The sequence below is a fragment of the Heterodontus francisci genome, chromosome 1 (assembly GCF_036365525.1).
Source record: "Heterodontus francisci isolate sHetFra1 chromosome 1, sHetFra1.hap1, whole genome shotgun sequence".
Taxonomy (NCBI): domain Eukaryota; kingdom Metazoa; phylum Chordata; class Chondrichthyes; order Heterodontiformes; family Heterodontidae; genus Heterodontus; species Heterodontus francisci.
Genome location: NC_090371.1, coordinates 110,911,892 through 110,983,980, shown reverse-complemented (window position 1 = coordinate 110,983,980; position 72,089 = coordinate 110,911,892). Strand labels below are relative to the sequence as shown.

The 72,089-nt window shown below is 45.1% G+C and overlaps 1 protein-coding gene across 5 annotated transcripts; it reads left to right on the top strand.

The window, feature by feature from the left end:
* Positions 1-22,122: 22,122 nt before the first annotated feature.
* Positions 22,123-53,773, top strand: LOC137383218 (uncharacterized). 5 transcript variants are annotated; one of them, XR_010977372.1, is made up of 4 exons: positions 38,722-39,662; positions 42,284-42,503; positions 49,893-50,018; positions 52,835-52,923. XR_010977372.1 is itself a non-coding variant. In XM_068055751.1 (3 exons), exons 1-3 carry the CDS (start codon positions 39,014-39,016, stop codon positions 52,932-52,934), a joined length of 969 nt encoding a protein of 322 aa, XP_067911852.1. In that variant the 5' UTR covers positions 38,722-39,013; the 3' UTR covers positions 52,935-53,773. The 5 variants fall into 5 exon arrangements, 1 of the variants encoding a protein (XP_067911852.1); XR_010977375.1 differs by lacking the exons at positions 38,722-39,662; positions 42,284-42,503 and adding an exon at positions 22,128-22,169; XM_068055751.1 differs by lacking the exon at positions 49,893-50,018 and having other exon boundaries at positions 52,835-53,773.
* Positions 53,774-72,089: the final 18,316 nt, after the last annotated feature.

Below are 72,089 nucleotides of genomic sequence, written 5' to 3'. Positions count from 1 at the left end.
GCTCCATCATAACCTCCCTGCTCTTATATTCTATGCCTCGGCTAATAGAGGCAAGTATCCCATATGACTTCCTAACCACCTTATCTACCTGTGCTGCTACCTTTAGTGATCTATGGACAAGTACACCAAAGTCCTTCTGACCCTCTGTACTTCCTAGGGTCCTACTATCCATTGTATATTCCCTTGCTTTGTTAGTCCTCCCAAAATGCATCACCTCACACTTCTCAGGATTAAATTCCATTTGCCACTGCTCTGCCCATCTTACCAGCCCATCTATATCGTTTTGTAATCTAAGGCTTTCCTCCTCACTATTTACGACACCACCAATTTTTGTCATCTGTAAACTTACTTATCATAACTCCTCTATTCATGTCTACATCATTAATGTACACTACAAACAGCAAGTGTCCCAGCACTGATCCCTGTGGTACACCACCAGTCACAGGCTTCCACTTGCAAAAACAACTCTTGACCATTACCCTCTGCCTCCTGCCATTGACAATTTTGGATCCAAATTGCCCTGGATCCCATGGGTTCTTACCTTCTTAACCAATCTCCCATGTGGGACCTTATCAATAGCCTTACTGAAGTTCATGTAGACTACATCAACTGCTTTACCCTCATCACATCTCATGACCACCTCAAAAAATTCAATCAAGTTAGTTAGACACTATCTCCCCCTGACAAAGCCATGCTGACTATCCCTGATTAATTCCTGCCTCTCTGAGTGGGGATTAATCTGGTCCCTCAGAATTTTTTCCAATACTTTCCCAACCACTGATGTTAGACTCACTGGCCTGTAATTACCTGGTTTATCCCTGCTACCCTTCTTGAATAATGGTCCCACATTTGCTGTCCTTAGTCCTCTGGTTCCTCTCCTGTGGCCAGAGAGGATTTTAAAATTTGTGTCAGCCCCTGCAATCTCCTCCCTTGCCTCACATAGCCTGGGATACATCTCATCTGGGCCTGGGGATTTATCCACTTTTAAGTCCACTAAAACAGCTAATATTTCCTACCTTTCAATGCTAATATGTTCCAGTATATTACAAATCCCCTCCCTGATCTCTACACCTCCATCATCCTTCTCCATAGTGAACACAAATGAAAAGTAATCATTTAAAACCTCACTTATGTTCTCTGGCTCCACACACAGATTGCCACTTTGGTCCCTAATGGGCCCTACTCTTTCCCTGGTTATCCTCTTGCCCTTAATATACTTATAAAACGCCTTAGGATTTTAATAAATATGATGAATTCAGGAATTTTTAGGGATGTTGATTGAGGGCTAAATGTTGGCTAGGTCTGCTATTCTACCATGGGACTACTTTTATATTCACCTAACAGATGTGTCTGTTAATATGTAATCCAAGGGACAGGTCATCCAATTATACCGTCGGTACAATTCTGGGCTTATATTCTGTAGCTGGGGCCTGTACACAACCTGTGCCTTAAAGGCAAGAGTACTACCACTGAGCTAATGTCAGCACCTATAATAGGAAATCTTACCTTGGCGCTCTTGGTAATTTAATGTGTTCCTATGTTGTCTGCAACATAAATGAGATGAATGGAGTCCAATTTGCTAAAGATCTCTAACAGGTTTATTAATAGCTAAGCAAGTATATACAGTACAGAGCAAACTATTTACAGAACCTTCATCTGGGTGTTACAGTTGCAGAGTGACTTTGGCTTCAAGTCACATGATTACATCCTGGTACTTATCTCATCAGCATACTGAGATCTTAAAGGGACATCACTCTTGAGGCATCACACAACTGGCAAGATCACATTTCTTTCTGCAGTGTAGTCAGGTCAAGATGTAAATATTGTTTTCACTCACACACAGTGCCACGTCTTACCTTGCCCATTCAGCAACTCACCTTGGCATCTGTTGAGCACAAGAGGTATTGCCTCCTCTCTCAATCTTGCCCCCCTGACCTGCCACTACCACCCAGCATCTCCACAGCTGAATCTGAAAATCTGGGGCATCTTGCCCCAGACATCATCTAGCAGCTCCACACTATTTCCTTTCTTATTTGGTCAGAAAGAATACACCTCCCCTTTAAGCTGCTGCCAGCTCTTAAGCTGCAGCAGAGATTGATTTCCCACCCCCACCCTATTAAGCAGAAAATAAGTTCATTTTCTGCTGGCAGCTCACTTGAAACATGCTGATGAGATGACCTGAAATATTGGATGGATTCCTCAAAAGCTCCTTCACCAATTCCTTTCACCCGAGCTACCTCACTCATTTAACACTTGGAGCTCAAAATCTGTTAGATATTGTAGGTCCCAAAAACTACACTGACTCATTGTTATTTATAACTAAAGAATCTCAATGGATGATTTAAAATGGATTAAAATTGGTGAGAAAGTTTGTCCTAGCTATCTAAGATAATTTGAAGTTGGGGCAATTTTGAACTACTGGCCATCCAATTCCCCACCTGAAAAATGGTTGACCAGCAGGTCAAAAGTGGGAATTGGGGGAGGGAACACACTTATACAGTGCCTGCTGCGACTTCAGGACATCCTAAAGCTCTTTACTGCGAATGAAGTACTTTTGAAGCAAAGTCACCTTTGTAATGTAGGAAATAAAATGATGTCAGGATCTCTGTGCCAAGGGTGACTAACACATCATTATGTAATGCTTCTGTGACCTTTAGTCTGGGACCAAGCCTTCCTGCTTTTTTCTTGTCTGATTCAAAATACTGCATTGAAAAATTAAAATGGAAGCATATCAATGATATTTGTATTTTACTGTTCAGGAGGACAATTATCATTAAAGTGGTAAGTCTGTTTGCTGATTTTCAGTCAGTCCTATAGTCCTGCTGCAGTCACCATAATGCTGTGAACTTTTTAGTGAACACATTTTAAATGTGGAGTGAAGTTGAGAATGTTTGGAGTGAGGAATGGCTTGCATCTAAAGAAGCTTTGAACAAATCCTAAGTAGACTTCTCCCCGCAACACCAGTGTGCCGAATTTTATTTTTGGGATGTCATTCCCATCGTGACCGGAACATGGTGCAAGGCACATCAGGGGCAAGAGTGGCGAGCCACAGCGATTCAGCGACAGATGACCAATGAGACCTAATAAGCCGTGACACCCGACCAGTTGCATGGTCGGGTTTGAGCCCAGAGGCGAGTCGAATGGTATCAGCTGACCATTTTTAAAGGAATGGCAGCCCTGCATTCTGAAGACCTGGGAAAGGAGGAGGTGATGAAAGAAACTGAAAAGATAGCTAAAAAGAGACCTCGGGCAGCCTCACGCTTCCCTGATGCCTCCCTCCAGGTGCTTTTGCAGGCCGTTTTGTTCCCGAGGGATGGGAGGATGAGACCTGGGAGCCAAACCAAGCAGATATGGCTGCAGATCACAGAGGAGGTCAGCAACCGTGAGGTCATGTCACAGACGTGCCAAATCAGACAGTCTCTGAATCCACGGGGGAGCCTGGTGCCTCAGAGGGTCCATCGCCTCACACTCCTGCACCCTCTGACAGTTGGAGGTCTGTGGAAGGTCAAGCCCATGCTAAGCCCCAGGCTCATGACATGCCTCTGGTGTCAGCAGCATTATGGGGAAATGCTGGATCCACAGTGAGAGGTGCAGCAACATCCAGCAGAGATGCCAGAGGCAATGTGTGCACAAGCGTGGGCAATGGAGGAGTCCATCCAGGCCTTGAGCTCGACATTGTCTCTGGTGCATGAGTCGTGTCCTCCATTGAGACATTGGCGGCTCTGATGGTAGTGGCAGGTCAGGGGGGCAAGATTGAGAGGAGGCAATACCTCTTGCGCTCAACAGATGCCAAGGCTCAGCAGAATTTAGTAAGGCCACTTGGGGTAGAAATAGAGGCGAGAGACCAGGGAATAGCTTCCGATAGGTCCGCCCAGAAATCCAACCTCGTAATGTTGTGCCGCGATAGGAAGACCACCATGACCAACACTGAATAGGGGAAGAGAGGGGAGCAGAAGCCATTGTTGGCCTGCAGTGCTATGAACTCTGCATGGGTGGGCAGGTTGCCGGGTGGCATTACCAGGTGAACTCCATGGGTGACCATACAATCGGGAAATCTGTACGGGTGAGAGGGTTAACTCTCAGGAAGGGTGGGCACTAAGGGCCATTAGCAAGAAAGCAGAGAGGAATAGCAAAGGAAAGTTTGCCAAGACAATATCATCTCTGCAAGGACAGCGCTCTGGAGGCCTACTGATCACCTAGCATAGGTCTCATACACCCTGTCTTTGTGGACCCCAGTGGTGTGATGCAGCATCTCCAACTGAGGGAGGGCCAGGAGGCAGCTGAGCCTGCCCATGAAACTCTATGATGAAATCAGCAGCAGTTGGCCATGCGAAGAAGGGTCCATCAATGGCAGAGTGTACTGGCTCCAATCAGCTATCTCCAAGCGGCATTGTCAACGAAGAATGCGGCTCTCCAGGCAGGCAGTCACTGACTTAGATGCCCTGCTGCAGGATGAGTTGTGGCCTATGGGATTTGGTGTTCATCCTATGCCAGTGACCCTGAGGATTACGGTGGCACTAAACTTTTATGCATCTGGATCATTCCAAGGATCCACTGCAGACATGCGTGGCTATCACAGGCAGCAACCCACCACTGCATCAATGAGGTGATCAATGCCCTATTCAAGAGGGTCAGTAACTATGTACATTACCAGACCAACCCTGACACTCGGCCCCAAAAACGATGGCCTTCTTGGCCTATCGTTTGGATTCCCCCAGGTGCAAGCTGCAATAGCACTCATGTGGCGATCAAGGCTCCAACAAGCCAGCCAGGCCCCTTCAACAGGAAGGCCTGTCTCCCGCAGCTGGGGGCTCTTCTCAGGGTGTGGACAACTGCTCCTCTACCAGTGCCACCAGTTTCTCCTTCATCCTTGCTGAAAGAGGGTGGTGTTGCTTCTGTGCAGGAGACCCTCAGCGTGCCGGGGCTCTCCAGGCCTAAGACATCTAGAGGGTGACTGTCAAGGTCATCCCGAGTCCAGGGAGCAAGGTGATCAGCCACCCTCTACCTCAGCTGACTGCACAGGATGACCACCTAGTCAGAGTCACAAAACAGTATTAAGAAGTGCATGTAGAATCACAGGTAAGTGCATGTTTCAGATGCAAATTGTAAATAAATCATTTCTGCTAAACATAGATTCCCTTTTATTCTCTTCTGTCAGGGACTGGGCCCTTCACAGTATCCCAGCCTCTATGAAGAGGCTGGATGTCATTGAAGATGCTGCAAGGGGTCAACTCTGGAACCACAGCAGATTTTCTCTGCGCCAATGCTCAATAAGCAAATGCCTTAAGGAAGAAAGGTGACAATATGGCTGCATAAAGGTGGGTCTTTACTGGTCAAGGTAGAAGGCGCAGTAAGGATCAAAGGAAACCAGAATGTATAAGGGCACCGTGAGCCTCCCTGGTGCATATCTCATATTTGCTCTTTCGCCCCGGGATCATCTAGCCTGGTTTTCCCATTCTCCCATTCCACATCCTCATTGTCCGAGGAGGCAGTCCATTCCTCACTTTCTTCATTGCTCATCAGCTCCCCCCCTCTGCAGGGCCAGGTTGTGCAGTGCACAGCAAAACCATGATGTGTGAGACCCTTGCTGGGGCATACTGAAGGGCTCCACCAGACTGATCTAGGCACCTGAACCTCATCTTCAGCAGACCAATGGCCTGCTCAATGGTAGCTCGCATTGTCCCTTGCCAGGTATTATATCTCTCCTGCATCTGCGTGTGGGCCCATGATTGGTGGCCTCCCCCTGAAAGGCAGTCCTTCCCTGCCAGTAGCCACCTCTTATTGTCACTACCCATGAGCCTTGCCCAGATGTCATTGCCTGTTGCCCCTGCATCTGAACCAACCTTCCCCTCAGTCCTTAAAAAATGCGCACAGCCCTCCCTTCATGACCCTGCCAGGCCCTCGATGGTTGCCCTCCTGATGGCCTTCCCTTTCAGCCAGCCATGCTCTGTCATCTCCATGTTGCCTCCTTTAAGGAGGTGAGCCTCTTGAAACCTGTGCACTCTTAATAAAATTCAATCTGTTCCATAAAATCGCTTTCAATTGGCCTGTTAAGTATCTTAATTACCTGCCTGCTGCGTCAGCATCAGAACTCCACCCTCCAACTTTGCCACCATGGACAAAATCAGGATGGGACGTCACAACAAAGTCTGACGTGTCCCATCCCAATTTCTATGTCCCCCCCACGCCTCCATTCCCATCCACTTCGTTCCCTTTAAATTCAGCCCAGCGTTGCAAAATGGATGCCAGTCCACTTTTTTACAGAACAAAATGAACTGCACATAGGCCCTGTGAACAAATCCTATTGGTATGAATAATTTCTAATGTACAGTAATTTTTGTTTAAAATGAAAACCTTGAAAGGCACATAATCTAAGGGTGATTAATTATCTTGGATAGTGCGAAGCCATATAATCACCTTCTCCATGAAGTGTTATTCTTGTTAAGTGTTTGAATTATCCCTTGTGTAAGATAATGCCGCATACAGTAAGGTGTCTAGTCATGGACAGAAATAACATTTTTTTGTGAAATGAGTCATGTCAATTTGGTGCAAGGTACAGAGCTGTCGCACTCAGAGGGCAAACACAGATCGATACAACAGATTTACTTATCTTGGCTTTGTCATAACATGTTGAGCACTTTAAAGTAAAAAGCAGTGTGCAGTTTTGCAAAGGATTATACAGAGACCTCTTTTTCTGAAGTTGATGAATGTCTTTGTTATATTGCTGCTTTGCTAGTTCTGAAACGTAGCTTAAGGAAGCTGGCAAAAGAGAGAAAAGCCTTGTTCACAGATTTAAATGCAGAACAGCCACTGACTACAGAGCTTCATTGTCTAGAAAGTTGTGATAGTTTGGGGTTTATCGTTAGCATGTAGTTTATGTTGCACCTTGTCTTTTGTGTTCCTAAATGAAAGAGTGCCTGTATTTTCTAAGTCAGTTGTGTCCCAATTATTCCTCCTGGAATAGGAGGAATAGCTGGATTGGGATGAATGGCGGTCATGTGTGATTGTGCATTATAAAATGTGGTTTTGAAAAAATGTCATCTGTAAAATCATTAAGCATATTTTCGAAATATGTTCACTTTCTACATATTTGATTTTTAGTGTATTACCTACAATTTGTGGCTCCTTTAAGTTCTGTCTACAAATTCACAAATTGAACCAATTTATTATACATCAAATCCATTTTGAAATAAGCTATTCTAATTTCATTTGTCTTGTCTGTTTTTTTCCATATACAAAAACTCCAAATCAATTTAAGATCATAAGAAACTGTCATATTTCTAATTTATGTAATTTATATGTTGCAAATGGTGGTGTCATTTGAAAATTGAACTCTTTAAAAGTCAGTTCCATGAATATTACCACCAGTATCTGTACGAAAATGTTAAAGGATGCTTGCTGAAATTAAATTTTTTATTTAAAATCATTAAAAACTTTTTTGATCCCTCTGATATTGAAAGATAAATCCATACATACATACATATATATATATATATCCCTTTTTTCCCTTTTTTAACCCGTGAGATTTACTTGTTTGCAAGAATTTCCTGCTGCAAGTACTTTGTGTGGGCAGGAATGTTTTTGACTACATTCTGCTGTTTACCCATTTCTCTGCCCCCCACCATTGCTGACTGTTCTCAATATAGGAACTACTTCAAGCAAAATGTCTCGAAGCACCACATCTGAAATATAAACTAACACAAACTAACAACAGTCATCAAAATGTTTATTTTTCATTTCTGAAAAGACACTGCATTGAACTGACCATAACAATATATGGCTTCTATTTTAGCTCATGCATGATTTGCAGTCGAGCTGAACTGGTCAATGAAACCCTTCGAGACAACAAATAAAAGTAACTGTTCACATGAGCTTTATTTCTTTAATATTTTTTGTAGAGCCATGTTATGTCAGTATGGCAAATATTTTCTGCCACAGCTTCTACAGTCTGATTCATATCTGGCAAGAACACGAAACACAGCGATAAGATTATTTAATACGAAAAGTACTGGCCAATTTACCTTCCACGTGAGTCAATGTATACCAGGATATTACAACAATTATTAACTGGTGTGATTGCAGTTTCTTTATTCTTTTTCGCAGATGCTTAACTGTTTTGAAAGTAATTTACAGCAGTTCCCAAGCGAATGGTTCTGTGAAAGCCATTATTACTAGAACAGCTGCATAGTGTTGTTTACCAGTACAAATTCTTGATGCATAGCAACTCATCTACCTATTTATCCCAGTCTTCTCTCCTCCTCTGCAGAAGGGTGTGATTCATCCTGCAGTATAATTCCAAGATTCCTATTGCCCTCTCTTATCTCACATAAATGGCCATTCTTCACTTTCAAATTTAGAGAGTGGAGCACTGATTTCAACATCAGCCATGGTTCTGTGTCATGTGTCAGAAGGGTGTAGGTTCAAGTCCCACTCTAGAGACTTGAGCACAAATTCTGAGGCAGGTAAAGAACCAATGGCACTATCTTGAAGAGAATGGGAGTTATTCCTAGTGTCCTGGCCATTGTTTATCCCTCAACCAACATCTCAAAAGCAGATTATCTGGACATTATTGCAATGTGGGACTTTGCTATGTGTAAATTGGCTGCAGTGCTTCCTTTATTATAACAGTGGCTGTACATCAAAAGTACTTCATTTAAATAATACAGTGAGCGGAGCATTGGGGATAAAAAGAGCAGGAGTACAGTGAGAGTGGGACCAGTGACAGAGTGGTGAAGATAAAAGGATTGGGAGTGGAGGCTCAAAAGCACAGCGAGAGCAGGACCAATGACAGAGCAGCGAGGATACAAGGAGTGGGAGCGGAGGCTGCAGAGCACAGCAAGAGTGGGACAGTGACCGAGAGCAGCGAGGATACAAGGAGTGGGAGTTGAAAGAGAACAAAAAATAACCAGGGAGCAAAGTCACAGGACAGCAGGTAGTTGGTTGGTTGGTAAGTATTACCTTTATTTTGCTTTTTAAGCTAGGGCAGTGGTTTGAAGTAAGAGCTGGGGAGCTTTTTTAAAAAATTCTTATATGGGATTTGGGCATCGCTGACAAGGTCAGCATTTGTTGCCTATCCCTAATTGCCCTTGACAACTGATGTGGCTTGCTAGGTCATTTCAGTGGGCAGTTGAGTCAATCACATTGCTGTGGGTCTGGGGGCACATGTAGGCCAGACCAGGTAACGACGGCAGATTTCCTTCCCTGAAGGGCATTAGTAGACCAGATGGGTTTTTACGGCAATTGTTGATAGTTTCATGGCACCATAATTGAGATTAACTTTCAATTTCAGATCTTCAAAAATTAATTAATTGAATTTAAATTCCACTAGCTGCCATGATGGGATTTGAACCCGTGTACCCAGGACATAAGTCTCGGTCTCTGAATTGCTAGTTCAGTGACAATACCACTACGTCACCATCTCCCCTGTAGCTATAACTATTACTTTATTAAATCAATAACAAACTAGATAAACTAATTAGTTAATAAATTAACTATCCAGTGAATAAAAACTTTAACTAATTAAATATATAAAACAAGATTAGATAGGGATAGCAGGGTAGATGGTGTGTTGTAACTGCAGCATGTGGGAGTTGATGGAGAAAGTGAGGTCTGGAGCAATCACATTTGCAGTAAGTGGCTGCAACTCGAGGGACTTCACTCAGGGTTGTTGAACTGGAGTCTGAGCTGCAGACACTGCGATGCATCAGAGAGGGGGTAGAGTTACCTGAACACTTTGATCCAGGAGGCAGTCACACTCCATAGTAGTTTAGATTTGGTCAGGGACAGCAGGATGTAACTGCAATTCAGGCAACGGGGATCCAGGTGCAATGCTAGAGGAGCCTTAGCCTTTGACCTTGCCCAACAGATTTAAGGTACCTGCTACCTGTATGAATTGTTACGAAAGTGCTTCCATTATTTTTAATTTTATTTTTTGAGGACTCAATTTAAAACTGAAAAGATTCCATGGATTTTCTTTTGACCAAGTTCACTGACAGCACAAGATGTTGTTTGAAAGCCACCTATGCTGGAGGCCACCTGAGATTTGGTCTCAAAACAGCAGAACCCTTGGTGACTTGGGGAAAAATTGTTAGAGAAGCCACATGTCAAGGTTTATTTAGGTCAGGAGGTCGACTCTCTGTGGTTTGGATTTGTTTTCAGTTAGTTGTGGTATGAGCTGTTTGAAGGCAGTTGGTGTTTTCCTGCCAAGGAGAAAAGAAATCATCTGGCTCACCACCTTCTCTACCTTTTTGAAGAAATCCTGCCAAGATTCAGTGTGGAAGAGCAAACGATCCCTGGTGCCGTATAGCCCTGAAGATCCTGCGATTCAAATCTTGATGCCACATTTCTCCTAGAAAGCCTACTAGAATAATTCTCAACATCTCCAGAATGGACTGCTTCTGAAATGAACCCAGTGACATGTCTCCGTATACCCAGATGCTAGACCAAAATAGGACAACTGACTTCCTTCCATATCTTTTTTCATCAAGAATTAGCACGTATTTGGCCAAAGTATTTTTTTGTCTTTTTTTTTTTGTAACAGACCTCTGCAGTGAATTTCTGTATTTTTTCCAGCGTATGAGTGTACTTGGGGAATTTTTAAAAAGTGAACTTTCATATTTTAATCGGTGTTAATGCTTTGCTTCATTACTGGCTAAGCCCTATTTCATAATAAACTGATAATTTTGTTTATTAAAGAAACCTGGTTAGTGTATTTTATTCTCAGATAAAAAATAGAGTGTATGATTGTCTGTATCGGTAACCAGGTAAACGTTTAAGTATATGTTGTGACCTGTGGAGAAGTGGAGCTAGAAAAGACCATGCACTTCTCCCGCCTTGGTCGTAAAAGAATGAAAATAAGAACTGCAGGGAGGATGGACAATTTGACCACGGCACCCGGTACAGGAGGCCATTCAAGTGGGATGAGTGAAAAGGAATGTGGTAGTAGGGGATAGTATAGTCAGGGGAATAGATACAGCTGCAACCAGGAGTCCTGAAAGCTGTGTTGTGACCGGTGCCAGGAATAAGGAAATCTCCCTGTGGCTGGAAAAGAATGTGGAGTGTCCAGTTGTTGTGGTCTATGTATAAAGCAGTGCGATAGGTAGAACAAGGAATGAGGTCCTGTGGAGAAAGTTTGAGGAGCTAGGATCCAAATTATTAAGAACCTCATACATAATAATCTTTGGATTGTTACCTGAGACACACACATTGGCATTGGGGCAAACAGATCAGAGAATTGAATGCAGGGTTCAAAAAGTGAATTGGATGACAGGGGTTTTGATTCATGGGACGCTGATACCAATACGGGGGAAAGAGGCAGCGGTTCTGTTGGGACTGGCTTCATTTTAATCAGGCTGGGACCAATGACTTGGAAATTCAAATAACAAGGACTGTCAATAGAGCTATAAACTAAAAAATTAGAGGGCAAAGTTAAGGTTATTTTCTTATTTGTTGGATGTGAGCATTGCTGGCTGTGCCAGCATTTATTGCCCATCCCTAATTGCTCTTGAGAAGGTGGTGGTGAGCTGCCTTCTTGAACCGCTGCAATCCATGGGGTGTAGGAACACAAGTGTTAGGAAGGGAGTTCCAGGATTTTGAGCCCGTGACAGTGAAGGAGCAGCAATATAGTTCCAAGTCAGGATGGTGTGTGGCTTGGAGGGGAACTTGTAGGTAATGGTGGTGTTCCCATGTATCTGCTACCCTTGTCCTTCTAGGTGGTAGAGGTCACAGGTTTGGAAGGTGCTGTCAAAGCAGCCTTGGTGAGTTGCTGTAGTGCATCTTGTAGATGGTGCACACTGCTGCCACTGTGCGTCAGCAGTGAAATAAGTGAATGCTGAAGACAGGGAAAGGGGATGCCAATCAAGCAGTTACTTTGTTCTGGATGGTGTTGAGCTTCTTGAGTGTTGTTGGAGCTGAACCCATCCAGGCAAGTAGAGAGTATTCCATCACACTCCTGACTTGTGTCTTGTAGAAGGTGGACAGGCATTGGGGAGTCAGGAGGGGAGTTACTTGCCACAGAATTCCCAGCCTCTGACCTGCTCTTGTAGATACAGAATTTATGTGGCGAATCCAGTTCCGTTTCTGGTCAATGGTAATCCCCAGGATGTTGATCGTGGGGGATTCAGTGATGGTAATGCTATTGAACATCATGGGGAAATGGTTAGATTCTCTCTTGTTTGAGATGGCCATTGCCCACCACTTGTGTGGCACAAATGTTACTTGCCACTTATCAGCCCAAGTCTGAATGTTGTCCAGGTCTTGCTGCATCTGCACACGGGCTGCTTCATTGTCTGAGGAGTCACAAATGATGCTGAACCTTGTGCAATCATCGAACATCCTCACTTCTGACCTTTATGTTGGAGCAACTGAAGATATTGGGGCCTGGGACACTACCCTAAGGAACTCCTGCAGTGATGTCCTGGGACTGAGATGATTGACCTCCAACAGCCACAACCATCTTGCTTTGGGCTAGGTATGACTCTAACCAGCAGAGAGTTTTCCTCTGATACCCATTGACTCCAGTTTTGCTAGCGCTCCTTGATGCCATACTCGGTCAAATGCTGCCTTGATGTCAAGGGCAGTCACTTTCACCTCACCTCTTGAGTTCAGCTCTTTTTGTTCATGTTTAGACCAAGGCTGTAATGAGCTCAGGAGCTGAGTGGCCCTGGAGGAACTCAAACTGAGCATCAGTGAGCAGGTTATTGCTGAGCAAGTGCTGCTTGATACCACTGTCGACGACCCCTTCCATCACTTTGCTGACGATCAAGAGTAGATTGATGGGGAGGTAATTGGCCAGGTTGAATTTGTCCTGCTTTTTGTGTACAGGACATACCTGGGCAATTTTCCACATTGCCGGCTAAGTGCCAGTGTTGTAGCTGTACTGGAAGAGCTTGGCTAGAGGTACGGCTAGTTCTGAAGCACAAGTCTTCAGTATTATTGCCGAAATGTTGTCAGGACCGATAGCCTTTGCAGTATCCACTTCCTTCAGCCATTTCTTTATCACATGGAGTGAATCGGGTTGGCTGAAGTCTGGCATCTGTGATGCTGGGGACCTCAGGAGGAGGCCGAGATGGATTATCCACTCGGCACTTCTGGCTGAAGATGAATAAAAATGCTTCAGCCTTGTCTTTTGCACTGATCTACTGGGCTCCCCCATCATTGAGGATGGGGATATTTGTGGACCCTCCTCCTGTTAGTTGTTTAATTGTTCATCACCATTCACAACTGTATGTGGCAGGACTGCAGAGCTTCAATCTGATCTGTTGGTTGTGGTATCGCTTAGCCCTGTCTATTGCATGCTGCTTCCACTGTTTGGCATGCAAGTAGTACTGTGTTGTAGCTTCATCAGGCTGACACCTCATTTTTAGGAATGTCTGGTGCTGGTCCTGGCATGCCCCCCTGCACTCTTCATTGAACCAGGGTTGGTCCCCTAGCTTGATGGTAATGGTAGAGTGGGGGATATGCCAGACCATAAGGTTACAGATTGTGGCTGAATATAATTCTGCTGCTGATGGCCCACAGCACCTCATCAATGCCCAGTTTTGATTTGCTAGATCTGTTCCAAATCTATCCCATTTAGTGGTAGTGCTACACAACACAATGGTGGGTATGTTCAATGTGAAGACAGGACTTGGTCTCCAAGGAATGTGCAGTGGTCACTCCAAAAATACTGTCATGGACAGATGCATCTGTGACAGGTAGATTGGTGAGGATGAGGTCAAGTAGGTTTTTCCCTCTTTTCCCTCTGACAGGGCAAATGCAAGTAAAGTGTTTCCCCTGGTTGGGGAGTCTAGAACCAGGGGACACCATTTTAAAATAAGGGGGAAGCTACTTAGGACAGAGATGAGGAGAAATTTCTTTCCTCAGAGGGTTGTGAATCTTTGGAAATCTTTACCTCAAAGGGCTGTGGAAGCTCAGTCATTGAGTATGTTTAAAGCAGAGATTAACAGATTTCTAAATACAAATGACATAAAGGGATATGAGGATAATGTGGGGAAAAGGCATTGAAGTGGAAGATCAGCAATGATCATATTGAATGGCGGGGCAGGCTCGATGGGCTTAATGGCCTACTCCTGCTCCTATGTTCCTATGTTGGTTCCCTCACTATCTTCCACTGATCCAGCCTAGCAATTATTTCCTTTCAGACTTGGCCAGCTCACTCAGTAGAGGTGCTACTGAGCCACTCTTGGTGATGGACAGTGAAGTCCCCCACCCAGAGTACATTCTGTGCCCTTGCTACCCTTAGCGCTTCTTCCAATTGGTGTTCAACATGGAGAAGCACTGAGTCATCAGCGGATGGGGGGGCGGTAGGTGGTAATCAGCAGGAGGTTTCCTTGCCCATGTTTGACCTGATGTCATGAGACTTCATGGGGTCCAAAGTAATTCCTTCCTGACTGTATACCACTATGCCGGCACCTCTGGTGGGTCTGTCCTGCCGGTGGGACAGGACATACCCAGGGATGGTGATGGCGGTGTCAGGGGCATTGTCTGTAAGATATGATTCCATGAGTATGACTGTCAGGCTGTTGCTTGACTAGTCTGTGGGACAGCTCTCCCAATTTGGCACAAGCCCCCAGATGTTAGTAAGGAGGACCTTGCAGGGTCGACAGGGCTGGTTTTGCCATTGTCGTTTCCAGTGCCTAGGTCGATGCCAGGTGGTCCGGCTGGTTTTAGAAATCTTAGAAATCATAGAACGTGTAAGGCACAGAAAGAGGCCACTTGGCCCATCATGTCTGTGCTGGCCAAAAAACGAGCCACCTATTCTAATCCCACCTTCCAGCATTTGGTCCATAGCCCTGCAGCTTACGGCACTTGAGGTGTATATCCAGCCTCCTTTTGAGTGAGTTGAGGGTCTCTGCCTCAGCTACCCTTTCAGGCAGTGAGTTCCAGACCATCACCACCTTTTGGGGAAAAAGTTTTTCCTCATCTCCCTCTGAATTTTCTGCCAATCACTTTAAATCTATGCCCCCTTGTCACTGACCTCTCTGCAAAGGTGAATAGACCCTTCACCTCCACTCTATCCAGGCCCCTCACAATTTTGTACATTTCAATCAGATCTCCCCTCGGCCTTATCTGTTCCAAAGAAAATAACCCCAGCCTATCCAATCTTTCCTCATAGCTGCATTTTTCCAGTCCTGGCGACATCCTCATAAATCTCCTCTGTACCCTCTCTAGTGCAATTACATCCTTTCTGTAATTAGGTGACCAGAACTGCACACAGTGCTGAAGTTGTGGCCTAATCAGTGAGTTACACAGTTCCAGCAAAACTTCCCTGTTCTTGTATTCTATACCTCGGCTAATAAAGGAAACTATTCCATATGCCTTCTTAACCATGTTATCGACCTGTCCTGCTACCTCTAGGGATCTGTGGACATTCACTCCAAGGTCCGTCACTTCCTCTACACTTTTTAGTATTATCCCATTAATTGTGTATTCCTTTGCCTTGTTTGACCTCCCCAAATGCATCACCTCACATTTCTCCAAGTTGAATTCCATTTACCACTTTTCTGCCCAATATCTTCCTGCAGCCTGCAGCTATCCTCCTCGCTATCTATCACAAGGCCAATCTTTGTTGTCCGCAAACATCTTGATCATGCCCCCTACATTTACATCCAAATCATTAATATACACCACAAAAAGCAGGGGACCCAGTACTGATCCCTGCGGAACGTCACTGGAAACAGTCCTCCAGGCACTAAAACAGCCATCAACAATTACTCTTTGTTTCCTGCCACTGAGCCAATTTTGTATCTGCCTTGCTGCATTTCTAGGGATCTCATGGGATTTTATTTTTTTTAAACAGTCTGCCATGTGGGAGCTTGCTAAAATCCATGTTGACCACATCAAATGTACTACCCTCATCTATTTTCCTCGTTGCTTCAAAAAATTTGATCAAGTTGGTCAAACATGATCTTCCCTTAACAAATCCATGCTAACTATCCTTGATTAACCTGTGCCTTTCTAAGTGACAGTTTATCACATCTCTCAGAACAGATTCCAATAATTTGCCCACTACTGAAGTTAGACTGACCCGTAATTATTCAATCTATCCTTCGCTACCTTTTTAACAGAGGTACAACGTTCACAATTCTCCAATCCTCCGGCACCACACCTGTATCAATTGAGGACTGGAAAATGATGGTCAGACCTTCTGCTATTTCCCCTCTCGCTTCTTTTAACAGCCTAGGCTATATTTCATCTGGCCCTGATTTTTATTTTTTATTTATTTAGAGATACAGCACTGAAACAGGCCCTTCGGCCCACCGAGTCTGTGCCGACCATCAACCACCCATTTATACTAATCCTACTAATCCTCATCCCATATTCCTACCATATCCCCACCTGTCTCTCTATTCCCCGACCACCTACCTATGCTAGGGGCAATTTATAATGGCCAATTTACCTATCAACCTGCAAGTCTTTGGTGGGAGGAAACCGGAGCACCTGGCGAAAACCCACACAGACACAGGGAGAACTTGCAAACTCCGCACAGGCAGTACCCAGAATTGAACCCAGGACGCTGGAGCTGTGAGGCTGCGGTGCTAACCACTGCGCCACTGTGATTCTAATCCCATGAATACTTCCTCTCTCTCTATGTTTATCACATCCAATACTTCACACCCCTCTTCCTTAACTATAATATCTGCATCGTCCCCCTCTTTTGTGAAGACGGACGTAAAGTATTCATTAAGAACAATACCAATATCTTCCGCTCCTACACATAGGTTACCTTTTTGGTCTTTTATGGTCCCTACTTTCTCATTAGTTATACTCTTATTCTTAATGTATTGATAAAACATCTTTGGGTTCACCTTTATTTTGCTTGCCAATATTCTTTCATGCTCTCTCTTTACTTTCCTAATTTCCTTTTTGATTTCACCTCTCCACTTTCTGTACTCCCCTCAGCTCTATTTAGTATTGAGTTCTCGGTGTCGGACATAAGCTTTCCTTTTCTGCCTTATCTTATCCTGCAGGCTCCTTGACATCTATGGGGCTCCAGATTTGGCCGCCTCACCCTTTTTATTTGAGGGAACATGTTTACCCTGAACCCCTTGAATCTCCCCTTTGAATGTCTCTCACTGTTCTGACACTGATTTACCTTCAAGTAGCTGTTTGCAGTCTACTTTCGCTAAATCACTCCTCAGTTCAGTAAAAGTGTCCTTGCCCCAATTGAGAACTCTAACTCCTGTTCTATCTCTGTCCTTTTCCATAATTATGTTAAAACTGACTGAATTATGATCACTACCACCAAAATGCTCTCCCACTGCCACTCCTTCCACCTGCCCATCTTCATTTGCTAAAACTAAGTCTAAACCTGCACCGTCTCTTGTTGGACTTGCTACAAACTGGGCAAAAAAGTTCTCCCGAATGCACCTCAAGAATTCTGCTCCCTCAATTCCTTTCACACTAAAACAATCCCAGTTAATCTTGGGGTAATTAAAATCCCCTACTATTACTGCCCTATTGTTCTTGCACTTCTCAGATTTTCCTACATATCTGCTCTTCTATCTCCCTCTGACTGTTTGGGGGTCTATAGTACACTCATAACAGTGTGATTGCCCCTTTTTTGTTCCTTTTGCTCAATCCATATGGCCTCATTTGATGAACTTTCCAACATATCATCCCTCCTCACAGCTGTAATGGTTTCCTTGAACAAAATTGCCACTCCCCCTCCTTTCTTATCCCTCTCCCTATCGTGTCTGAAAACCCTATAACCAAGAACGTTGAGCTGCCATTCCTGTCCCTCCTTAAGCCATGTTTCTGTAATAGTTATATCATACTGCCACGTGTCTATCTGTGCCCTCAGCTCATCTGCTTTCTTTGCTATACTCCTTGCATTGAAATAGATACCCTTGAGCACTGCCAAACTCTTTTTTTATTTTCTAACCCTCGTTTCCTCTGTCTTCCAGACTGATCCATTAATTTTCCGTCTTCCATTTTCATTTCTGATTTTGCCCCAGCTGAGTCTACCCTCAGGTCCCCATCCCCCTGCTAAACCAGTTTATACCCTCCCCAACATCACTAACAAAACGTCCCACAAGGAACTCAGTCCCAACTCTGTTCAAGTGCAACCCGTCCGGCCTGTACAGGTCCTATCTCCCCCAGAGCCAGTCCCAATGTCCCAGGAATCTGAAGCCCTCCCTCCTGCACCATCTTTCCAGCCACGCATTTAGAACATAGAACAGTACAGCACAGTACAGGCCCTTCGGCCCACAATGTTGTACCGAATATTTAACCTACTCGAGGATCCAACTACCTACATACCCTTCATACTACTATCATCCATGTACCTATCCAAGAATCGCTTAAATGTCCCTAATGTATCTGCTTCTACTACCACCGCTGGCAGTGCATTCCACGCACCCACCACTCTCTGTGTAAAGAACCTACCTCTGACATCTCCCCGAAACCTTCCTCCAATCACCTTAAAATTATGCCCCCTGGTGATAGCCCTTTCCACCCTGGGAAAAAGTCTCTGACTATCCACTTTATCTATGCCTCTCATCATCTTGTACCCCTCTATCAAGTCACCTGTCATCCTCCTTCGATCCAATGAGAAAAGCCCTAGCTCCCTCAACCTTTCTTCGTAATACATGCCCTCCAGTCCAGGCAGCAGCCTGGTAAATCTCCTCTGCACCCTCTCTAAAGCTTTCACATCCTTCCTATAATGAGGCGACCAGAACCGAACACAATATTCCAAGTGTGGTCGAACCAGGGCTTTATAGAGCTGCAGCAGAACCTCGCGGCTCTTAAACTCAGTCCCCCTGTTAATGAAAGTCAACACACCATGCGCTTTCTTAACAACCCTATCAACTTGGATGGCAACTTTGAGCGATCTATGGACATGGACCCCAAGATCCCTCTGTTCCTCCACACTACCAAGAATCCTATGTTTAAGCCTGTATTCTGCATTCAAATTCGACCTTCCAAAATGAATCACTTCACACTTTTCCAGGTTGAACTCCATCTGCCACTTCTCAGGCCAGCTCTGCATCCTGTCAATGTCCTGTTGCAACCTACAACAGCCTTCCACACTATCCACAACTCCACCAACCTTCATGTCATCGGCAAACTTGCTAACCCAGCCTTCCACTTCCTCATCCAAGTCATTTATAAAAATCACGAAGAGCAGAGGTCTCAGAACAGATCCCTGCGGAACACCACTGGTCACCGAGCTCCAGGCTGAATACTTTCCATCTACTACCACCCTCTGTCTTCTATGGGCCAGCCAATTCTGTATCCAGACAGCCAACTTTCCCTGTATCCCATGCCTCCTGACTTTCTGAATGAGCCTACCATGGGGAACCTTATCAAACCCCTTGCTAAAATCCATATACACCATATCCACTGCTCTTCCTTCATCAATGTGTTTTGTCACATCTTCAAAGAATTCAATGAGGCTGGTGAGGCATGACCTGCCCCTCACAAAGCCATGCTGACTGTCTCTAATCAAACTATGCTTTTCCAAATAATCATAAATCCTGTCTCTCAGAATCCTCTCCAATAATTTGCCCACTACCGACGTAAGACTGGCTGGTCTATAATTCCCAGGGTTATCCCTATTCCCTTTCTTGAACAATGGAATAACATTTGCCACCCTCCAATCATCTGGTACTACTCCAGTGGACAGTGAGGACGCAAAGATCATCGCCAAAGGCGCGGCAATCTCTTCCCTCGCTTCCCGTAATATCCTTGGGTATATTCCGTCTGGCCCTGGGGACTTATCTGTCCTCATGTCTTTCAAAATTTCCAGCACATCCTCCCTCTTAACCTCAACCTGTTCGAGCATATCAGCCTGTTTCACGCTGTCCTCACAAACGACCAGGTGCCCCTCACTAGTGAATACTGAAGCAAAGTATTCATTTATGACCTTCCCTATCTCTTCCGACTCCAGGCACAAGTTCCCTCCACTATCCCTGATCGGCCCTACCCTCACTCTGGCCATCCCCTTGTTCCTCACATAAGTGTAGAACGCCTTGGGATTTTCCTTAATCCTACCCGCCAAGAATTTTTCATGTCCCCTTCTAGCTCTCCTAAGTCCATTCTTCAGTTCCTTCCTGGCTACCTTGTAACCCTCTAGAGCCCTGTCTGATCCTTGCTGCCTCAACCTTAAGTAAGCTTCCTTCTTCCTCTTGACTAGCTGTTCCACATCTCTTGTCATCCAAGGTTCCTTCACCCTACCATCCCTTCCTTGCCTCATCGGGACAAACCTATCCAGCAGTCGCAGCAAGTGCTCCCTAAACAACCTCCACATTTCTGTCGTGCATTTCCCTGAGAACATCTGTTTCCAATTTATTCTCCCCAGTTCCTGCCTAATAGCATTGTAATTTCCCCTCCCCCAATTAAATATTTTCCCATCCCGTCTGCTCCTGTCCCTCTCCATGACTATAGTAAAGGTCAGGGAGTTGTAATCACTATCACCGAAATGCTCTCCCACCGAGAGATCTGCCACCTGGCCTGGTTCGTTGCCAAGCACCAAATCCAACATAGCCTCCCCTCTAGTCGGCCTATCTACATATTGAGTCAGGAAACCTTCCTGGACACACCTGACAAAAACTGCTCCATCCAAACTATTTGCACTAAGGAGGTTCCAATCAATATTAGGGAAGTTGAAGTCACCCATGCCAACAACCCTGTTACTTCTGCACCTTTCCAAAATCTGCCTCCCAATCTGTTCCTCCGTGTCTCTGTTGCAATTGGGGGGTCTATAGAAAACTCCCAATAAAGTGACTGCTCCTTTCCTGTTTCTGACTTCCACCCATACTGACTCAGTAGACAAACCCTCCTCAACGACCTCCCTTTCTGCAGCTGTGATGCTATCCCTGATTAGCAATGCCACTCCCCCACCTCTTTTACCTCCCTCCCTATTCCTTTTGAAACATCTAAACCCCGGAACATCCAACATCCATTCCTGCCCCTGTGATATCCAAGTCTCCGTAATGGCCACAACATCGTAGCTCCAAGTACTGATCCATGCTCTAAGTTCATCACCCTTATTCCTGACACCACTTGCATTAAAATAGACACACTTCAACCCATCATACTGGCTGCAACTTTGCTGTTTATCTGTCTTATCCTCCTATTTCTATACTCACTTGTGCATGGCACTGGGAGTAATCTGGAGATTACTACTTTTGAGGTCCTGCTTGCCAATTTCTTACCTAGCTCCCTAAATTCTGACTGCAAGACCACATCCCTCTTTCTACCTATGTCGTTGGTTCCGATGTGGATCACGACTGCTGGCTGTTCACCCCCCCCCCACCCCCCCTTCAGGATGCTCTGCCGCCGCTCAGTGACGTCCTTGACCCTGGCACCAGGGAGGCAGCACACCATCCTTGATTCACATCTGCGGCCACAGAAATGCCTGTCTGTCCCCCTTCCAGTCTTCCCTGTACCCGCCTGTGCAGCTGAACTACCTGTGGTCCCATGGACTTGGCTCAGACTGCACTCCCCAGGTGAAGAATCACTTTCCTCAGTATTCAGAACTGAATACCTGTTGGAGAGTGAGATGCACTCAGGGGTCTCCTGTACTACCTGCCTAATTCTTTTTAACTGTCTGGTCACCCATTCCCTCTCCCTGCATACTCTTAAGCTGTGAGGTGACCACATCTATAAATATGCTATCCACGTAGCTCTCATCCTCATGAATGCACCGCAGTGTTGCCAGCTGCCACTCAAGTTCCAAAACCCGGAGCTCCAACCTGCTTCAATTGACGACACTTCCTGCACAAACGGTTCTCCAGGATAGGGAAGCATCCAGGAGATCCCACATAGCACAGGAGGCGCACTGTCGAGGTTGAAGCAACCCTGCCATTCCTCTATTTATCAGCTGACCGTTTGCTACTGCTAAAAAAAAAAACCTTACCAACACTACAACAGCTTAGAATTATTAATAAAACCTGACTGGTACTGATAAATCCTACTAAAAATCGATACAGTTCACTAGTTAAAATAAACCTTACCCAAAAAAACCCAGCTACTCACTTGTTCCTTATTATTAGACTATTTACACATGCACCCTAACGGTAGTGCAATAACCCAGCTATTTAGAGTTATTCCCTAACAGCAGTTACTCACCAACCAATAACCTTGCAGCTTTCCTGTGATGTCACTGCTCACTTTGTTTGCAAACTCTCGCGTGCCTGGACTCCTCTCCGCTGATCTCCTGGAAGGTAAGTGTTTTATTCCTATTAGACTTTGTAGCAGCTGGATACAACTGAGTGGCTTGCTAGGCCATTTCAGAGGACATATAAGAGTTAATCACATTGCTGTCTCGTCAGCAACGCCCACACATCCCACAAACTAATATAAACAAAAAGATGCTGAGAGATTGTTTCCCCTGGCTGGACAGTCTAAAACTAGGGGGCATAGTCTCAGAATAAGATGTCAGCCATTTAGGACTGAAATGAGAAATTTATTCACTCAGAGGGTTGTGAATCTTTGGAATTTGCATCCAATAAATGCAGTTGTTGAGTATATTCATGGTTGAGAGCGACAGACTTTTAGCCTGTAATGAAATCAAGGAAATGTCGAGCAAGCGGAAGAGTGGAGTTCAGGTTGAACATCAGCCTAATCTTACTGAATAGCACAGCAGGCTCGAGGGTCATATGGCCTACTCCTGCTTCTATTTCTTGTGCTCTTAAATCAGCTGTTAGGTAGTTTTGGGTGTCCTGAAGTCATAAAAATTCTGTAGTAATACAATTCTTTCTTTCATCTTTCTTAACTCCACCGAGAATCGGGCAGACAGGGAATCAAGGCAGACAACAAACCATCATGACCTTAAGGACATGAGGCTCAGGAAACTTTATGTTCCCAGCCTCACCTGCGTGCCCCTTGGTTAGTTGGCCGCCTGAAGCAAGGGCTGGAAGTGGACTCTTGCCCCCTCCTAGCTTGCAAGCAGAGTAAAAGGCAAAGTTCAAAGTTATACCTTTTTTGTGCCTCTCCTGGCCCTGTCTACTCTCCCCGTTCTGCTGACCTGGCGTCAAAGTCACAGCCACTTCCTCACTCAGGCCAATGGTCAGTACAGCAGTTGAGCTCCAATAACATCATTGGAGTCCTTTCTAAATATTTAACAAAGGACCAAGTCAGTTTAAAGACGATGTCGTCCTTCCCTTCGCAGAAGAACAGATTAAAATCGTAACAGCAAAATACTGCGGATGTTGGAATTCTGAAAAGAGAACAAAAAGTGCTGGAAATACTCAGCAGATCTGGCACCACATGTGGAGAGAGAAACAGATCTCAACAAATCAGAAGGAAGGCTGGTAATTTGCCCTTCTGCCTCATTTCCATGCTTGCATGGACCTGCGCCTACTTCAGGTGCAAATCCATAATGTATTGTTGGGATTTCTGTGGAAATCCTAGCATTGCGCAGTGGGGAAAGAGATGTAAAGGGTCTCTGCCTCTTTTTCCTCTTTGCTGTATCAGGGGTGCTAGAAGAGTGGCTCAACCTAGGATGTTGATGTGTGATCTCGTAGTAGCCATTTTACGCCTACAAAATCAACTCAATGATACTAAATTTTTACCCCATTATTGCTTACTCTAATTCCATGGCAATTTGAAAGCTATGTTTCTTTTTCATCACAAGGCTTTTCTGAGTTTGACTGGATCTAAATTTGCATTCAGCTCCTTTATCTACTTTTAACAAATTAAAAATTTCCAACAAACTTGTAACAAAGCTACATAATAACCAAATATATTAAAACCGGCTAAATGTCACAGTTTTAAATCTTATCTTAATGCCACAGAGATTTATATTTCTGCTTACCGAAGAGGGGAAATTCTCTGCACAGGAAGCTTACGTTACTGGTTTAAACCAGACAAGTGACTCCATGGCAAAGATTACAATTTAAAGATAAATAATATATAAATGGAAAGTGCTTCATTCTCTCCAAGGAGAAACCACATTTATCAATAGGAGAAGGCCACATTCGTTTGGGATGAGGTTATTAATCTCCTTTTGTTAAGTAAGATAGAAGTAAATACCTTTCCAAAGCAACTTTCTCTAGTGGGGAATACCAGTTTGCTGCTATAATATTGTGTTGAAATAAACCTTAATTTCTGATAGTGAAAGAGTGGATCTATTTTATCAAACTATTTTATCACCAGCACCCAAGCAGCTATCAAGTAGAAGCCAATTCAATGCAGTCCTGGCTTCCAGTCTGGGTGATAATCTATGGAGATAAATGTATACACAACGGAGGTCTTGAATTCTCTTCCAAGTTAACAACATTTTATACAATTCAATAGATAGCACCAAGTTTATGTTGTGGTGTATAATTCTGGGATATATGAATACATTTGAAATAAAAATGTTATGAAAAATTCTGATAACTAGAGAATTTTCTGGAAGTTTCTCAATAAAAGTATGGGGAAGGAACTAATTCATTGTTGGGGGGGGTGGAATTTCTGAGGGGTTCTCCCAATTTATTGCTTCAGCAGAAGATCATCAGAGACCGCGGAGAAAGGTGAAAATAGTCATTTTAAACCATTTACAGCCTTTTTCTGGGGTGTTCTGCTGATCTACCAATATTATGGCAGCAGATCCAACAGGAACTCTAGGTTAAATAAAAGCAAAATACTGCGGATGCTGGAAATCTGAAACAAAAACAAGAAATGCTGGATTCACTCAGCAGGTCTGGCAGCAGCTGTGGAAAGAGAAGCAGAGTTAACGTTTCGGGTCAGTGACCCTTCGGAGCTCAGGTATTTAGCTCTGACTTAAACTTCAGTTAAATCAAATAACAAATAAAAAAAAAAATAGAATATATACTTGAAATGGTTAATATAAAAGTGCTCAAAGTGGAGAATGCATTGGAAATCTATTTGCACACATATGGCTGGATTTTGTGCTGGTGGCGGGGCTCCTGGCGCCAGGCCAAAATGAGGGAAAAACCCCGCCTCTGCCTATTTGTGACCACCCACCCCCCCCCCCCCCCCACCCCCCCACCAAACACACACACACACCAGAGCAATCCTCCTGTCTTTTTGAATCACAATTTTAGGAGGTGGGATCCGCAGTTTTTAAAGGGATGGGGATCCCGCCTCCAAGTGCTGCTGGCCAGTCTGAGGACCGGCAGCTCAACAGTGTCGGCAGCACTACCGGGAGCAGTGGTACTGCAGAGACCTCAGACCCTCGGACCCAGGTCCAGTGGTGGAACCCGGAACAGAGTTTGGTGAGGCGGGGTCATCGAGGCAAGTCCAGAAGGCCCTGGCGAGTTGCGGGGTGGGGATGTGGTTGTTCAGTGTTGGGGGGCAGCGGTCCTGGGGAGTAAAGTTGTTCCTATTTTTTATTCATTCATGGCATATGGGCGTCGCTGGCTAGGCCAGCATCTATTGCCCATCCCTAATTGCCCTTGAGAAGGTGGTGGTGAGCTGCCTTCTTGAACCGCTGCAGTCCATGTGGTGTAGGTACACCCACAGTGCTGTTAGGGAGGGAGTTCCAGGATTTTGACCCAGCAACAGTGAAGGAATGGCGATATAGTTCCAAGTCAGGATGGTGTGTGACTTGGACGGGAACTTGCAGGTGGTGATGTTCCCATGCATCTGCTGCTCTTGTCCTTCGAGGTGGTAGAGGTCGCGGGTTTGGAAGGTGCTGTCTAAGGAGCCTTGGTGCAATACTGCAGCGTTGCTCCTGGTGGGGATCCTCCATGGGCCAGAAATTGCACATGAAGGAAGGATCATTCCAACCCCAGTCTTGCAGGGAGGGTGACTAGTTTTACAAGGTGTCCTCCCCACTCAGCGGAGGCCCCCCTCCCCCTGCTGCTGGTAAGATCCCAGTGGCAGCAGGAAGAGGCCCTTAATAGGCCACTTAAGGGCCTCAATTGGCCTCTGGGCAGGAAGGCCATTATTGGACATCCCACCCCCGGAAGATCGCTGGGCAATGGCGAGGCGATGGGCCCTCTGCCCTGCCACCTGTTGTGTTTGCTCTTTCCCCCTGCCTCAAGGGAGCCCGTAAAATCCCAGCCATAGAGCTGAATTTAATGAGCCTGCCACTGATTCCGGTGGCAGGCTTGGAAATGGCCAGTGTTATGAAAACCCCCCATACCAAATGGGAAATATTAATTTCATCAATTGGAACTTTGCGTGAGGCTTTTGCTGGAAATTGTTACAAATAATTTTTTAAAAGAAAAGCTGGCCGTGGCAATTTGCACATGAATCAGTGACAGAGTAGACTGGAGACAAACATGATAGACTCAACCTAACCAGAACAATGGGGTGCTCTCTGATTCAATTACCTGAGATAGCCTTATCAATGCGGTCATCAAGAGCCATTGACACCCATTGACTTTGAAAGATCCAACCCCCACCAAGTATGTCTAGACAGCCTGAAGGGAGAACCTTGAATCTCAGAAAATTCCAGAAGAACCTCTTTGTGTCTTAAAGAGGTGGTCATGTCATCTGACTGCTTGTGCAACTCTGGGAGGCTGAGAGTTTTTCTGAGTGAGAAGACGACAGACAGTAACTGGAAGCCATCAAGGGAATAGCTCTCCCTCTCTCTCCAGTAAAGATCCAGAGAATCCTTGGCTGAAACTGCTAAAGCCTCAAACCTACAGACCAGCAGTGCCAGCAACTAGGGGACAAGGATAAAACCCTCTCTTCTGTCTTCTAGAGCCTGAGAAGCAAACCCATAACCATGCACGTGGCCCAGCGAGGACTTCAGGACTACAATTTCAACTAAGGACTCTGGGACTGAGATTCAGTATTTAAATTCCATTTATTACAGACTCTACTCCAACCACCCAACACTTCTTCCCTCTGTAATCTATCTGTGTATGTGTGTGTCTCTCGTATGAATGTGAGCATGGATGCATAGCGTATTTTAGTAATATTAACCGGTTTATAGTGTTCAGGATAATAAACTTCCATCTTTCTTGTTTAAACCCAAGAAAGCATGTCTGGTTCATTTGCAATTATATTAGAGGAACAGGAGCAAGCACTCACTGAGGTGGAAAGTTCAATTACTGTGTTAAAAAAGGATAAACCCTGTTGCGATAAAGCCAGAGAAGGGGCGAAAGGGGAGCCTGAGACAGCCTCCTAACCTGGTCATAACAGCAGCATTCCCTACCATCACAAAGGCAGCTGCCCCACCATGATCACGTAGCGGGTGGCCATTTTGCATCGTGCAGACGCAGGCACCCCAATCACATGACGGGGAGTGAATCGAATTGGCTGAAGTCTGGCATCTGTAATGCTGGGGACTTCAGGAGGGGGCCGAAATGGATCATCAGCTCGGCACTTCTGGCTGAAGATTGTTGCAAAACTCGGCATTTCTGGCTGAAGATCCCCCAGTAGGGGACGAGGGGCTGACAGTAGCAGAACTGTCATGTTGATCTCTCTCCAAATTTTTACGATCTCCATCCTTCCTCTTGCAGGACAAGGAGGCCCACAACAGGAGGGAGATGGCCCGGACTGGCAGAGAAGTTCCAAATCTGTGTCCTCTCGCCACTGCTGAGAAAGAGGCCTTGGAATTGACAGGGACGTAGGGTGGTCACGCAATCTCAGAGGGAGAGACTGGAGTTTCGGCGTATCGCATATGGCTGGCATGATGAGATCTGCACACCTTAACCTATACGCTTCTGTTCTCTCATGCAAGTCGCTGTGCCCAGGAGAGTGAAACTACAGGGAGACAGCTGTCAACTTCTGAGGAGGACCACCACTCAGAGGATGAACTGCCCCATGACTCTCCTGTACCTTCCACCAGCGCAAGTACTTTTACCTTGGTGGGTAACCGCTTGGCTTTAGAATCAGAGCACCACACGCACCCAAGCAGCTGGCTGTGGCAGAGACAGCCATGGCCTCTGACGGTTGGAGGACTGTGGGTGACCAGGTCCATGCTGAGTCCCAGGCTTTTCTTTTTATTCATTCATGGAATGTGGGTATTGCTGGCTGGGCCAGCATTTATTGCCCATCCCTAATTGCCCCTGAGAAGGTGGTGGTGAGCCGCTGCCATGAACAGCTGCAGTCCATGTAGGGTAGGTACACCCGCAGTGCTATTAGGAAGGGAGTTCCAGGATTTTGACCCAGCGACAGTGAAGGAATGACAATATTGTTCCAAGTCAGGAGGGTGTGTGGTTTGGAGGGGAACTTGCAGGTGGTGATGTTCCCATGCATCTGCTGCCCTTGTCCTTCTAGGTGGTAGAGGTCATGGGTTTGGAAGGTGCTGTCTAAGGAGCCTTGGTGCATTTCTGCAGTGCATCTTGTAGATGGTACACACTGCTGTCACTTTGCGTTGGTGGTGAAGGGAGTGAACGTTTGTGGATGGGGTGCCAATCAAGCGGGCTGCTTTGTCCTGGATGGTGTCGAGCTTCTTGAGTGTTGTTGGAACTGCACCCATTCAGTCAAGTTGAGAGTATTCCATCACACTCCTGACTTGTGCCTTGTAGATGATGGACAGGCTTTGGGGAGTCAGGAGGTGAGTTACTCGCCTCAGGATTCCTAGCCATGATATTTATATGGCTACTTCAGTTCAGCTTCTGGTCAATGGTAACCCCCAGGATGGCGATAGTGGGGGATTCAGTGATTGTAATACCGTTGAATGTCACAGAATCACAGAATAATACATTGCAGAAGAGACCCTTTGGCCCATCATGTCTGCACCAATGCATTAAAGACACCTGACCTGTCTACCTAATCCCATTTGCCAGCACATGGCCCACAGCCTTGAACGTTATGACGTGCCAAGTGCTCATCCAGGTACTTTTTAAAGGATGTGAGGCAACCCGCCTCTACCACCCTTCCAGGCAATGCATTCCAGACTGTCACCACCCTCTGGGTAAAAAAGTTCTTCCTCAAATCCCCCTTAAACCTCCTGCCCCTCACCTTAAACTTGTGTCCCCTCGTAACTGACCCTTCAACTAAGGGGAACAGCTACTCCCTATCCACCCTGTCCATGCCCCTCATAATCTTGTACAGGTCACCCCTCGGTCTTCTCTGCGCCAGCAAAAACAACCCAAGCCTATCCAACCTCTCTTCATAGCTTAAATGTTCCATCCCAGGCAACATCCTGGTGAATCGCCTCTGTACCCCCTCCAGTGCAATCACATCCTTCCGAGAATGTGGCGACCAGAATTGCACACAGTACTCCAGCTGTGGCCTTACCAAAGTTCTATACAACTCCCAAGGGGAGATAGTTAGATCCTCGCTTGTTTTAGATAATCATTACCTGGCACTTGTGTGGCGCAAATGTTACTTGCCACTTATCAGCCCAAGCCTGGATATTGTCCAGGTCGTGCTGCATTTCTACACAGAGTGCTTCAGTATATGAGGAGTCACGAATGGTGCTGAACATTGTGCAATCATCAGAGAACATCCCCACTTCTGACCTTCTGATGGAAGGAAGGTCATTGATGAAGCAGCTGAAGATGGTTGAGCTTCTGGTGTTGACAGCGCAGGGCATGCTGGAGGTGAAGAGGGAGGTAATTCAGACAATTGAAGGGTTTAAAATTTATAAGTAGCGGGTTTAAGATAGACTAGCTGTAGTAAAGTTGATAAGGCACCAGGAATGTATGAGATGCATTCAAGAATACTGAGGGAAGTGAGAATGGAAATTGCAGAGGCACTGGCCATAATTTTCCAAACTGCCTTCGATACAGGGTGGTACCAGAGGACTGGAGAATTTCAAATGTTACACCCTTGTTTAAAAAAGGGTATAAACATAAGCCCAGCAACTACAGGCCAGTCAGTTTAACCTCGGTGGTGGGGAAGCTTCTTGAAATGATAATTTGGGACAAAATTAATAGTCACTTGGGCAAATACGGGTTAATTAGGGAAAGTCAGCACAGATTTGTGAAGGACAAATCATGTTTAACTAACTTGCTGGAGTTTTTTGATGAGGTAATAGAGAAGGTTGATCAGGGCAATGCTGTTGCTGTGGTGTACATGAACTTCCAGAAAGCATTTGATAAAATGCCACACAACAGACTTGTGTACAAAGTTATAGCTCATGAAATAAAACGGACGGTAGCAACATGGATACAGAATTGGCTGAGTGACAGGAAACAAAGTGTAGTGGTTAATGAATGTTTTTGGACTGGAGGAAGATTTGTAGTGGAGTTCCCCAGGAGTCGATGTTCGGACCCTTGCTCTTCTTGATATATTTTAGTGACCTAGACCTTGGTGTCCAGGGCACAATTTCAAAATTTGCAGCTGATACAAAACTTGGAAGCACTGTGAACTGAGGAGGATAATGTAGAACTTCAAAAGGACAGAGACAGGTTGATGAAATGGATGGACAAGCGAACAGATAAAATTTAATGCAGAGAAGTGTGAAGTGATTAATTTTGGTCGGAAGGACTCAGCAAGACAATATGAAATAAAGGGTGCAATTCTAAAGAGGGTGCAGGAGCAGAGGGACCTGGGTATATATGTACATAAACCATTGAAGGTGGCAGGATAGGTTGAGAGCATGGCTAATAGAGCATACAGCATCCTAGGCTTCATTAAATGGGGCATAGCAAGGAAGTTATGTTAAACTGGTCTGACCTCAACTGAAGTATTGTGTCCAATTCTGTGCACTACACTTTAGGAAAGATGTGAAGGCATTGGAGGAGTGCAGAAAAAATTCATGAGAATGGGTCCAGGGATGAGGAACTTCAATTGCGTGAATAGATGGGAGAAGTTAGGACTGTTTTCTTTGGAGAAGAGAGGTTGAGAGGAGATTTAATCATGAGGGGGTCTGGACAGGGTAAATGGAGAAGAACTGATCCCATTGGTGGAGGGATTAAGAACAATAGGGCACTGATTTAAGGTAATTGGCAAAATAGCAGTATGAGGAAATTTCTCACAGTGAGTGGTTAGGATCTGAAATTCGCTGCCTGGGAGTGTGGTGGAGGCAGATTCAATTGAGGCATTCAAGAGGGAATTGGATTGTTATCTGCAAAGGAAGAATGTGCAAGGCTATGGGGAGTGGCAGTAGGTAAACTGCACTTTCAGAGAGCCAGCACAGACATGACGGGCCAAATGGCCTCCTTCTGTACTGTAACAATTCTGTGATTCTGTGAACATCTGACAGAAATGCTGGAGGCTATGCTCAGCCATGAGCAAGTGATGGAGGAGTCCATCCATGCCATGAGTGCTGCCATGTCCCAGGTATATGAGTGCATGACTTCCTCCATTGAAAGGTTGGCAACCCTCATGGAGAGCCAGATCTCACAGATACGCGCAGAGCTGCACACCATCGCATTGGCTGTGAGCTCGATGCAGCAATGGCAAGGTGAGAGAAGGACCAGGAGCCTGGACACTTTCTCCTCTACCTTCTGTAGTGAGCAGGGAGTTTCAAGTGAGCATTGAAAGGGAGGAGGATTGATTTAATTGTATTGATTGATTTAATAGTTCTTTTGTGCAAATAATTAGCAGTCATTGGCTGAAAGCCATTTTCCATTATGCCCTACTGGTGAGCTGCTGACTTCCCCCTTCCCCCTTAGTGCAATGCCAATGTGACCACAGCAATCATTAACATATAATAAAAGCAAAATATGGCAGATGCTGGAAATCTGAAATAAAAACAAGAAATGCTGGAAATACTCAGGAGGTCTGGCAGCATCTGTGGAGCGAGAAGCGGAATTAACATTTCAGGTCAGTGGCCCTTCTTCAGTGCTAGATTGTGCAGAGCACTGCAGACCACCATGATACACAAGACCCTCGCTGGGGCATACTGCAAGTCTCCACCAGGTTGATCCAGGCAACAGAATCTCATCTTCAGCAGCCCAATGGCCTGCTCGATGGTCGCTCAGGTGGAGCCGTGGCAAGTGTTATACCTCTCCTCTGTACCTCACAATGTGAGTGTTCCTCACAGGGGTGAGTAGCCATGTCTTCATTGGGTAGCCTTTGTCCCCAAGAATCGATCCCTGAATTAAGGCGAGCGGGGGTCCAGAAAAGCTGGGACTGTTGATGTATGTAGGCATCGTGGCTGCTTCCTGGGAAGCGGGCACACACCTGCAGGAAATGCTTTTGGCGGTCGCAGACCAGTTGAACATTGATGGAATAGAAGCCCTCCCTGTTGATTAAGGCAGCTGGCTGGTCCTTGGGAGTCTTGATGGCCACATGCATGCAATCTGTCACACCTTGCACCTCGGGGAATCCAGCAATAAGACCAACCCCGATAGCCCTCTCAGCCTGACTGTCAGGGTCAGTTCGGTAGTGTACATAGTTGCCGGCTGTCTTGAATAGGGAATTGGTCACTTTCTTGATACAGCAATGGGCTGCTGGGAGACCCCACACATGTACTAGGTGGATCCCTGGAAAGATGCAGATGTGTAGAAGTTTAATGCCATGGTGATCTTTAGGGCCACTAGCGTAGGGTGACCCCCAAATCCCAGAGGTCGCAACTTGTCCTGCTGCACATGAAAACATACATTGGTGACAGCCTCCCTGAAGAGGCATAGTCTTCGTTGACAATGGCACTTGAACATTAGGAGGTAGCTGATATGAGTCCGGTACACACTCTGGTGAATGTGGGCTCTTCTTGGCATGGTCAGCTGTTGTTGATCTCGTTGTGGAGCTTCACAGCTTCATGGACAGGCACACCCACCTCTTGGCCCTCCCTTCATCGGTGGTGCTGTATCACGCCACGAGGGTCAAAAAAGACAGGGTGTATGAGGCCCAAACCAGGTGACCTGTGGGCCTGCAGATCACTGTTGATGCAGAGATGACCCTGCCTTGGCAATTAAGCTTTTGACAGTTCTCTTGGCGGAGTCCCTGTTGGCCCTTAGAGCCCAACCTTGCTGATAGCCAACCTTCTCCTCCAGCAGTATGAATGACCAACCATATCACACAGCAGATTGGTAACCCAATACAAACCCCCAACCCCATACTAAACCTTTGCAGAGCCCCAGAGACACCGAACCCCTTTGCTGAGCCCTCGAGACTCCAAACCTCCTTGCAGCGCACACAGCAACACAGTCCGACAATGCCCTTCCCATCGCGGCACCAAAGCCTCTTGCCTCAGTGCCACCAGGTTTTAACGGTCGTGAACCAGAAGGCATGTGAGTGCCGCCCACCATCCACTAAATCAAGAACCAACCATTAAATCAAAGATAATGAAATTTAAAGCAACTGCTCAGCAATTTAAGATAGCTTCCCATTGCATCGAAGCAGCAATGCTGCCTTGGTGTTTTCCTGCCACTGACATAATCCCAGAACCAATGTCACAACATCGGATTTCCGGGCAGATGGTTCCGACGCAATTCTCCGTCCCGCACACCACCATTCCTGCTTTAAACGGCTGCATTAAATTCTGCCCATAAAGTTACCACAAGTGGAGAGGATAAATACCAAGGACAACTTTAAAAAGATGTGTATTCATCCAAGTGTTATTCAACAGAGATTAAAAAGATTTACCAACATCCTTTTGAAAAGCATATGCGACTAAGCTTACAGCTTCAATGGGTGAGAGAGATAAGTAGCACTTAAACTTTAGAAAATAGTATAGACCATTAGAGCTATGAAGGTCTCAAAGGCATGGAACCTGATATATTTTCTGTGCCATTTCATGAGATATTTTCTATGCCTTTACACCTCCACCTCTTAGTTAGAAGAAGCTTAACCTTTTTATTTATTGAAAAACTGAGATGAAGGACTGATACCCAGAGGAGAGAAATTATCATTTGAAGCTTAAAAGTAAAAATAGAGGAAAGTTCAGAAGAGTAATGACCTTCTGGGTGTTGATAGAATATGGAAACAAGAAAGGTTATAACAGAGAGAGTAGCTGAAGGCTGGATGAAAGAGAACAGCATATCAATTGTTTGTGGTTTACTGTCTAGGAAAGCAAGGGTAGTATTGGAAAAGCATTCCCAAATATGAGAGCACTATTCTAGTCTTGGACACACTTACAGAATTAGAAGCTCCTGTGGGTAAAATAAGTGTTTTGTACAAAAGGAATGAAGCTTTATTGAGGGAGCTTTGGTGATGGAGAAGAAAGGCAGTTTTAGGTTAAAGCAGGCTGAAGAAAGACAAAGGTAGGAGATTGTGAAAAACTCAAGTAGTCCATAGTTTATGGGTCCTCTGTGTATCCTGGAGTTCTTAGATTAAAAACAGGAGCTCCAGAAAGCGATTCCTTTTGCACCCTAGAAGTGGCACTTCTGCCAATGATGGAAAGTAGCACTGACTCTGCTATAAATCAGAGGGTCAATTCATTTAAATATCCAACGTAACTCCCATGTAACACAGCAGTGTACATAGGGGAATCTAAAATTTGTCCAAGATTTCTCTTTATGATTAGAATTTAACCTAATTTATTTATTTCACAAAATCATGGTGCTGTTCAGTGAAGAATTTCCACAGGCAATATGAGATACTTTATGGACCTTATGGTAAAGTGAAAGCTTTATTCAGTTTTAACCAATTTGACTGTTATCTAAACCCAACCACAATAATTTGCTTCAAGGGCAAAGGATCTTTGATTAGATAGAGCATTTTGAGATTGAGCATACCATTTTGGAATGATCTAAACCCAATTCGGAGGCAGAAATTCCTTGATGAGTTACATTTAATTACATGGTTAATTCAGTTGAATGAAATTCTTCTGTTGGGTATTTTAATAAAATGGTTATCTATTTATTTTAAGTTGGTTAATGATTTTGTTTAAACAGTAGATCAAGAATGTAAAGCTAAACACATTAGAGATTATCCGCAGTTGAATTTGCACAGCCCTGAGTAAATTGGCAGATCTGGCCACAGAAAATGTATTTTTCTGTTATCGCTTATGAGCATTGACAGGGTTGCATTTTTTTCCCTCTGCTATTTCTATTCTTATTGGAAGTGCGAGCAGCAACTTGGGAGTTGCCGAAGAAGGGTCACTGACCCGAAACGTTAACTCTGCTTCCATTTCCACAGATGCTGCCAGACCTGCTGAGTGATTCCAGCATTTCTTGTTTTTGTTTCAGATTTCCAGCATCCGCAGTATTTTGCTTTTATTATATGGGAGTTTAGCAGTTTTCTTGGAGATGGAGGGCATGAAAGTCTCAGATTTCAACCATAACCTCTTCTTCTATACTAACAATACACTTTTTAAAGCACTTCCATCCAACCACGTTAGATCTATAAAGGGACTCATAAGACTTGTGATGGAACAACAGCAAAATCCCAAATAATTCCCTTGTCCAATGGTTGGTGTTCTACTTAATAGGAGTTTCCTTTCAATGACCACATGATGGAGTGTGATATCTCAGGTTGCATCCTCCCTGGAATTACATAAATTTCTTTCTTTCACTTTGAACCCTCTCTTAGATAGTTTGTAATCAGATATGTTCCAATGGTCTAAACTTCCTTTTCCAGTGTGAGGTTTATTAAAGGTGACTACCTTTCTTTACATCAGCAGATATTGCTCAGCATTAACTCTCATCCACCAATGTTAAAGAAATTATCAGATCCTGTCTGAGGAACTAAAACCATAAATAAAATAAACCAAATAAAACTCTGAGAAAAGTCCACATCGAAGGCCAAATCTGAAATGGTGAGACCGTGTATAGTGCTAAACTGATGAGTAGCAGTAGAAGACAACTATGGGGTCAGAAAAAAGGGAAAACACAATGGTAAGGTCTTGTGCCATCATTAGCCATGTATAGTTACCATGATTGACTAGGCTTGAAAAGATTGTTAATGGCAGGTGACACTGTTGTGTCTCCAGATTCACAGCCAGTTGAAACCTGGCAGCACAAAGGTGAGAGGGCACATTGACACAACAGGGAGGCATCCTTAAGCATTTCTGCATAGGGGAAAAGGAGGATTTGAAGGCCATTGTGGGAGTGTGTTGCTGCAGGCTCTGCAAAAGGTTCTGGAGTAGCGGGTTCTAAATATCCAACCTAAGAAAATAACGATCTGGGAACGTCAATTTCGATCCAAATTTCTGCAGTGGCCCATCCCATGTTTTCTATTTTGAATTGTGAAAAGTGCAGACCTTGAAATGAGCCCATCAGAGTGAGCATTGATCTTTGATTCAGAATGTTGAGATAGGCAGCACAAGTAGATTGGGAAAGCTGACAGACTGTGTGTGTATTTAAACTCAATCTGTGTTAAGGTTAAAAAAAAGGAAACAGTTTCTTGTTAAGTTCCAGGTCAAACTTGTTTGCTGATATCGGTCATCAATCAATAAATAATTTAAAATTATATTTGAATACATTTAAAATAGCATCTCAGCAAGTTAAAATAGGTTCCCATCGCATTGCGGCACCAGTGCCGCCATTGTGCTTTCCTGCCGCTGCCAAAATCCGAAACTAATGTTTCCCAGTGTTGTGATTCTCCAGAACACCCCCTCCCCAACCCCGCCTCCATTCCTACCTTCAACCGCATAGAATCCAGCCCGGCAACTTTCTCAGTAACATTTTGGGCAGAAGGAATTTCACCCCCTCAATTCTTCAGCTTATAGTTACATGTCCAGCTTTGTGTTCAGGATCTCCTTATTCAAGCCATCAATGCAACATTGTGCTTTGTTTTTTAATTCTTACCCTACTGTTTAAGCAAGAGCTCTGTGTGATTTTAGCAGAACAAATGCTGCGACTAACCTTTTATGGGCTACGAGAAGCATTAGTCAATGAACTGAGAGAAGACAGTAAACAATCGTCAACGTGATTTGGTTGCTTGATTAATTTTCCCTTTATTTGGGACACTCCATAAATGACATGTATCATGCACTTCAGGGCAGAAGTCCCTCTGTAGAAGTCACTCCCCTACTTTTCAGTTGGTAATTCAGTTAAAACCCTAATGAAATGGCTGCCACAGTTGCCTGTATATCAATAGCAATTGCATTTCACAGTTACTTTTCCAAGAGACATGATAATGTGCGATTGAAATTCATTTCTTTCTAACTTCAATTTCCCTGTTCTATATTTTTCTAGACCTGGGTGGCACAGTGGCACAGTGGTTAGCACTGCAGCCTCACAGCTCCAGTGACCTGGGTTTGGTTCTGGGTACTGCCTGTGTGGAGTTTGCAATTTCTCCCTGTGACCACATGGGTTTCTGCCAGGTGCTCTGGTTTCCTCCCACTGCCAAAAACTTGCAGGTTGATAGGTAAATTGGCCATTGTAAATTGCCCCTAGTGTAGGTAGATGGTAGGGAATATGGGATTAATGTAGGATTAGTATAAATGGGTGGTTGATGGTTGGCACAGACTCAGTGGGCCAAAGGGCCTGTTTCAGCGCTCTATCTCTCTCTCTCTCTCTATGACCTCTGCCAATGTTGACCAGTAACTTTTCCTGGTGGAACTACCCTATAAGTCCTCATTTTGTCCCCACTCTGCCATTGAAGGTAAATGCATCTTGCTTTCTAATAGTCCATCCAGGAATGTGAACTTGTTATGAGTGCAAAATCATATCCTAACACAGTGACATCAGATTGTCAAAGACCAGATCTTGGAGTATTGTGCTGGTGGTAAAATTATAATCAATTATTTAAAGTTGATGTCATGGGCATATTTTCCATTTTTTATTAAAAGAAAAGGTGAGCAATAATGTACACGGTATCAAACTATTTGGTAATATTGAACTTCTGCAAACATAAAGGTAGGTAAAAGCATGACAGTTGATAGGAACAATCCCAGTAAGAAACAGTTAAAGAGTTTTCTGTCCAAGTTCCAGTAAGAAAAGAAAGAACTTGCACTTATATAGCAAGGTTTAATCAGGGCAGTCTGGTTCCTTCAGTCCCAATAACAAGAATACAGACCAGCTGTCATATCCTACAATTATTTGCCGAAGAAGATGTTAAAGACCAAATTATTTAGCAAGGCCTTAAATGTAGTGTTTAATAGGGGGGCCAGTAACAACTCACACTACTTGAAAAATTAAATCCATTTGGCATGTGAGTGATCTGTTTATTTGGTGGATTCCGTTAAGCAGTAGGTTATCAATTAAATGTAAAGAACTAATTAATGGGGTTTTCTAAAACAAAGTATAAGCCCAAATAGTGTAATTTTTCATACAAGTTACAAAAGAATCTTAAATATAGATTCCAGATATTTCATTTTAATTGTCATTATGCATTTGACTAAAAAGATAAAAGTAAAACTGCAAGTATTATAAAACTGGTACAACAACAAAAAGTGCTGGAAGTGCACAGTAGGTTAGAGAGCATCTAAAAGACAAAGACCTAGAAATTCATTGGAGCTGCTCCCAGTCTGCAACTTTAACTTCTTCAGAAGTGCAGTGGGAACTACATTTTACATATTTAAACAGGGTCTCTGCTTCATAGTTATGGTGGCAGGGGAGAGACCATGATCAGTGGCCTTCAATCCTGTTCCAGGTAAGTTTTGAGCAAAATGGCTGTAACCAATCCTAGAGCATCAGACCAGGGAGTGTGTAACACTGTTCGGGTGGTGGTGAAGGGTAATGAAGGAGGTGCACCTGTTGACTGTACCTTCTTCATTAAGAAAATCCTTATCGATTGTTGTGGATTCCAAATTACAGACATTTTCTGCTGCAGGACTTCCCCGGCAGTGGATATTTCGACGTGACTTTCAAGAATGTGGCCGGATGCATCAAGTTCCTGAAGGTGTTTAAGGAGAAGGGAAACCAGGCGCCACTGTCCATCCTCACAGTGGAGCCACTCATCACGTTGCTGTTGCAACACGACCGGGTGGGAGCAATGCACCTCTACAACCCCCATGTTCCTGTCGTGGATGTACTCTACTTCCTCACCAGGTACATCAAGGTGGCCGGCAGCAGTACTGATGTCAAGGACCCCTTTGGGATTTGGACCAGCAAGCGGCAGATCAAGTTGACCTTGAAGGTCAATGCCAATGGAGCCATCATCCATCCTCCCTCCAGCTTTGCTATTGGGGGAAGTTGAGGCTTCTTGGTCTATGCGGGGCAGTCCAGAGTTTGTTGTACTTGTGGCACATCTGGTCGTGTGGTGGCCAACTGCAGCACAGTCATCTGCAAGAAGGAAGGCCATCAGACTAAGGACTGTAAACTGAGTAAGTGCTGCAACCTGTGCAGTGCAGCAGGCCACCTCTACAAAACCTGCCCCAAACACTGCCTCAGTTATGCTCAGGGGGCAAGGTTCAAGGAAAGGCCAGGAGAAGGAACGGTGAATGCGTCTTGTGCTGGGATGGAGACGAGCAATCCTCCCCACAGTGAAGAAAGTCCATCTGAGAAGGAGAAGAAAGGAGAGGCAGCTGCAACCAGCGACCCAACTCCTCCTCTACAGACAGAATCAATGGACAAACTGGTCAGTGGCAAGTGGTAAAAAGGAAAACTACAAAGAAGAAACCTCCAAAAAAGAACAGGTCACCATCCAAACCAGTGGCAAGAGGAGGCTACTGTCTGAGACAGACTACGACTGCTCCTCCTCATTGGACGAGGAAGGGCCGGAAAGACGACGCCTGCAAAAGAAGTGGCAGAAGAGAAAGCCCCCCAGCTCTGGGGCACTGGAAGCTGTGATGGGCCCAGCGCCCCCCAACCCCAAAGTGCCGAACCCAGCGCACCCCAGCAAAGCGTCTGGCACACTCCAGCTCCGGGAAGCCAGCAGCAGTGATGTCTTCGAGGAGGAACAGAGGGGAAAGACACCACCAGCAGAGGACAGCCCAAACCTTGCTGCCCACAAGACCCCCCTGATGTCACCCCAGCGGAACCAGCCCCCCATGGGTAACCAGGAGGGGTTTCTGAATGTGAAACAGCTTGTGTACATAGAGTATGCAGTAACATATCCAAGGACTGGGACTAGCAAGGACACCAGATGTGGTAAAACCCAACTTTAAAATAGGTATAAAGATTGCTTCGATTAACGTGCGTAGCGTTAAATCCACTAGCAATGTATTTTGACCTTGGACTACCTCACCAAGGTTAAAGCCGACCAGCTGTTTCTGCAGGAGTGTGGAATTCCGCGTCTCAGCACTTACAGGCAATGGTTGTGATGGTGGTCCATGGGCCATTGATCTGGTCAAGGGGAAATAGAGTCATAGAGATACAGCACCGAAACAGGCCCTTCAGCCCACTGAGTCCACGCTGGCCATCAAACACCCATTTATACTAATCCTACATTAATCCCATTTTTCCCTCTCACACCCCCAACTTCCCTCAATTCTCCTACCACCTACCTACACTAGGGGCAATTTTTTTACAATGGCCAATTTACCTATCAACCCGCAAGTCTTTGGCATGTGGGAGGAAACCGGAGCACCCGGAGGAAACCCACGCAGGTCACAGGGAGAACTTGCAAACTCCGCACAGGCAGTACCCAGAACCGAACGCAGGTTGCTGGAGCTGTGAGGCTGCGGTGTTAGCCACTGCGCTACTGTGCCGCCCTCGAGCCTGGGTCTTCTGCTGTGGAGAAGCAACTTCACTATCTCCGAAGTTAAGGAGGTGGTGGGCGGTCGTCTCCTCGTAGCAGATGTAATGTACAACAATGCTCCACTCTGGTTAATCAACGTGTACGTCCCGGCTCAATGCTGACCGTCCGCCAGCAGCTCCCACTGCTGCTGGCGACATCCAGGCCGGTCATTTTTAGTGGTGACTTCCACTGCATCATCGATGCGGCTGGACAATCCGTCAGTGACGACAGCAAACTGGACGCTACGTCCAGATTCCTGATGGAAACAGTAAAAGATGCCAAGCTGCACGATGTTTTCAGCAAACCTGCAGACGGAGTGCAGCATAGATACACCTGGTTAAGACCGGACAGGTCTGCCCCTTCCAGGATTGACTTCCTGTTTGTGTCCCGTGCATTCACAGTCAGATCTACCGAGGTCAAGCAGGTGTTCTTCTCTGACCACTGCCTCCTACTGGCTGACTGTCACTTACAGGATGACCAGCGGGTTGGCAGGGGGACATGGAAGCTGCATGTTACACTGCTAACCCCAGAGAACACTGAGGAACTCAAAAGGGATTACAAAGGTTGGAGAACAGTGAAGCCCCTCTTTGAGTCTCTGGTGCACTGGTGGGAAGCAATCAAGGAGAACATCAAGAGGTTCTTTATCCTCAAAGTTGTTCAGAGGGTGAGAGACAGAGGGAAATGTCCCGACTCCAGAAAAGAATGCAAAATCTACTCCGGCTGCAGTTGATGGGGGTCGAGGTCAAGGAGGATCTCCAAGATCATTTTCCGGTCCAGAGTCCACTCCGTTGAGCAGGATGAGATGTGCTAGCGTTTCTTCTTCCAAAAGGTACACTCTGTGATCAGCAGCCTGAAGGAAGAGGATGGCTCGGTAACGTCTTCGCAGTCCGACATACTAAGGATTAGCAAATCCTTTTATGCTGGGCTGTATGATGTGAAGCCCATGGACAGAAAGACCTCCCAGTCCTTTCTGTCATCTATCATAGAGGTCTTCGATGACAGCATGCGGGAGAGTCTGGACAAACCGCCAATTCTGGATGAGCTGACAAAGGCCATCAGGTCCTTCGAGACGAGTAAAACTCCCAGAAGCGACAGCTTACTGGTTGAGCTGTATTCGGCTCTGTAGGACTGGATCGGCCCAGACCTGCTAGAAGTATACGAGAGTATGCTTCTGGCTGGCAGCATGTCAGAATCCATGAGGAAAGGCATCATCACCCTCATCTACAAGCGGAAGGGGGAGAGGGCGGAAATCAGAAATTGGTGGCCTACCTCACTGCTTAATGTAGACTACAAGATTCTGTCCAAAGTCATCACCAGTTAGGTCAAGTCTACTCTGGAGTTGGTGATTCACCCCGATCAGACCTGTACTGTACCTGGCAGGAAGATCCCTGATAGTCTTGCGCTACTCAGGGATACGACTGCCTATGTACAGGACAGGAGGGTGGACACCTGCCTCATCATCTTGGACCAGGAGAAGGCTTTTGACAGGATATCACACACATACATGATGGACATGCTTTCCAAAATGGGGTTCGAGGTGGGAGTCCTCAATTGGATCCAACTGCTCTACACAAATATCAGTAGCGCAGTCTCAATCAATGGGTGGGAATCAGAAGGTTTCCCGATCAAATCTGGAGTCAGACAGGGCCGTCCTCTCTCCCCTGTCTTGTTTGTTTGCTGCATAGAACCTTTTGCTGAGTCCATTAGGAAGGATGTGGGCATAAGAGGGGTGACAATCCCAGGCAGTGGAGGCACTCAGGTCAAAGCCTGCCTGTACATGGACGACGTCGCTTGGCTGGTGGTAAGAAGGGCCCTCCCCGTCAGATCCTTCTTACACGTCCGGAATCTCATGGCCTCCGCACGCTGCCCTCGCGGTGGCTGTGGTGGGGAAGAGACAGTTGCCCACCTCCTTCTGGAGTGTGCTTTTGCAAAGCAAGTGTGGAAAGAGATGCAGCGGTTTTTGTCGAGGTTCATCCCGAGCAGCTCTGTAACACACATTTTTAACAGTCTGTGCTCTACTGTCTGTTCCCAGGGACATATACTGAGATAAGCATCAACTGCTGTTGGAGGACCATCAACTGGGAAAAAGATGCACTTTGGTCTGCCCAAAACTTGCTGGTCTTCCAGTGCAAAGAATTGTCCATCACCGAGTGTTGCAGACTGGCACATTCCAAGGTCCAGGACTACATGCTGAGGGGCACACTAAAGCTTGGGGAAGACGTCGCAAAGGCTCAATGGGAAAAGACCACTGTGTAAGGTCCTCTTGCCATAATGAACTGAGGGGCTGGAACCTGTGTAAAACCCCGCGGGCTGTATACACCAAAATATGGTTTTGCTGTGTAATGCAAATGTACATTGCATGCCAAATGGAATGGAAGGGTTGTGAGGAAACTCACATTCTGTACTGAAGAAAACTGATTTCTTTTGCACTTTCTGAAATGGCAACTTGGAACTGTTTTGAATTATTTTGTAACGTATTTTTTTTTTTTTACAGAGTTTTATGAATAAAGTATATTTTTGGGAAAAAAAAATTCACAGGAGTGTTATCAAACAAAATTTGACACCAAGCAATGGCCAAAAGTTTGGTCAAAGAGGTAGCTTTAATGAGGACCTTAAAGGACAAAGAAAGCCAAAACAGTTTAGGGAGGGAATTCCAGAGCTTAGTATTGAAAAGGCATGGCTGCCAATGGTGCAGTGATTAAATTTGGAGATGCTCAAGAAGCCAGAATTGGAGAAGCATAGATATCTTGGAGGGTTGTAGGGTGGAGGAGATTACAGAGATAGGGAGGGGTCAGGCCATGGGGTCATGTTCTTAACATGGGATAGAGCCTGTCCTGTATGTTAAACTATGCTCACCCAGGAAAAATCCAACCTTTGTTTCTAAAACCATGCAGATTGCTCCTTGCAGCCCCTGAACTCTTATGATTCTCTCTTTTCCTAGATCAGAGGTTTGATCTCATACACATCATTGTAATGGTTCTCATTTGTATTGTGATCAAGTTGTTCCTCAAGATCAAAAAGTTTATTTTAAATATACTCTTTATTTTTGATATAAACAAATACCACAGTTTATTCCAAAATAGTGAAGTTCCACTCAAAGTCCTGCAGTCTGAACAGATGCGGTGCAGATGAAGCCATTCTTTGACATCAAACAGGCTCAAAAATGAATTGATCTCCTGTAGCTACATTAGCCTAGAAATTCGATCAATCCCAAGAATGGGTGCTCAGGGGAGCAGCACATGCTGCATACACCTGTTCTCATGGTCTCAGGCACTATGCTAAATTTGTGCTGGCGCCTCATTAAAATGGTTCCACCCTGCAGTCAGTACTACCTGCGCTATTCATTGGCTGCGCACCTGTTTTGAGGTGCCAGAAATCAGGCACCTCTGACACCACTTAAATGGGAGGTGTATTCTGCTGCAGATGGCAGAGAACATTGTCATAGAGATAAAATGACTGCAAGATATCCAAACAGGGGACCCAGGAACTTTGATGCTGCAATAAATGGTCCATTCAGTAGACAGGACGTGGTGGGGACGATCAGATATCCTATTCTACGCCCACCGCCACCTCCCCATCCCCCGACCCGTGACAGAGGCTGGAAGCTCTCCAAGCAACATCTCTGTCATCTGTGAGAAGAGTGTAAATGCCAAAAGCTTAGTTCCCAGAACATGGCTGCAGTAGTAAAAAAAAGTTCAATGATCTCACCAGAATTGTCAAGGTGATAATATTGCTCACTCATTCACTGCTTACACCTCCACGACCTCTAGCTTCACTTTTCAAACTACCCCTTCCCCTGCTTCCCTTCACTCTTGTACAGTCACTACACCACACTTCATTCCAGCTCCTTCGCCTCTGACTCACACATTCAACACTATTCCAATAGTTGATTCCCCACACCTCTCATGTTATATATTACAGACCAACTATTCAAACTTGACAGGCACATTCTCTACAAATCTTACAAGGATGTCACTAACACATCCATTTCTTCTTTTGCAAGAGAAGGTCGTGCACAGGTTGCACCCGAAGACTCCCATTGGAAGAGGCCAAGCCTGCATGTACTTTATCTCGCCTGTGGAAGAAAACATGCTTGGCATGATGGGCAAGGGCAAGTTGTGACCTTGGCAAGTAGCAACACTGGACGAAATGTCATGCAGGGTTTAGATGACATCACGTGGGGTTTCTTCACACCGTCTCCTATTTTCCCCTTCTTACTTCTATCTTTCCTTCACATTCTGCATGACAAACTGCAATTGTTTACATCAGCCACTTTTCCTCTGCTGTGCTTTCATACTGAAAGCTAATCCCTGTCCTGGTCATTTCAGACAAATTAAAGATGTGGACACTCTGTGTCACTACAGGATGAGGAGGCCAACCTTCCTGATGATGCAACATCTCTCAATCACATCCTCACAAGAACCAATTCAGATATATTCATGACAAGTGCTTTGGAGGCTAGGCTAGAAAAGGGTCTTCATGTGGTCAATCACCGGTCACAAGCATGCAAGAGCATGGAGATGGGATGTCACAGATGTCAGCTCACCAAAGGGAAAGATTACATCCTAGCTCTGCTGCAAGGGATTAAGATACAAACTTTGACTGACTAGCCTACCAAAGAATACTGGTGGGCATATAGCAGCCAAGATCTAACCTGATGGCTTGGAATAAGGCACCACAGAGGACTGATGCAGGAAAAAGCCATCATTACTTCTGCCAAGAAACCTAACATGGTTCTGCATTTTTTTTTATTCGTTATGGGATGTGAGCATCGCTGGCTAGGCCAGCATTTATTGTCCATCCCTGATTGCCCTTGAGAAGGTGGTGGTGAGCTGCCTTCTTGAACCGCTGCAGTCCTTGTGAGGTAGGTACACCCACAGTGCTGTTAGGAAGGGAGTTCCAGGATTTTGACCCAGCTACAGCGAAGGAACGGTGATATAGTTCCAAGTCAGGATGGTGTGTGTCTTGGAGGGGAACTTGCAGGTGGTGGTGTTCCCATGCATCTGCTGCTCTTGTCCTTCTAGATGGTAGAGGTCGCGGGTTTGGAAGGTGCTGTCTAAGGAATCTTGGTGGGTTTCTGCAGTGCATCTTTTAGATGGTACACACGGCTACCACTGTACGTCAGTGGTGAAGGGAGTGAATGTTGAAGGTGTTGGATGGGGTGCCAATCAAGCGGGCTGCTTTGTCCTGGATGGTGTCGAGCTTCTTGAGTGTTGTTGGAGCTGCACCCATCCAAGCAAGTGGAGAGTATTCCTCACACTCCTGACTTGTGCCTTGTAGATGATGGACAGGCTTTGTGAAGACAGGAAGTCGGTTATTCACTGCAGAATTTCCACCCTCTGACCTGCTCTTATAGCCACAGTATTTATGTGGCTGGTCCAGTTCAGTTTCTGTTCAATGGTAACACCCAGGATGTTGATAGTGGGGGATTCAGCGATGGTAATGCCATTGAACATCAAGGGGAGATGGTTAGATTCTCTCTTGTTTGAGATGGTCATTGCCTGGCACTTGTGTGGCATGAAATTTCTTGCCACATATCAGCCAAAGCCTGGATGTTGTCCGGTTCTTGCTGCATGTGGACTCAGGCTGCTTCAGTATCTGAGGAGTCGTGAATGGTGCTGAACATTGTGCAATCATCAGCGAACATCCCCACTTCTGAACTTATGATGGAGGGAAGGTCATTGATGAAGCAGCTGAAGATGTTTGGGCCTGGGACATGATTCATTCCCTGCATTCGCAAACATGCTGGACATTGAGGGAGTGGAATCACTTTCTATTCAGAAAGATTCCAGGCTCACGATGAGGAATACACAAGGCAATGTAAGCACAGTCTTTCACACTTTGTATCCTGGCAAAGCCTGGTGCTCTCATCCTGCTTCACTTGAATCATTGAGAAAGATATAGGTGTTTCTCTTGGCATAGAGCTTGGTGACCTCCCTGATACAATGGTGGACTGATGTTCTCAGCTACAGCCGGGAATGAGCCTGTTACATAAAAGTTAGGAGCCAATGTTGCATTGGCAGCCACAGGCAGTGCTGTCCATAACCTGGTTCGAAGTTTCAGTTGTGGCTGCAGTAGGTGGCATAGTTCAGTAATGCCTCCTTGGTGAAATTGGGAAAATCTTGGCAAATTAGGTTAAGGGATAGGTCAATAGAGATGCTGTGGCAGACATTTAATGGGATATTTCAGAATACACAGAATAGATATATTTCAACAAGAAAGAAACATTTCTAGGGTGGGAGCCGCCATCCGTGGTTAACTAAAACAGTTAAAGATAGTATCAAACTTAAAGAAAAAGCATATAATTGTACAAAGGTGGGTGGCAGGTCAGAAGATTGGACAGAATATAAAAAATAGCAAAGATTGACTAAAAGATTGATAAGGAAGGTAAAATTAGAGTACAAGAGAAAGCTAGCTAGAAATATAAAGACAGATGGTAAGAGTTTTTATCGATATTTTACAAAGAAAAGAGTTAACAAAGTGAACGTTGGTCCTATAGAAAGTGAGTCTTGGAAATTAATATAAAAGTAAAATACTGCAAATGTTGGAAATCTGAAATAAAAACAAAATATGCTGGAAATGCTCAGCGGGTCTGGCAGCATCTGTGGAGAGAGAAGCAGAGTTAATGTTTCAGGTCAGTGACCCTTCATCAGAACTGACAAATATTAGAAATGTAAAAGGTTTTAAGTAAGTAAAGTGAGGGTGGGGCAAGAGATCACAAAAGAGAAGGTGTTGATAGGACAAGGTCACAGAGAATAACTGACCAGAAGGTCATGGAGCAAAGGAAAATGGTATGTTAATGCTGCGCTGAAAGACAAAGCTTTAGTGCAGAGAGGGTGTTAATGGACTGAAAACTGAACAGCCTGGCCCCAAGCACAAACATGAAAAAAACAGTGGGTAGGCACAGTAGAAACAAACTAAACAAACCAAAATAAAATAAACACATTAAAAAAGAAAAGAATAATTAAAAATAAAAATATAAAGGGGAATTAATAATGGATAATAAGGAGATGGCAGATGCATCAGTCTTTACTATTGAGGATACAAGTAACATCCCAGAATTAGCTGTAAGTCAGGAAATGGAAGGGAGAAATGGAAGTCAAGAAAATTACAATCACCAGGGAAATGATACTGAACAAATTGTTGGAGCTGTGGGCTTATAAGTCCCCGGGTCATAATGGACTTCATCCTAGGGTCTTAAAAGAAGTGGCTAGTGAGATAGTTGATGTGCTAGTTTTAATTTTCCAAAATTCCCTAGATTCGGGGAAGGTTCCGTTAGACTGGAAAATAGCAAATGTAACTCTTTTATTCAAAAAGCGAGGGAGACAGAAAGCAGGAAACTACAGGCCAGTTAGCTTAACATCTGTCTTAGGGAAAATGTTAGAAGCTATTATTAAAGACGTTATAGCAGGGCGCTTAGAAAAATTGAAGGTGATCAAGCAGAGTCAACATGGTTTTGTGAAAGGAAAATCATGTTTAACCAATTTATTGGAGTTCCTTGAGGGAGTTACATGTGCTGTGGATGAAGGGGAACCAGTGGATGTTAGATTTCCAGAAGGCATTTGATAAGGTGCCACATCAAAAGTTATTGCAAAAAGTAAAAGCTCATGGTGTAGTGAGTAACATATTGGCATGGATAGAAGATTGGCTAGCTACCAGGAAACAGAGAGTCGGCATAAATGGGTCATTTTCTGGTTGTCAAGATGTAACGAGTGATGTGCCACAGGGATCTGTGCTGGGGTCTCAACTTTTTACAATTTATTTAAATGACTTAGATGAAGAGACCGAAGGTATGGTTGCTAAATTTGCTGATGACACGATGATAGGTAGGAAAGTAGGTTGTGAGGAGAACATAAGGGGGCTAAAAGGGATATAGATAGGTTAAGTGAGTGGGCAAAAATCTGGCAGATGGAGTATGATGTGGGAAAATGTGAAGTTGTCCATTTTAGCAGAAAGAATAAAAAAGAAGCATATTATCTAAATGGTGAGAGATTGCGGAGCTCTGAGATGTAGAGGGATCTGGGTGTTCTAGTGCATGAATCACAAAAGGTTAGTATGCCGGCTCAGCATGGAATTAGGAAATCTAATAGAATGTTATCATTTATCGTGAGGGGCATTGAATACACAAGTAAGGAGGTTATGCTTCAGCTATACAGAGAATTGGTGAGACCACATCTGGAGTACTGTGTACAGTATTGGTCTGTATTTAAGGAAGAATGTAAATGTGTTGGAAACAGTTCAGAGAAGGTTTACTAGACTAATACCTGGAACGGGCGGGCTGTCTTATGAGGAAAGATTGGACAGGCTAGGGCTTGTATCTGCTGGAATTTAGAAGAGTAAGAGGTGACTTGATTGTAACATAAAGATCCTGAGGGGTCTTGACAGGGTGGATGTGGAAAGGATGTTTCCCTTTGTGGGAGAATCTAGAACCAAGGGTCACTGTTTAAAAATAAGGGGTTGCCCATTTAAGACAAAGATGAGGAGAAATTTTTCTCTCAGTGGGTCGTGAGTCTTTGGAACTCTCTTCCTCAAAAGACGGTGGAAGCAGAGTCTTTGAATATGTTTAAGGCAGAAGTAGATAGATTCTTGATAAGCAAGGGGGTGGGAGGTTATCGGGGGTAGGTGGTAATGTGGAGAAATCAGTTCAGCCATGAACTTATTGAATGGCGGAGCAGGCTCGAAGGGCTAAGTGGCCTACTCCTGATCCTAATTCGTATATTCATATGAAACAAAGCTGCCCAAGACATTGCTCCTCACAAAAGTTCAGTTAAGAGAAGCGCTGCTGGAGACCTGTTGTGGATATAGCCTCCTGAACTGTGCCCTCCCCCGCACCTCTCTTCTCCAAGCTTCTTGTGCTGTCACCTATCTTCTTTTCTACTCCCTACAAACTCCAGCTCCAAAGACAATCCTACCAGACCTCCCATGTCTGCAGTAAAACTGGTTTGAAGGCAACCAAAAACAATAAAACACCAGCAAAGTCTTCTCAGAAGTGAGAATTAAGTTTGCACAGCCAGAAAACAAGTCAAAAAGTGCCCAGATATTCAGCTTAAAGGACAAACCAGCATTTAATTTGCAAGTACTGCAATGATCCCTTTAAAATGCTTTGAAGGGCACTTCCTGATTGCTAGTGCTGTAAATTGAAGGGCAACTTTATTACATGGTGAGTCAGGTGCTGGGCCAGACCAATTTCATTAAAGTGTCCTATGTCAAGTGTCGAAACCTTATTTAAATAATTTATTCAATAGCCGGAATTTTACGCCACCCCAGCTAAAGGCCGGCAAGCCGACCCGAACCCAACGGGACCCGATGACATGTATCGAGTTCGGGTCGGGTTGGGTGGCACTTCCGGGTCTGGCATTTGGGCTTGGATCCAGTTGGGTCTGATCAGACATGCTCCATCACCACCTCCAATAAGTGGCTCCAACATTAATATACTTTTTGGACTAGAAAGGTTGTTTATTTACAGTTAATTTAAGCTTCTGAAGATAAGCAACAAAGTGAAAAACGGAAGGTAGGTTAACTGATGTGGGGCAGCGGGGGGACGAGAAACAGGCCGCCCGCCCCAGGACAATCAAGGCCCTTAAGTGGCCACTTGTCCAAGTTCACAGACCAGAAAGTTAATTCTGCTTCTCTCTCCACAGGTGCTGCCTGACCTGCTGAGTTACCCCAGCACTTTTCGTTTTGCTGCCACATACTTACCCTGTTGTGTCCCAGTGTCCTGTGAAGTTGCGATCCTATTCTTCCATTCAAATGTAACATTCCTTCTGGTAGGCGTGCTGCACCTGGGAGAATAATCTTAATTTTGCACATTCCAGGATGTGAGATTTAAATATACCAGAAAAGGTATTACAGAGGTGTACAGAGAACACACTGAGACAAATGGGAATGCATGGGTGTCACAGCAATGTACATATGTCTTTCACTAGATGTTTCTCACCAACATGTGTGCCCTTTTCTCTGTGGGAATGATGTGTGCCAGCATGTAGCGCCAATGTTACATTGCTTTGCATCGTTGGCCCTTCAGGAGAGCCAACATATGCAATAACATCATTGCCATGCCACCATTACTCTTGAGCGTCTCCAGGGGGCAGCACAGTGGCGCAGTGGTTAGCACCGCAGCCTCACAGCTCCAGTGACCCAGGTTCGATTCTGGGTACTGCCTGTGTGGAGTTTGCAAGTTCTCCCTGTGACTGTGTGGGTTTCTGCCGGGTGCTCTGGTTTCCTCCCACAGCCAAAGACTTGCAGGTTGATAGGTAAATTGGCCATTGAAAATTGCCCTAGGGTAGGTAGGTGGCAGGAGAATGGTGGGGACGTGGTAGGGAATATGGGATTAATGTAGGATTAGTATAAATGGGTGGTTGTTGGTCGGCACAGACTCAGTGGGCCGAAGGGCCTGTTTCAGTGCTGTATCTCTATCTCGATGACTATGACTATGCAGTGACATGGACATTGGCTCAGTCAGCTGCTGCCTCTAATGGTTTTCACAGGGATGCTGCAAATGTGGACTGGTGCACAGCAGGTGAGCGACGGTGATGTGTGGCTTGCAGAGCTCATGTCGGTTCTTATGGAGCAGACAGCCTTTGTCTGATAAGCCACTGTCGTACATCTCTAGTTCACTGTTAGCCCTGCGTGCAGAGCCTGGGTGCCATCTGCCTTCCCATGCGTCTTTCATGTGGGTCCTCAGCGTCCTCATATTCCGAGAGGGAATCCTATTGACATCTCCCCTCATCATGTCAGGCCTGGCCCCTATTGGGTGCGTAGTTGTGCAGAGCAGCAAAGAAAGGAGCTGGCCTTTTCGGCCCGTAGTACAGGGCATCACCGTATCCATGCAGGCATTGGAGGTGCTCTTTCAGCATGCCGATCTCCTGCTCAATGGTGACTCATGTAGCTCAGTGGCTGGCGTTATATCTCTCCTCTTCAGCAGTGGTGGGGTCTCTCACTGGTGTCAGGAGCCATGTCCGCAAGGGATAACCCTTGTCTCCAAGTAGCCACCCCTCAATCTGAGCCAGTTTATTGAGCAATGATGGCAGCTGGGACTGGCGCAGGTCCCAGGAATCATGGCAGCTGCCTGAGAAGTGGTTCAGATTTGCATGAAGCATCTGCGGTCATTTCATACCAGCTTCACCTAAATTGAGAGGGCTCCTTTAATGATGACGTCTGCAGGTGGTAGCCTAGTGGGAGGCCTGATGGCCACGAGTGCAGTCTATGAACTTTACAACCTATGGTTCTCTGGCAATGGTGCCGATACCGATGGCCCTCTGGGCCTGGCTGTGAGAGTCTGCCCTCCGGTACAGGGCATTGGTGACCTCCCTGATGCAGCGGTGCACTGCTGACTGTGTGACCCCACAAATGTCTCTGGTGGGCCCCTGAAAAGCTGCATAGGCGTCAAGCTTGAGAACCACTGCCACTATGAGGACCAAAGGCATAGGATGTCCATTGAAGTCCATGGGCTGCAGGACATCTTTGAGCAGGGCACAGAGACGTGTCACCACCCTCTCTACATGCGCAATCGCCTCTGACACTGGTGCTCTGACATCTGATGGCATGTCATGTGGAGCCTGTAGATGAATGGCAATCATAATGGTGAGCTCCCCTTGGAGACTGCTGCTCACAACCGGGGGACTCAATGTGGATTGCACCTGCCTGTTGATTTTGCCTCTGGCGCATACGGATCTTCAGGAGCAGAGGATCACACACTGTAGGATGAGCCATACCCATTTCCATGTGATAAATAAAGTTGAAACCCTTCATGTATTCGAAGGCTCCTAACAGGGCAGGGATTGGTGTTGACGAGTACATCAGCTGCTTTCATGGATCAATTATGTGGCTTGCCATGGCATGCCCATCTTGGCCAACACTGAGTGGCACAGCATGACCACATCAAGATTCTACCAGCTAAATCGATTGCCCCCAGTGTCCATATAGCCTTAATGCTCCTACCCTTTCTTGCATCCTCCCCACACTCAGGGTGACTAGTGCACCATTGCTCCTTCACAAATATGAATTAAAGCAGAGCATACACTGTTTACAGAGAGAAGGTACACTGTAGCTCCCTTCACGCCTGCAGAGCTGTCCCTCCAGTAATCCCAGACCCCCTCCCTCCTCCCTTTAAGAATGCAGAGTGAGACCCTTGAAAAGGAACTTACCTTCTGCCGCGAAACCTTCTACCTCTGAGGACCCGCCGACTTTTCAAATCGTGAGCGGGACGGCATGTGACGGCTACCCATTCAGCAAAAAATCTGGAGGTGTTCATGGAGAGGCGGCGGGCTGCATAATCTGCAGAGGTAAGTAATGTTTAACATATTGTAATTGAGGTGCCACTGCCATGCGGCGGGGGGTCCGCACCGAGGTGCCCCCTCTGCCAGTAATTTGTGACAGACCCTTTTTGACGGGCCTCTTCACACAGAATTTTACCAGCCCCCGCACAACAATCTGCGGTGTCGAGTGGCTGGTAAAATTCAGCCCTTAGGAGCTTATTTTGAACTGAAAAATGGGTGTGGCAACCCATGAAATTTTAGACCATTGTTTTGTGATTATAAGGATTTCCATATCATTATACCGTTATTTTGTATTTCAAAAACAGGACGTATACCTGGAGGGGAATAAAGCAAATAAATATAAAAGAAAGAAACAAGCAAATACATATGTCATTAAAGACATGGTTGTTTAGAGCTGTCGACTAGCCATGATGGCGGAACCTACAAGACTACACTTTGGGAAGACTAGCTGCTCAAGGGATCTGGACATCCTGCACTTAACACAGGAATAAATAAATACTTCTTTGATTCAAGAGAACTGGTAAAAAGAGCAGTGCTGCTGTTTTCAAAAGCTCTACAGAAAATGAAAAGGTAAAATCAGTGTCAACTGAGGGACAACTTGTAAAATGAATCAAATTAAAGATATTGTTTAAAATGAGAAACACAGGGACTGTAAAATTGCAGTCATGCAAAGGTTATTTTTAATTGTGAAATACCATTTATACATTTTAATTTTACATGTTATTGTGGTTTATGAAGAAGTAATGGTCATTCCCAACCATACAAAATTGTTTCCAAATGCACCAGTGATGTTTCTGTTTCCCACATTCTCCATTCTTTCATGGTGTTGAAGAGAAAAATACTGCTAATTAGTGTAGAAGTTAAGAGCATTTTATGCTAAGGATTTTTACCTAATGTGAAGCAGCTTGAAATTGTTCATTTTCTTTTGTTGTTGAGACCCTGAACAACTTTCAGAGAGAGCACCTACATCTTCCAACATCAAGGTTGCATTAGAACCAGGATCTCATCTGTGTTTTTAGTATAATCTGCCACCCAGTTTCTCAAAAGAAAACGGCTTTGAAGAAATGATTAATATTTTGGTAAACATGTTAAAAGTTCTGCAAGTCTCAGTGTCATGTAGCATTTTTTCTATGAGGTTGTTCTACCTTACTGTTCTGTATCTCCTGCTGTTGTTATGCTGAAGGAAACAAAATTACATTGTAATATCTTCAGATTTTCACAAATGTTGCTCGAAAAATAAAGTCCCTGATTCATTACAGAAATGTGTCTTTTTGAGTTCTCTTCTGTGTCAACTTGTACAAAAGAAGTACAGCCACCATGGAGATCACTCCAGTGACATCAGGAGTAAGATTGTGGGCAGAAACCCTTACATTATAATTCGATTTCTGATGAACACTAATAGCTATCATTGAATATGAATCAGGGCAGTAGATTAAGGGCAGCAATCTTCAGAGAAATACATATAGGAGTTACATATATGCAAACAAGCCATTCGGCCCAACTAGTTTACTCTCCATTCTAGAAAATAATCCCTATCATATTTACCCACCCTGTTGTCATATTCCTTTCTCCCCTTTTCCTTGATCCATTTATCCAATCTAATCTTGAATGTTGGAAATGTTTCTGCCTTACCCACTAACTCTGGAAGTGAATTCCTCAGCCTCTCAACTCACTGAGTAAAGAAGTTTTTCTTGCTCTCTCTTCTAAATCTCTTACATTTAATTTTGTATCTATGGCCCCCTGTTCAAGATTTCTCAGTTACTGGAGGCAGTCTGCCTTTATCTACTCTGTCCCATTCTTACACCATTTTAAATACTTTTATCATATTCCCCATAATCTGCATTATTCTAATTTAAAAAGGCCAAATGTTTTCAAGCTTTCCTGTGTTTTTGTATTTCCTTATATCAGGCAGCATCCTGGTGGTTCTGCTTTGTATCCTTTCAAAGCCTCAATATCTTTCCTATAGTGTGAAGCCCAATACTGAGCGCATTACTCTAACTGAGAATTTATTAGGATTTTATATTGGCTTATTAAACTGGTGTGAGTTTTATATTCAATACCTCTTGAGACCCCTCTTTTTTACAGCTTTATCAACCAGATGTGCTGTCTTTAATGTTCTGTGAACTTATACTTGCAAATAACATCCTTCCTTACAGAATCACAGAATTGTTATAGTGCATAGAAGGAAGCCATTCAGCCCATCGTGTCTGTACCGGCTCTCCGGAAGAGCAATTCACTCAGTTCCATTCCCCTGCCTTCTCCCCATAACCCTGCACATTCTTCCTTCTCATATAACAGTCTAATTCCCTTTTGAATACTTCAATTGAACCTGCCTTCACCACACTCTCATGTAGTGCAACCTTAACCACTCACTGTGTGAAAAAGTTATTCCTCATGTCACTTTTGCTTCTCTTATCAAATACTTTAAATATGTGCCCTCTTGTTCTCTATCCTTTCATGAGTGGGACCAGTTTTTCTCTCTCTCTACCTATCTTTCTCTCTATACTTTGTCCAGACAAATCACCTATTTAGCCAAGATTTTTGTCAGCTGTCCTAATATCTCCTTATGTGGCTTTTGTTTAATAATCTCGCTGGTGAATTGCCTTGGGATGTTTTGCTATGTTAAAGCTACTATATAAATGCAATTTGTTGTTGCTACTGTTGTTGTGAAATTAAGCAACACCTCCTTATCAATAGCCTGCTCATTGATGCTCAGTTTGGGTTCCACCAGAATCACTCAACTCCAAACCTCACCACAGGCTTGATTCAGACGTGAATGCAAGAAATGAATGCCAGAGGAGAGATGAGAGTAACTGCCTTCAATGTCAAAGCAGCATTTGACTGAGTATGGCACCAAGGAACCTTAGCAAAACTGAATTAATGAGTAATATAAGGAAATTTTTCAGTGGCTGGAGTCATACCAAACACAAAGGAATATGGTTTTGGTCATCAGATGCCAGTCATCACAGCCCTAGGATATCACTGTTAAGCTTCCTCAGAGCAGGAATGGAGCAGTTTGCTACTAATTTCATGGTGCTCAGTTTCATTCACATTTCCTCCAATAATAAAGAAATAAATACTTGCATTTATATAGCACTTTTCATGACCACTGAAGGTCTCAAAGCACTTTATAGCTAATTAATTACTTTTGGAATTTTAGTCACTGTCGTAATGTAGGAAAAGCGGCAGCCAATTTGTGCACAGCAAACTCCCAAAAAGAGCAATATGGCAATGACTAGATAATCTTGTTTTGTGATATTGATTGAGGGATAAACATTGGTGAGGACACCAGGGATAACTGCCCTGCTCTTCTTCAAAATGGTGCCATGTTATCTTTTACATTCACCCCAGCAGGCAGGTTTAATGTTTCATCCAAAAAACAGCACCTCTGACAGTACAGTAATCCCTCAATATTGTACTTACTCCCTCAGTACTACACTGCAGTGTGTACCTTGATTTTTGTACTCAAGTCCTGGAGTGGAATTTGAACTCCAAACCTTGTAAGAGATGAGAGTGCTACCAATCAGCCACAGCAAAGCAGCTTATGCCTCCCGAGATCAAGGCAACCATGCCTGGGTTGAAAAATAACAAGTATAGTTTGCATCACATAAGTGCCGGGTAATAATCACCTTAAGCAAGAAAAAGACAGATGCCTCCCTTGATCTTCAATGACACCACATCACCAAGCCATCATCATCAAATATGCCGTGGCCATTGACCAGAAGCTGAACTGGGCGGCTACAAAAGCAGGACAGAGACTGACCCATCTAAACCTTGCCAGTATCTACAAGGATCTAGACAGGCACGTGATAGAATACTCAGCACTCACCTGGATGTACACAGTGGCAACAACACTCAAGAAGATCAAAACCATCCAGGATAGAGAAGTTTGCTTGGTTGGTGCCCCTGCCCTTGGATTCAATATTCCTCCCTCCATGTGTGCTGTGGTTGCAATTTGGACAATCTACACAATGTAGTGCAACAACTCAACAAAGTTACTTTAACAGAACTTCATTCCCCCAGTAATATGTGCCCCTGAGAAAGACAACAACAGCAATGTTGTAGGATCAATATGATTTATGAAAATACAGATGTAACTTTAAAGTAAGTTATGGTATGAATCAGTTTAGGTTCCAACAACTAATATTTGAATATTTTGGTACCATTTTATGATTCTGCATTGTTTATTAACTTTGAGATTAAATGCTTTCCAGTATTCCAATGATGTCACCACTGGCAAATATAAGAAGCTCAGTGGGAATGAGGATATGTGTTTAAATAGCAATGATCACATCCATTAGAGAATAAAGGGGAAATTACAGCATGTCTGTTTTTTTTGGTAACTTCTTATAGGAGAAACTAGGTCCTGCTTCACCTCATTTATGACATGGTCACTGAGGGTAGATTTTCAACTTGCAGGGCTGGTAAACAGGCATTGTGGATCACTGGTCCCTAATAGAAATTGCCCAATTTTTATTGCTGTTGATTTCAATGTGGGTGTTATGACCAGGTGAGAAAGAGGTCCAGGGTTACCTTTCAGCCTTCACCTGGTCTTACTGTAACAGGGTTTTATTTTTAAACACATTTTTAGCTCCTCCTTGGTGAATCCTTGTTCGCCGCTTTCTAATCATAAGGCAAAGAACCCAGCACACACACATACAGGTTTTCTTAGGTTTAAAAAAGAAAGATTGAAATTTATTAAAACTTAAACTTAAACTCTAATTTGGTTGATGCCCACAGTTATACGACATGCCCGCGCTAGCGTATGCGATATACACATATAAATAGAGACACAAAGGAGCAAAAAAAAAAAGTGGAAAATTTTGAGGCAATATCTCAAAAGTTTTTGTTTTGGGTCTTCGAGCTCACTGTATAGTCCTCAATTGTAGATAGTTCTTGCTTTTCGTTGGGGCCCAGTATTCTTCTTAAACCTTGATCACTGTAGGAAACATTTCTCTCTTGGGTTTCATGTGTCTCCGGTTTGTTTTTGGAGTTCTGTGAGAAAGAGATGGAAGCAGACAGGAGAGAGGAGGTCTGCTTCAGTCCGGGAGCATTCAGCTTTCTGCCAGTTCAAACACTGTCTCTCCAATTTAAAACTCTCAGTTCAAACTCTGCAACAGCCAATTAACCATGTGACTAACTGGTCTGACCACATCTGTTTGTGGATTGAATTGGAGCAGGGAGTAGCTCCTTTGTCTACAAGCACTCTTGGTTAATATGCAAAAATATATTTCCAGCCAGGGGCCCGGCAACCCATTGTAACAGGCGTTCTATTCTTCGCAGCAACAATTTGAAATTTAATGTCCATGTGGTGAAATTAATATGCCTCATTCTTGGCAGGTGGGGGCCTACATGACAGTGGGCAATTTTGACTTTACACAATATTTTAAAATGGGTGATAGCATTTCAGCAGCCCATTTACATCTCTCACTATTTTTATGTCCATTGACTTAAATTATCAACCAACACAGTGGCGCAGTGGTTAGCACTGCAGCCTCACAGCTCCAGCAACCTGAGTACAGTCTGTGCGGAGTTTGCAAGATCTCTCTGTGAGCGCATGGGTTTCCTCCCACATGCCAAAGACTTGCGGGTTGGTAGGTAAATTGGCCATTGTAAATTGCCCCTAGTATAGGTAGGTGGTAGGAGAATGGTGGAGATGTGAGAGGGAAAATGGAATTAATGTAGGATTAGTATAAATGGGTGGTTGATGGTCAGTGTGGGCCTGTTCTGGTGCTGTATCTCTCTATGACGCATTTTACATGATTGCACAAAGTCAAAATTACCCAATGTCTCCCTGGAACATTTACCTCCTGCCGGCCAGCTACCTGCCTGACTTGGATATCCAGAGGCACCTGGGCATCTACGGGCTGATGGAAATCAGGTGATGGAAGGGCTACCAGGTCGGCACTCATATGTGTCTTGTGGATGCAAAGGTTAGAAGAGTGTCGTAGGTGAGAAAAGGAGCAGCACTCCTGCTCCTCTTGGTACAACAAAGGTAAGTTTGCCTTGAGGTTCCACGCTTCTTCGCTGATACGTTTTACTGGGTTCTCTGCTCAGTATGCCATTAAAATGCCGTCGGGGCCCTATGTACATGCATTAATGAGCTGAGTCAGGTGGGCACCACTGCCACTGGCAAAAGCAACACAGTTTAAATCAAGTGCTAGGAGGAAATGAAACAACAAATAGAGATTTTCATTTCCATTCTGTCCGCCAGGAATTGGGAGTTAAAATTTTGTTGAGGTATTTGGCAGTTATGTGCTTCAGTATTACTATAAATGCTCTCTCTGTTCCTTGCCCTTAAAACTCTGCCATTTTATTAATGCTGCCACCACCCCCACCAATTTGCCCAGCTTTCCCCCTTAACCCACTGCTGCAGCCCTTTGGTCTTTGGCTGCCCCATTGCATTTCCAGTCCTCCCAAAACAGTGTGCTGTCTATCAGCGCTCAAAACAGCTTATCATTTGAATATAAATGAGGACAGGCCTCTCACTGACGATACCAGGCAGGCATTACGATCACTCTGCCCTCCAGATGTACACTGAAAATCAAACGCAGAGTCATCAGTACAAAGATATGGGGAATATAGGGTCATTTTTCCTTGCCTTTTAGCCCAGACGATGTTCAGTAACCAGTTTATATTCGGCTGGATTTTTTCCTGAGGGCACGGGTCACGGCAGCAGCAGCAGAAGCAGCTGCCATTTCCCTCTGTTAGGTGGCCAGCCTCTGCAAGAATGCGTGAGCCATCCAATTAATGAGTGAGAGGCGCAGGAGATGTCCAATGAAGAAACATAAGGCGTAGGGCCGTTCAATCTTGGTCCTGAGGCAACAACATGGATGGCGAGATCAACGTCAGCTGCCTGAACAAAGGGCTGCTTTCCATTCCTGCTGTCTTGAATTGTGCTACTACTGCTGCCTTGAGCCATTCTGCTACTGCTGCTACACCCCTCAGTGAAGACTCAAAGAAACCAAAGAGCTCACCGAGGCAACACCAACAATGGCAGAAGGAAGACCCTGGATGACCCCACGGTTCAGCAATGCCTCCTGCAGGTTCTCCTCCAGGCTGCAAGGTCAAGGCCGGAGATTCTCTTCCCAAGGGATGGGAGGAGAAGAGGGCGCTGTCTGACCAAGCATGCCTGGATAGAAATTGCAGAGAAGGTCAGCAGCCACGGGGTCACCCACCCCCGAACAAGATCCTGTGCCACAAGCATGTCAATGACCTCACTCTTTTCCCATTGGGGCTTTTCTTTTATTCTTTTATTGAATGTGGGCTTTGCTGGCTAGGCCAGCATTTATTGCCCATCCCTAATTGTCCTTGAAAAGGTATGTGGTAATGTGAGAGGGTTCGCTTGGTGCTGAGGGAGTGACACCCAGCCAGTGGCAAGGGGGCAAGGCAGCAGCATACCCTGTCAGAGATATGGCTGCCTTTCAGTGAGAGGCTCCCATCTGCCATTGCTGACTCACAAAGTTACACAAGAGTGGCTATATGCCGATGACATTCATGTGCCCCCTTCATGGACCACTGGGCCCCCACCAGAATAGGCGTAGTTCTTATCTCTGTGAGAAATCAACAGGCTTCCTTTTTGTACTTACAGGAAAAGATGACACATGACACTAAAAAGAGGGCCAAGACTGGTGGAAAGGTGCTGTACCTCCACATCCTCATCCCCATGGAGGAGGAGGACTTGGAGTTGGCAGGCCATCAGGGTGGCCGGACAATTGCTGATATTGAGACAGGAGTGCCAAGCCAAGAGGGTGAGTTAACGTGTGCAGGTACAAAAGGGTGCAATTGGCACACAGAAGGCATAGTCCCCATGTGACCATTGCTGGACACATGGAGCTTCACATTAAACATGATTAGGATGAGGAAATGGAACCCTTAACCTTTACATGTTCTATGTTCTATGTTCTATGTTTACATGTTTATGGTCTTTTTTTATTCTTTCATGGGATGTGGGCGTCACTGGCTAATTGCCCTTGAGAGAGTAGTAGTGAGCCGCTGCAGTCCATGTGGGGTAGGTACACAAACAGTGCTGTTAGGGAGGGAGTCCCAGGTCTTTGACCCAGCGACAGTGAAGGAACGGCAATATAGTTCCAGTCAGGATGGTCGGTGACTTGGAGGGGAACTTGCAGGTGGTGGTGTTCCCATGCATTTTCTGTCCTTGTCCTTCTAGTTAATAGTGGTCGCAGGTTTGGAAGCTGCTGTTGAAGGAGGCTTAGCAAGTTGCTGCAGTGCACCTTATATAGGGTACACACTGCTGCCACTGTGCGCCAGTGGTGGAGGGAACGAATGTTGAAGGTGGTGGATGGGGTGCCAATCAGGCAGGCTGCTTTGTCCTGGATGGTGTTGAGCTTCTTGAGTGTTGTTGGAACTGTACCCATTCAGGCAATTGGAGAGTATTCCATCACACTCCCGATTTGTGTCTTGTAGATGGTGGACAGGCTTTGGGGAGTCAGGAGGTGAGTTACTCACTGCAGAATTCCCAGCCTCTAAATTGCTATTGTAGCCACAGTATCTATATAGAGTCATAGAGAGATACAGCACCAAAACAGGCCCTTTGGCCCACCGAGTTTGTACCAACCATCAACCACCCATTTATACTAATCCTACCTTAATCCCATATTCCCTACCACATCCCCACAATTCTCCTACCACCTACCTACACTAGGGGCAATTTACAATAGCCAATTTACTTATCAACCTGCAAGTCTTTGGCTGTGGAAGGAAACCAGAGCACGTGGTAGAAAGCCACATGGTCACAGGGAGAACTTACAAACTCCGCACAGACAGTACCCAGAATTGAACCCAGGTCGCTGGAACTGTGAGGTTGCAGTGCTAACCACTGCGTCACTGTGCCTACTATGGCTATTCTAGTTCAGTTTCTGGGCAATGACAACCCTCAGGATGATGATGATGGGGGATTCAGCAACGGTAATGCCACTGAATGTCAAGAGGGGGATGGTTAGATTCTCTCTTGTTGGAGATGGTCATTGCCTGGCACTTGTGTGGCATGAATGTTACTTGTCACTTATAAGCTCAAGCCTGAATGTTGTCCAGGGTTTGATGCACATGGACGTGGACTGCTTCAGTATCTGAGGAGTTGCGATTGGTGCTGAAGACGATGCAACCATCAGTGACCATCCCCACTTCTGACCTTATGATGGAGGAAAGGTCATTGATGAAGCAGCTGAAGATGTTTGCGCCTAGGACCCTACCCTGAGGAACTCCTGCAGTGATGTCTTAGATATTTGGCCATCAACAACCACAACCATCTTCCTTTGTGCTAGTTATAACTCCAACCAATGGCGAGTTTCCCCCCTGATTCCCATTGACTTCAATTTTGCTAGGGCTCCTTGACACCCGACTCAGTCAAATGCTGCCTTGATGTCAAGGGCACTCACTCTCACAATACTTGTGAAATTCAGCTCTTTTGTCCAAGTTTGGACCAAGGCTGTAATGAGGTCAGGAGCTCAGTGGCCCTGACAAAACCCAAACTGAGCATCAGTGAGCAAGCTATTTCTGGGTAAGTGCCGCTTGATAGCACTGTCGATGACAACTTCCATCACTTTACTGATGATTGAGTGTAGACTGATGGGGTGGTAATTGACCAGGTTGTATTTGTCCTGCTTTTTGTGGAGAAGACATACCTGGGCAATTTTCCACATTGTTGGGTAGATTTCAGTGTTGTTACTTTACTGGAACAGCTTGGCTTGAGGCACAGCTAGTTCTGGAGCAGAAGTCTTCAGTAATAGAGCCAGGAGTTGTCAGGGCCCATAGCCTTTGTAGTGTCCAGTGCCTTCAGCTGTTTCTCACATATCACATGGAGTGAATTGGTTTGGCTGAAGACTGCCATCTATGATGCTGAGGACCTCCAGGAGGAGGCTGAAATGGATCATCCACTTTTGGCTGAAGATGGTTGGAAAAGCTTCAGCCTTGTCTTTTGTATTGATTGGCTGGGCTCCCCCATCATTGAAGATGGGGATATTTGTGGAGCCTCCTCCTCCACTTGTTTAATTTGCCACCACCATACACAACTGATGTGGCAGGTTTGCAGGGCTTTGATCTAATCCCTAGGTTGTGGAATCAATTGGCTCTGCCTATCACATGCTGCTTGCACTGTTTAACTTCACCAGGTTTGGCAGCTCATTTTTACGTATGTCTGCAATGTTCACAGAATCACAGAATAATACAGCACAGAAGAGGCCCATGTTCTGCCATGTTCTCCTGCACTTCTCATTGAACTAGGGTTGATCCCCCAGCTTGACAGTAATGATAGAGTATGTCAGCGTCCCATGCACTTTAGGGTCAAGCCGAGATCAGAAGGTGTCGAGAGACCGGGGGACAGTCGACCACCTCTGAGGAGGAGGAGGGATTCTCAGAGGGTGTCCAATCACATCATCCACCAATGCAGGAACCCTCACTTTGGTGGTTATGCATTCGTGATTAGATTCAGGGTCACGCGCTGAAGAGAACATCACAGACACGTTCGAACAGCTGGCGGAGACTTTGACAGTCGAGGCTGACAGTCAGAGGACTGTGGGAGGTCAGGCCCACGTTGAACCCAAGGATGATGACGTACCTTTGGAGTCAGCCATGACATGCCACCTGCAGCAGCTGCGGTGAGAGGTGATGGAACATCTGGCGGAGCTTCCAGAGACTACGCACACCCATGCACAGATGATGGAGGAGTCCATCCAGGCCAAGAGTGCTGCCATGTCTCAGATGGGTGTGCACTTGACTTCCTCCATTGAGACCCTCATGGAGAGCCTGATCCAGCAGACCAACCGAGTGGATGCCGGAGATGCATGTAGATCTGCATACCATCACTTTGCTGAATGCAGCAGTGACAAGGTGAGTGGGGGACAAGGAGCCTAGATACTCCACCAGGTTCTTGACCTTCTCAGGCAATCAGGGAGGTACAAGTGTGCCTTGCAGAGGAGAAGGAGTGGCTGCCTTCCGCTTCTGGCGGCTCCTCTCAGGGTACTAATGGTTTTGACAGTGACTCCACAACGCCTCTGCAAGTGGCAACATCGCCTTAAAAAACCTCAACAACAGAGGAGGGTCCTGCACCTGTGCTGGAACCCTTCAGCATGTGAGGACCCTCCAGGCCTCAGGCAGCCAGAGGATGACCACCAGGGTCATCCCAAGCCACGGGGCAGCAAGGTCAGCTGCCTGCCTCCACCTCAGCTTCAGGCACAGGGGTCGCACCTCATAGCAGCGCTTGTAAGAGAGTTAAGAAGAGCCCCTAGCTGTGCTTGGGATTCATGAGTGATTACAATATCTAGGTGTTAAGTTTCCTTTCTGCTGTGTGCCTCAATAAATCTTTCACTCACTTTTCCTGCTTCTCATTCTAATTCTTGGTGCCCTGTGAGATCACATCTTCACCAATGCTCCCTCAGTGGGCTTGAAGCGATGGAGTAAAGCACATCCGTTCAGCTCCTCAACCTTGCCACTGTGCAAAGTCTACCTGGGTTATGGGCGATAGAGTGCAAAATGAAGGGGCGACAGCAGGACTAATTAAAGGTAAGGCTTTATTGCAGTCTTTCTGAAAGGGCGCAAGGGTCATAGGAAATGGCTATGTATCAAGCCTGCCTTGCACGTATCTTATTGCACATTGCCTGTGGTCCAAGGGGTTCCTCATCTTGCAGCGCCTGCTCAGCTGGCTCCTCCATGCCGGAAGACACATCATGATCAGTGATGTCCTCATTGCTCATCGGCTCTCCCATCCACCCCCTGCAGCATTAGGGAGATCCCACACTAGTCCCCAGTGGATTCTTGGAAAGAGTTGGAGACATAGTAGTTGAGAGCCATGGTGATCTTCAGGGCCACTGGCATTGGGTGCTCACCAAACCCCATGGGTCTTGCAGCACAGTGCAGAGATCAGTGATGGCCTCCCTGGAGAGCTGCAGTCTTCACTGACACCGCCGCTCGGACATTTCGAGAAAGTTCAGCCTTGGGCTAGTAGACTCTTTCCTGGGGATAGGTTCTTCAGCACGCTCATAGCTGTTGGTGCCTCTGCACCCTGCTGCGCCCTTCTGTGCTGTGCCTACCCAGAGCCAGGCCCTCTTGCTTGTCATGAGGTTGGTGATGTGCCCTTCCTCCTTCTGAGCTGCCCCTCCTCCTCAACAGGGATCACGAGGCCTGGGTGAATGAGGCCCATGGCAAGTGTCTCTCTCTGATTCCTATGCCTTCTACCAGGGTGGAACCTCCCCCCCCCCGCCCCACCATCCCCACCCCTGCACACACACACACACACACACACCCAAACCTGTCCCTGAGTCCTCAGGGCAACTGGCAGAGCCCCTATGTGATCCTGGCCACATGTCCCCACACCACCTGGCACCTTCACCCCCACCTCTGCCAACATCTGGTAGTTCCCTTTGTGCAGCACCCTTCCTGCCACTCCATGCTGGCTCCCTCAATTACTTCATTAGAGAGCTGGCATTATCCCCCGATTCCTTGTCATCCCCATTTCCTTGTCACCTTGTTTCACCAGCCGGCTCCAAAAAGAAAAAGAAAAAGTAGAAAGAATTTAAAAAAAAATCTCCAGCACTAATTAAATTCTGAAGGAATGAAACTCAACACTTGTAATGTTAAAAATGTTTGTGCCAGAGATGTTGTTTTGGAGTAATTATGACTTATCAGACCATTAAAAATTCACTTACACCTGAACGTACCAACCTTAACTTTTTATACTAAAATAAAAGCAAAATACTGCAGATGCTGGAAATCTGAAATAAAAACAGAAAGTGCTGGATAAACTCAGCAGGTCTGGCAGCATCTGTGGAGAGAGAAGCAGAGTTAACAAATCAGGTCAGTGACCCTGAAACGTTAACTCTGCTTCTCTCTCCACAGATGCTGCCGGACCTGCTGAGTATTTCCAGCACTTTCTGTTTTTATTTAACTTTTTATACTTTGTTTAGTAAATAAATACATCAACTTCATGCACTTACATGGATTTCAATGTTGAGTCTATTGGCGAGGTACTATTATAGGGAAGCCTGTGGAGGAAAAGGGTAACTCAGACCACTATTTTTGCATTTCTGCATTCAGCTGCACATGTGCAGATTCTGGAAGCTGCTATCCATTTTACTCTACAATAACAATGAGCGCTAATATGAACATACAAACATACAAAACTATGAGGGGCATAAATAAGGTAGATAGGAAGAAACTTTTTCTCTTAGTGGAGGGGTCAATAACCAGGGGCATAGATTTAAAGTAAGGGGCAGGAGGTTTAGAGGGGATTTGAGGAAGAACATATTCACCCAGAGAGTGGTTAGAATCTGGAACATACTGCCTGAAGGGGTGGTAGAGGCAGGAACCCTCACAACATTTAAGAAGTATTTCAGATGAGCACTTGAAACACCATAGCATACAAGGGTACAGGCCAAGTGCTGGAAAATGGGATTAGAATAGATAGGTGATTGATGGCCGGCACGGACACGATGGGCCGAAAAGCCTGTTTCTGTGCTGTATAACTCTATATGAATTAGGGGCAGAAGTAGGCCATTTGGCCCCTCAAGCCTGCTCCACCATTCAATAAGATCATGGCTGATATGTGTGTCTCGAATTCCACACTCACATCTACCCCCGATAACCTTTGATTCCCTTGCCTAACAAGAATCTATCTACCCCCGCCTTAAAAATATTCAATGACCCCACCTCCATCACCTTCTGAGGCAGAGAGTTCCAAAGTCGCACAACCCTCTGAGAGAAAAAAATTCTCTGCATCTCTGTCCTAAAAGGGCAACCCGTAATTTTAAAACAGTGCCCCCTAGTTCTGGACTCACCCACAAGAGGAAACATCCTTTCCACATTCACCTTGTCAAGACCGTTCAAGATCTTATGTACTTCAGTCAAATCTTCCCTCACCCTTCTAAACTCCAGTGAAAACAAGCCCAGTCTGTCCAACCTTTCCTCATAAGACAACCCGCTCATTCCAGGTATCAATCTAGTAAACATCCTCTGAACCGCCTTCAACCCATCACATCCTTCCTTAAATAAGGAGACCAAAACTGCGCACAGTATTAGAGATGTGGTCTCACCAATGTCCTGCATAACTGAATCATAACATCCTTACTTTTATTTTCTATTCCTCTCCTAATAAAGGATAGCATTCCATTAGCCTTCTTTATTACTTGCTGTAAAGCTACTAAGTATCATCACCTCATTCCATGACAATATGAAAGGCACAATTCAACATGGTGGCTCCTCATCAGAGCCCTTTCCTATCCTGAGTGGTGTGAAACAGGGCTGTGTTCTCGCACCCACACTTTTTGGGATTTTCTTCTCCCTGCTGCTTTCACATGCGTTCAAATCCTCTGAAGAAGGAATTTTCCTCCACACAAGATCAGGGGGCAGGTTGTTCAACCTTGCCCGTCTAAGAGCGAAGTCCAAAGTACGGAAAGTCCTCATCAGAGAACTCCTCTTTGCTGACGATGCTGCTTTAACATCTCACACTGAAGAATGCCTGCAGAGTCTCATCGACAGGTTTGCGTCTGCCTGCAATGAATTTGGCCTAACCATCAGCCTCAAGAAAACGAACATCATGGGGCAGGATGTCAGAAATGCTCCATCCATCAATATTGGCGACCACGCTCTGGAAGTGGTTCAAGAGTTCACCTACCTAGGCTCAACTATCACCAGTAACCTGTCTCTAGATGCAGAAATCAACAAGCGCATGGGTAAGGCTTCCACTGCTATGTTCAGACTGGCCAAGAGAGTGTGGGAAAATGGCGCACTGACACGGAACACAAAAGTCCGAGTGTATCAGGCCTGTGTCCTCAGTACCTTGCTCTACGGCAGCGAGGCCTGGACAACGTATGCCAGCCAAGAGCGACGTCTCAATTCATTCCATCTTCGCTGCCTTCGGAGAATACTTGGCATCAGGTGGCAGGACTATATCTCCAACACAGAAGTCCTTGAAGCGGCCAACATCCCCAGCTTATACACACTACTGAGTCAGCGGCGCTTGAGATGGCTTGGCCATGTGAGCCGCATGGAAGATGGCAGGATCCCCAAAGACACATTGTACAGCGAGCTCGCCACTGGTATCAGACCCACCGGCCGTCCATGTCTCCGTTATAAAGACGTCTGCAAACGCGACATGAAATCGTGTGACATTGATCACAAGTCGTGGGAGTCAGTTGCCAGCATTCGCCAGAGCTGGCGGGCAGCCATAAAGACAGGGCTAAATTGTGGCGAGTCGAAGAGACTTAGTAGTTGGCAGGAAAAAAGACAGAGGCGCAAGGGGAGAGCCAACTGTGCAACAGCCCCAACAAACAAATTTCTCTGCAGCACCTGTGGAAGAGCCTGTCACTCCAGAATTGGCCTTTATAGCCACTCCAGGCGCTGCTTCACAAACCACTGACCACCTCCAGGCGCGTATCCATTGTCTCTCGAGATAAGGAGGCCCAAAAGGTACCTGCATACTAACATTTTGTGACTCATGCACTGGAACACCTAGATCCCTCTGCACCTCAGAATTCTGCAGGCGTTCTCTGTTTAATAATACTCTGCTTTTTTATTCTTCCTGCCAAAGTGAACAACTTCACATTTTCCCACATTATACTCCATCTGCCAGATTTTTGCCCACTCGCTCAACCTCGCATTCGGTCTGCAAGCTCCTTATGTCCTCTTCACAACATACTTTCCTACCTATCTTTGTGTCATCTGCAAATTTAGCTACCATGCCATTGCTTCCCTCATCTGAGTCATCGATATGAATTGTAAAAAGTTGAGGCCCCAGCACAGACGCCTGCGGGACTCCACTCATCACAAGCTGCCATTCAGAAAAGGACCCATTTATGCATACTCTCTGTTTTCTGCCAGCCAGCCGATCTTCTATCCATGCTAATATGTTACCCACTACACCATGAGCTCCTACTTTGCGTAATAACCTTTTATGTGGCACCTTGTCAAATGTCTTCTGGAAATCCAAGTACAGTACGCCAACGGGCTCCCCTATATCCACAGCACATGATACTCCTTCAAAGAACTCCAATAAATTGGTTAAACATGATCTCCCTTTCACAACACCATGCTGACTATTCCCGATTACCTTGAGTTTTTCTAAGTGCCCAGCTATAGCCTCCTTCATGATCGTTTCTAACACTATCCCCATGACTGATGTCAAGCTAACTGGCCTATAGATACCTGCTTGAGTAAAGGGGTTATATTTGCTATTTTCCAGTCTGATGGAACCTTTCCAGAATCTAGCAAATTTTGAAAAATTAACACCAATGCATCTACTACCTCATTAGCCACCTCTTTTACGACACTAAGCTGAAGCCCATCAGAACCTGGGGACTTGTCAGCCCGCTGCTCCATCAGTTTGGTCAGTACCACTTCCCTGATGATTGTAATTTCACCAAGTTCCTCTCTTGCTTCCACCTCCTGATGTACAGCTATTACTGGAATGTTTTTAGTATCCTCTTATAGTGAAGACAGAAGCAAAACATTTGTTCATTTCATCTGCCATTTCCTTATTATCGATTATTAACTCCCATTCTCACTCTTTAAAGGACCAGCACTCACTTTACTTACTCTTTTCCTTTTTAAATACCTGTAGAAACTCTTGCTATCCATTTTTACATTTCTAGCTAGCTTCCTCTCATACTCTAATTTCTTTCTTCTAATTAACCATTTTAGTCATTCTCTGCCATTTTTTATATTCTGACCAATTATCTGACCTGCCACTCACCTTTGCGCAATTATATGCCTTTTCCTTAAGTTTGATGCTTTCTTTAACTTCTTTAGTTAAGACAAATGATGGGTCCTCCCCTTAGAATTTTTCTTTATAGTAGGAATATACTTATCCTGAGTATTCCGAAATATCCACTTGAATGTCTTCCACTGCTTCTCTATTGATCTATCTCCTAGCCTAGTAACCCAGTTCACTGTAGCTAGCTCAGCTTTCATGTCCACATAGTTGCCCTTATTTAAGTTTAAAATACTAGTCTTAGACTCAGTCTTCTCTCTTTCAAACTGGATGTAAATTTCAATCATATTGTGGTCGCTGCTACCTAGAGGTAATAATAGCCTCACTATTAGCCTCAACACAAAATCCAGGCCATTGTTTCATAAAATTCAGATAACTCATAATTTTATTGCCTTTATGTCCTAGGCCCAGTCAATGTGAAAAGTTAAATCTCCCATTATAACTGCTTTGCTTTTGCTATTCTGCCTTTGCTTTATGCATCTCTGATCTTCGTATTTTTGCATCCCACTACTGTATCACTGCTGTCAGGAGGTGTGTAGCGAACTCCCACTGGAGCCTTACATCCTTTGTTGTTTCTTAATTCTACTCAAAGAGTTTCCACTGACTGCTCACCCTTACTGATATTCTTTCTTTCAACTGCTGTAATACTGTCATTTAGCAATATTGCTGTCCTTCCCCCTTTCCCTATTTCCCTCTCCTTTCTAAAGCCGCTGTCATGCAGACCCCCACCTGCCAAGAATGAGGCATATTAATTTTGTCATATGAACGTTGATTTTAAACTGTTGCTGGAGTGAAGAAAGGACTTGTTGAAAAAAATCAGAAGACACTTGGCTGGAAAAACATTTGCATACTAAAAGACAGTGCTTGGAGAGACAAAGGACTATTCCCTGGTCCACTTACCCCAAACTGGACTGTGATCACCAGACATTGAAGGTGAGGAAGCTCACATTCCAGGATGACAGCTAAGATGGCAGAATACACAAACAGAAGGGTTAAACCAGCTAGTCAAATGACTAACCTGCTGGGCAACCTGGGTTTTATTTTTAGATTTTTTAAGATTTTAGATATACAGCACTGAAACAGGCCCTTCGGCCCACCGAGTCTGTGCCGACCATTAACCACCCATTTATACTAATCCTACACTAATCCCATATTCCTACCACATCCTCACCTATCCTTATATTCCCCTACCACCTACCTATACTAGGGGCAATTTATAATGGCCAATTTACCTATCAACCTGCAAGTCTTTTTGGCTGTGGGAGGAAACCGGAGCACCCGGAGGAAACTCATGCAGACACAGGGAGAACTTGCAAACTCCACACAGGCAGTACCCAGAATTGAACCTGGGTCGCTGGAGCTGTGAGGCTGCGGTGCTAACCACTGCGCCACTGTGCCGCCCCAACAGAGAAAGGCAGAAGAGAGTTGAAACTGAAGCTGGAACAAGGAAGCCTCTCTCTCTCTATCGCTTTCTCCCAAGCCACTGGACCCAAGGAAGACCCGCAAACCTCAAGAGAGAAAAGACTCCGCCATCGAAACAAGTTGAAGCGTGAACTGGGCCCCAACGAACAGCAGGACTAAGTGGCAACCAAAGACTCTACATTAAACTTAAAGGACTGTAACTACCAGATATTGCCTCAAACTTTTCCCCTTTATTCCTTCTACTTTTTCTGTCTCTATCTGCACGTGTGTTTATCGTGTATGCATGTTAGCATTGTCGCGTTGCATATTCGTAGTCAGCAGCCGGATTAGAGTTTAAGATGAATAAACTTCTACCTTTCTTGTTTAAAATCTAAGGAAACCTGTTTGATTTCTTTGCCTTACAATTAGAGCAGTGAACAATGATTCACTAAGGGGGAGCTAAAAACATGGTGTTTTAAAATTAAACCCCGTTACGGTTAAACCAGGCAAAGGCTGACAGGGAACCCCTAGACCCCTCTCATCTGGTCATAACACATTATTAAATATTAAATGACCATTCATGCCCATCTTATAGACATGTCTCTGAAATGATTGCAACATTGTACCCTTTGAGCTAAACTTGTGTCCGAATGTGCTTGTTTTTTTCCTTAAACTATGTGCATCCCTTTTTGCACTCTGACCTTTGGTCTCATCCCTTCTTTTTGTCATCTTTAATTCTTACTGGTTTTGTCATTCCTTCTAGCCAAACCCTCCCTCCCCACCCCTTTAGTATTTAAAGCCCTTTCTACAGTCCTATTTATCCTTTCAGCTGGGACCTTAGTCCCAGCCCATATCTGATGTAGCCCGTCCCAGCAGTCTTTCAGCTGCCTATTCACTTTCCCGATCTGCTTGTCCCTATGCCAATTAATACAAGGTTACCATCTTTGAGGTTCTACTTTTTAATTTAGCTCCTAGCTCCTGACACTGTCTTACTAGAGCCTCCTCCCTTTTCTTTGGTCTATCATTGGTCTAACATGAACCCTGACAATTGGTTCTTCATCCTCCCTTTCCAAGTTTCTTTCCAGTCACTTTGAGATATCCCTGCCTTGGTATTAGGTAGGCAACACATCAAGTGACAGCAAGCTCAACAGTCTCACCACTTTCTATGGCAAATAATGGATATTTATGTCCTCTTGTTCTGGACTCACCCACAAGTGTGCGATGGAATATAGGTATAATAGGCTTAATTAAATAGAATTTGGAAATAGTTAGTGTATTATGCCTTTTAGAAGTAAGGATCGAATAAATGGTCAGTTTTCAGACCTCACTGAAATTCCCCTTTAAGCAGGTAGAGTTAAATATTTCAAGGTCCCTGTTAGAGTAGAATTTCTGTTGCCAGAGAATTGGAAGACATTGAAATATCCTGTGTGACCTCAGTT

Coding starts and splice junctions, on each gene's coding strand:
- LOC137383218 (XM_068055751.1), top strand. CDS start 39,014: ATGCGTCTTGTGCTGGGATGGAGACGAGCAATCCTCCCCACAGTGAAG. Junction 39,663..42,283: donor TAGCAAGGACACCAGATGTG/GTAAAACCCAAC, acceptor GTCTGTTCCCAG/GGACATATACTGAGATAAGC. Junction 42,504..52,834: donor CAATGGGAAAAGACCACTGT/GTAAGGTCCTCT, acceptor TTTCAAAAACAG/GACGTATACCTGGAGGGGAA.